The sequence below is a fragment of the Nerophis lumbriciformis genome, linkage group LG06 (genome assembly GCF_033978685.3).
Source record: "Nerophis lumbriciformis linkage group LG06, RoL_Nlum_v2.1, whole genome shotgun sequence".
NCBI classification, from domain to species: domain Eukaryota; kingdom Metazoa; phylum Chordata; class Actinopteri; order Syngnathiformes; family Syngnathidae; genus Nerophis; species Nerophis lumbriciformis.
In genome coordinates, this window is record NC_084553.2 from 38,241,866 (window position 1) to 38,313,954 (window position 72,089).

At 40.3% G+C, this 72,089-nt stretch overlaps 4 protein-coding genes across 6 annotated transcripts; 2 read left to right on the forward strand and 2 right to left on the reverse strand.

Annotated features, from left to right (window-relative positions):
* Positions 1-15,187: 15,187 nt before the first annotated feature.
* On the reverse strand, positions 15,188-19,898 carry psmc3 (proteasome 26S subunit, ATPase 3). Its single transcript, XM_061964245.1, has 2 exons — positions 18,917-19,898; positions 15,188-15,634 (listed from the first exon to the last, which is right to left on the reverse strand). The coding sequence occupies exons 1-2, from the start codon at positions 19,859-19,861 to the stop codon at positions 15,296-15,298; spliced, it is 1,284 nt and encodes a 427-aa protein (XP_061820229.1). The 5' UTR covers positions 19,862-19,898; the 3' UTR covers positions 15,188-15,295.
* On the forward strand, positions 19,891-32,824 carry tbp (TATA box binding protein). Of its 3 annotated transcripts, none has more exons than XM_061964250.1 (9): positions 19,891-20,010; positions 20,412-20,494; positions 28,292-28,448; positions 28,579-28,756; positions 28,881-28,968; positions 29,422-29,513; positions 29,635-29,802; positions 29,889-29,983; positions 30,257-32,824. In XM_061964250.1, exons 2-9 carry the CDS (start codon positions 20,444-20,446, stop codon positions 30,334-30,336), a joined length of 909 nt encoding a protein of 302 aa, XP_061820234.1. In that variant the 5' UTR covers positions 19,891-20,010; positions 20,412-20,443; the 3' UTR covers positions 30,337-32,824. The 3 variants fall into 3 exon arrangements, with proteins under 3 accessions (XP_061820234.1, XP_061820233.1, XP_061820231.1); XM_061964249.1 differs by having other exon boundaries at positions 19,893-20,010; positions 20,341-20,494; XM_061964247.2 differs by lacking the exon at positions 19,891-20,010 and adding an exon at positions 20,031-20,283.
* A 115-nt stretch (positions 32,825-32,939) lies between these two features.
* pdcd2 (programmed cell death 2) lies at positions 32,940-36,442 on the reverse strand. Its single transcript, XM_061964246.2, has 6 exons — positions 35,905-36,442; positions 34,499-34,607; positions 34,380-34,436; positions 33,951-34,283; positions 33,499-33,713; positions 32,940-33,411 (listed from the first exon to the last, which is right to left on the reverse strand). Exons 1-6 carry the CDS (start codon positions 36,094-36,096, stop codon positions 33,232-33,234), a joined length of 1,086 nt encoding a protein of 361 aa, XP_061820230.1. The 5' UTR covers positions 36,097-36,442; the 3' UTR covers positions 32,940-33,231.
* A 9,470-nt stretch (positions 36,443-45,912) lies between these two features.
* rhoua (ras homolog family member Ua) lies at positions 45,913-59,092 on the forward strand. Its single transcript, XM_061963533.1, has 4 exons — positions 45,913-46,397; positions 54,656-54,714; positions 55,295-55,483; positions 57,947-59,092. The coding sequence occupies exons 1-4, from the start codon at positions 46,139-46,141 to the stop codon at positions 58,229-58,231; spliced, it is 792 nt and encodes a 263-aa protein (XP_061819517.1). The 5' UTR covers positions 45,913-46,138; the 3' UTR covers positions 58,232-59,092.
* The last annotated feature ends 12,997 nt before the right edge of the window (positions 59,093-72,089 follow it).

Below are 72,089 nucleotides of genomic sequence, written 5' to 3' on the forward strand. Positions count from 1 at the left end.
AAGAGCCTGTCGTGTAATGCCAGCAGCTAAAAGCAACTGCGTGAGAATCCACAGACCTGTGGATGTGTTGAAGGTGTGCTGGAAAATGCGGAACGGAAATTAGGGAGCAGCAGAAAAGTAGAATGTATTATTTAAATAGGTGCGTTGGAAAACACGGAGCGGAGTTTTTTTTTAACTGGATCTGGATCGGCATTTTCCCATGCCTTGCCGATACGCATTTTTTGGCAAATATCGGCGGCCGATCCGATCCAAATATCGGATCGGGACATCCCTAGTCTAAACCAGGGGTCCCCAAACCTTTTGACTTAGGGGCCGCATTGGGTTAAAAAAATTTGGCCAAGGGCCGGGCTAGAGTGACAAGCGGTAGAAAATAGATTAGAAAAGACAAATCAATCTAAAAAAAACTTGAGACTTCCCACGATCTGGATTTTGGACGCTCGGCCGGGTATTTTTTTCTATACTTTTATTGTAATATTTTCAGAATGTGTTTGTTCTATTTTTAGCCAAAGTAAGACAAAGAAAACACACTGAAGTTGCCTTTATTTTTTAGTTTCAATGCCATGATTTTAATACTCCGGCCCCCGTGTGCACAGATTTCCCTCCATGCGGCCCCTGAGCTAAAATGAGTTGGACACCCCTGATGTACAGTATTACAGTACACGTAACAGCTGCAGCAAAAAAATGGGCAGCATAAAACACAGAGTAGATCCAGCAGAAAATAAACATTATAAACAAAGAGAGGTAGCTAACACAAAAGCGGTCGAACAAATTCCCGCGGGCCGTAGTTTTGGGACCCCTGGTCTAAACTGCCATCTTTGATGCAAGCACCGTTTAAGAGTCGTGTTTTTCCCCATCTTTATCAAAATATAACTATATATGTCAACATTGTATATGTGCTGAAAGCTTCATTTATGATTGCTGCCTCTGCTAAAGGCTTAACTCTTTTAGGTTTGGCTCACATTTGCTTTCTTTTATTTAGACTCACCGAGTTGGTGCATTTCGAAATACTCGTCGCAAACTTGTGTTTAGGAAATAAATAATATCAAGATAATATTTAAATGGGAAATATTAAACATTAAAAGTATATCAAACAAACTTTTAACGAAGTGATCACGGCAAACTCATGCATTCTTTCACTCTGCTCCCTTAGACTGGTGCGTAAGCTGCTTTTCTTGGGTTTGTTTCGTAAAATCTTGCACTTTTCCACCCTTTTTAATTACCTCTCGAGGAACTCTGAAGAAACGTTTATCCTTTTCGCGATTTGCACGATTCATACAGCCGAAAACCACACCATAGAGCATTTTTTTCTTCGAGAAAGGTTAAATGGCGATTAGTACCCATTGAGAACAGAGCTAGCTTGACCACTACGCATATTTAACGGACGGGACGTGAGCCGGAGGTGACGTCAATAAAATCCAAGCAATATGTGGAGAAGTATCCATCCATCCTTTTTTCTAGAATTGTGGTAATTCTAATTTTTTTAACATAGTGCTGGTTTTATTCTGTCAATATTGTCTTTGTTACCATACATACCAAACGAGCACCCCCTAGCAGCCTTCACTTGTCCGCATCAGGCAATTTAGCACTGACGCCATTTTGAGAGAAGCACTAAAGGTGTCACATCCAAACAAACCTCTCTACATTGTTCCTGGGAAACCTTCAGCAAGATGTAATCTATAAGGGCCGAAATATGTTGTGAACTAACTTTTACTTCTGTAACTTTGTGTTTAAAATATTTTTTCTCTGCTAATGAGAGCAGGCTAATGTGGGAAAAATGCTAGTGTTGTCATACATTAGTATATGGTTTGGTGGTACATGTGTTTTAGTTCAAATCCGTTTTCCCTTTGTACAAATACTAATTATATTTTTTGCTGTTTTACAAAAAACAAAGTTTAATATACATAATTTCTGGCGCCATTGGATATGTTTAGCTTGCGCTATAGGTTGAGTTAGAACTACTCACCTGAGGGCAGAAGAATGTGTTCTTGGGACTATTTTTACATAAAAATCCTGAACTAAAAAGAGAACATACTCTGGTAAAATATTGTAGACGGCGTGTGTCACATATGCATGTACAGTAGATGGCAGTATTGCCCTGTGTAAGAGTGTCACAACATTGCTGTTTTACGGTAGACCAAAAAAACCTGACTGCGGTTGTTGTTTGTTGTTACCGCGCTGGTAGGACGTTAATGAAAACTGCCTACAATAAACCCACATAAGAAACCAAGAACTCGCCTTCGATCATTCTACATGGTGTCAGAAGTGGTCCGTGAGTCACGAAGATCAATTTAAGATGGAAATAGACGACATGGCAAAGTTTAATCCCCCAGTGAGTTTTGCCTTTGACAAGACGACAGAATGGCTAGACTGGAGACAGCGCTTTGAGCGATACAGACTAGCGACGAAACTCAACAATGAGGATGGAAACGTGCAGGTGAGCTGCCTGATTTATGCAATGGGCAACGAAGCAGAAAATATATATAAATCGTTCACCTTTGCCGAATACGAACATAGAAACAAATTTGACCGCGTAAAAAAGTTTGACAAGTATTTTTTTCCAGAGGAGGAATATTATCCACGAGAGGGCATGTTTTTACCAGCGTGTCCAGCGGCCTGGGGAGAAGGCAGAGTGTTTTATCAGATCCCTGTACGATCTATCAGAGCACTCTGAGTTCAGTGCCTGCCGGGATGAAAATATCCGCGACCGTATTGTCCTCGGGATAATTGACAGCTAATGGCGGACTTAACGCTCGCACTGACAATACAGACCGTCAGGCAGTCAGAGGAGGTTGCGGCACAAGTAACCCTCCAGGGAGATAAGATGGGATCAGTACAGGAGGTGCGTTACAAACAACAAAATCATTGGAAACAACAACAAGGCAAGACAAAAGACAGAAAATGGGGGAATGAAAATAAATGTGGAAAATGCGGGAAAGCTCAACATGGCAGAGAGGGAAAATGCCCGGCAAGAAAAGCTACTTGCCACAACTGCCATAAAATCGGACATTGGGCCAGAGTGTGTCGCAACAAGCAGTGAATGAAGTCACAGAAACTGGGTTGAACAGACATCCTATTTCTTAGGTTCAGTGTGCAGTGGAGATGAGAAAGAAAAGTGGACTGTTCAACTACAGGTGGATTCCATCCCAATGGAATTTAAAATTGACAGAGGAGCTGATGTCAGTGATGATGCGTTTCACACACTCACCCCACTGAGAGCACTGGAACCTGCTGACATTACTCTGGACAGCCCAGGAGGGGAAGTGTTGTGTCTGGGCCGAATTAAAGCAACAGTTAGCTACAAAGGGAAGGATTACCCCTTCAAAGCATATGTGGTGCGTGGCAGTAGTGTCAACAATCTACTCAGCCGGTCTCTGTCAGTCAGAATGAACTTGGTGCGACGAGTTGACGAAGAAACACACACCACCACAGAACATCAGCAAGCTTACGGTGAGCATGGCACACTAAACACTGAACCAGTTAGAATACAGCTGAAAGATGGTGCCCAACCGTATGCTGTTCATTCTGCATGACGTGTTCCCTTCCCAATATTACAAAAAGTCAAAGACGAACTACACAGGATGGAGTATAACAGCATCATTGAGGCAGTAACACAGCCAACTGATTAGTGTGCACCAATGGTACCTGTTCTGAAGAAGAACACTGGCAAAGCCAGGATATGTGTGGACTTGAAATGGCTAAACAATTCAGTCAAAAGAGAGCGTTATATCTTACCGGCCTCGGATGAGATCACTGCCAAGCTCAGTGGAGCAACGATGTTCTCCTCTCTTGATGCTGCGAGTGGGTTCTGGCAGATCCCACTGCACTCAGACAAGCTGCAAGCTAACAACTTTTATTATACTGTTTGGCAGATACTGTTTTAAGAGATTACCATTCGAGATCACCAGTACACCGGAAATCTTCCAGCGAAAAATGCTGGAGACACTGCAAGGGCTGGAAGGTGTTGAAGTTTTTATGGATGACATTCTGGTCTATGGGACCTCGATAGAACAGCATGACATTAGACTCGAAAAGGTACTTCAAAGCATTTAATCAGCAGGCCTGAAGCTCAATAAAGACAAATGCTCCCTCAGACAAAGCCAACTACGTTTTTTGGGACATCTCATCGATTAGTCAGGGGTCAGACCCGACCCTAACAAAGTTGAGGCCATTCGACAGCTGGCCCCACCAAATGTCCAGGAGCTAAAAAGAGTTCTAGGCATGGTGAACTACCTGGGAAGGTGTGTTCCTAGCCTATCCACAATAGGTCAACCATTATACGAGCTTTTGAAAAGCAGGAACATCTGGACCTGGAGCCACACACAGCAGACAGCATTTGAGAACATTAAGGAGATGCTGACCACAGCACCGGTCCTTTCCTTCTACGATGTTGCTAAGCCCACAGCTGTGTCCGCCGACGCCAGTAGTTACGGCCTGGGGGGGCGTACTGCTCCAACTTCACGGAGAGGAGTGGAAGCCAGTAGCCTACTGCTCCAGACGTCTCACTGAGGCCGAAACACGTTACGCCCAGATTGAGAAAGAGTGTCTGGCTGGTGTACGGGCCTGTGAAAAGTTTGACAAGTATGTTTGCGGCTTGGATCAGTTCAGGCTTCAGACCGATCACAAACCATTTGTACTGCTTGTCAACAATAGAAGTCTGGACAATGTTCCTTTTAAGATGTCAGCGGTTACTGATGAGACTCCTGAGGTACAAACCGGTAGCAGAATATGTGCCAGGAAAAACTCTTGTAGTTGCCGATGCCCTGTCTCGTAGCCCACAAACACACACAAAAGGAGAGACTGACACTCAGGATGATGTGGCGTGCTACGTAGCCACAGTGATGCAGGGCATCCCAGCATCTTCAACCAGAATGGAGAGCATCAGGACAGCAACAATGGCCGACAGCCAGCTACAGGCTGTCATCCAACTAATCAGGTCAGGATGGCCAGAACACATTGCTAATGTCCCACAGTGTGCCAGAGACTTTCTGAAATTGAAAAATGATCAGAAGCTGATGGCTTGATCACATGAGGAAACAGAATTGTTATACCAAATTCATTAAGAGCAGATATTTTGCAGAAAATACACGATGGACATCAGGGGCTCACAAAGTGCAGAGAAAGGGCCAAAACATCTGTTTGGTGGCCAGGACTCTCTGTAGGACTTAAAAACATTGTGGAGTCGTGCAAGACCTGTCAGGAGCAGAAGCAAGCTCAGCAGAAGGAGCCACTCATCTCCACACCCTTGCCAGACCGTCTATGGAAACGAATCGCTCTTGACCTTTGTGAACACAACAAGCACGATTATCTGTTGATATCTGATTACTATTCACGGTACCTAGAAATCCTGCATCTACCATCAACAACCAGCGCTCAGATAATTCAGAGACTGAAAGCAACCTTCACTAGGTTTGGTATCCCGGATGAGGTGGTGAGTGACAACGGACCTCAATTCTCCAGTGCGGAATTCCAGGAGTTGGCACGACAACTGAACTTCAGACGTATTACGTCTAGTCCTCACCACCCTCAAGGAAACGGCCATGCAGAAAGAGCAGTGCAGACAGCAAAGAGAATCCTCCGACAGGAAGATCCACTGATAGCTCTCATGGGCTATCGTTCGACTCCCTGCATTACCACAGGGGTTAGCCCAGTAGAACTGCTGATGGGGAGGAAGATCCGAACAACTCTCCCTACACTCGAGAAAAATCTGCAACCTAAATGGCCCAACAGAAAGACTGTCAAGCAAAAGGATGCTAAAGAGAAGACTAAACAAGCCTTCTATTACAATTGCCGTCATGGTGCCAGACATCTTCCTGCTCTACAGCCAGGAGATGATGTCTATGTCAAGCTTGACAACGAAAAATCTTGGAAGACGCCAGCTGTTGTCTCAAAAGAAAGTATTACTCCGAGATCTTATATCCTCAATACACAGGGAGGAGCAGTGCTGCGGCGGAACCGACATTCATCTTCGGGCACAACCAATCCCTGAGCCGGAAAATACTTCCCCACCTGCGCACACCACTGAGAGTGGTGGGATGATTTCTCAATCACTGTGTGCCACTGTTACAGAGGATAGCTGCCCAAATCCAAGTGAGCTGACAACCCCAACACAAACACCAGGACATGTTTTGACCAGGTCTGGTCGTGTCAGTAAGCCAGCCGCTAAACTGGACTTGTAGAGAAAAGTGTTTTGGGTGTTTCATATTGGAAAATGGGGTGACATACAGCAGAAAAAAACAAAACACCTTTGGCCAATATACTGCATACCCCTTCCTTCGCTCTCTTTTTGCATTTACCATGCCCACTTGTCCCTCATGGATACATCAAAGCTTATCTTGACGCATAGAGTGTGGAATAACGATCCTATTCTGCCTCAGCATCAGGCCCTCGGCGATGCTCAACTTGTTTCGTACCAAGTAGAATTGTGGTAAGAAACCTTTTGCCGTTACATTGTTCCTTTGTCCTAAAAGTACACTGTATATAAGCTAAACAAAATTCGTAAAAACATGGATGCAAACTAATTATCTATCCGCCCTGGTAGCTGTTTACAATTGTTATTCTTTGTGAGTTTGCATCCCTGTGGCACTCAACAATTGTTGGTTACATATTACTTATGGATGTGTAAGAAATTAATTTAACTGCTTTTACCGAACAACATTGTATAGTGCTTATTTTTAGGTTCTTTTTCGCTATAATCAAACTAACACAACTTTTTTATTGTGCGGGTAAATGTATGTGATCGGATTTGTAATCAATATGGACACACTGATGCTGATCATTCCGGAACTGCTCCAAGTTCGTCGCTATGTGCTCACCTCCAGGTCCATCCAGGATCCCATGGAACTCCTATTTAATTCAATCAGAGCGTCAGGTCAGTTGATGATGTTTTAACTATAATACATTCTGGAAACAATTTATGTTTTTAAATGCTAGGCCTTGGGTGTAATTCTGTATTGTGTCTGTTTTCCATGTAAGGCGACTGGAACAACAATCTGTCTGCACGCCAGTTCCAGGCCATCTTCCCCCGTTCTCTTTGGTGTCTCACAACAGTTTGGCAGCCCAAGATAACACAGGTTCTCTCTCTGCAGTAGAGATGTTCTCAACTGAAACTGCAGAAAAACGCGCATCTCCATTTGCCAACATTTCAGCCATTGTGTGGGACCACAGTTATCTTCCCACTCGGGTTGCTGGTCTGGTGGAAAATGCTCTGGTCTACATAGCAGGATCTGTCGTCTGGCAGATACTACAGAAGCTGTCCTGTGATGTGTGCTGTGTAGCATAGTCTTTTGAAGACAGCTATGATCTTTGAGCCCTGAAAAACAACGGCCGCCTAGTGATTCCATCACAAGGCACATGGAAATGTTTGATTCCATAATCATGTTTGTTTTTAAATCTTTGTATATTAAAGTAGTTATTTTCTTATTGTATCTGTTTTGTAAACGCTCTTTTAGCATTCAAGCATATACACCGTATTTTACGGACCACAGGGCTCACCGGATTAAAACGTGCACTGCCGATGAGTGAGTCTATTAAGGTCTATTTTCATACAAAAGATGCACCGGATTATAAGGCGCATTAAAGGGGTCATATTATGATTTTTTTCAAAATTTAAAACACTATCTTGTGGTCCTCATAACATGTGATGGTGGTTCTTTGGTGAAAGTGTTGTATATATTATGTTTTACAGACCATTTTCAAGTAGCTTTCTGAGCGTCTCTTCAGGATGCGCCGTTTTGTGGGTGGTCTTACCTACGTGGCTCACCTTCGGCAGTGTCTTCTTCCCGTCATCTTTGTTGTAGCCGTGTAGCGTGCAAGGACAGGAGTCGAAGAAGTGTCAAAAGATAGAGCTAACTGTTATAATGACATTCAGACTTTACTTAAATCAATAACGGAGCAGCATCTCCTCATCCGTGGCTCAATAATGCAACATTAACGTCGGAAATGTGTCCCGTACAAAAACGTCCGACCGGAACCCTCTAATAACTAAAGTTCTGAGGGTGAACCCACTACAGATCTTGGCGCTTTGATTGCTAGTCTACTGACAGATATAAGTAAGAAAAAGAACTTTACGCTACTTTATATTAGAAATGGCAACGGCGTTAGATGAATGCCACATAACAAGAAGGTAGAGAAAAAGAAGAAGCTTATCGACTACGGCGTTACCACGGACTACAATGGCGGATGCGCGCACAATTTCAGTATTTAGGCAGATCCCAAATACAGATCAGCAGGTACAAGAAGGTAAGAAAAGTTGGTTTTGCATATTATTGTGAAACAAAACACCAGATAATATCTGCTAATAGGTGCCATTTTGCGGTCCGTATACACGCACCATAATTACTTGTATGTTTAATGCACCGACAATCCATCAAGCGGTGCAGCTTCATGGCTTACCGAAGTCGTACTAAAAACATTTTGACAGATTTTTGAGAGCCGTGTGTAATGTTCTATATTCTCAATGGAATATTTAAAATTTTGGTGGTGTTTACTGGCGTCTTCTTGCAGTTTACACGTATCTCTTATTTGTGACTGCCGTTTACTGGTCACACTTTTCATTACACCATGTACCAAATAAAATAGCTTTGAGGTCGGTAAGCACAACCAGAACCATACCGTACATTAGGCGCACCGGCTTATAAGGCGCACTGTCGATTTTTGAGAAAATGAAAGGATTTTAAGTGTGCCTTATAGTCCGAAAAATACTGTGTGTGTGTGTATATATATATATATATATATATATATATATATATATATATACAGTTATGTTCATAATAATAGCAGTGTGTTTAAAAAGGTGAGTAAACCTCAAAATTCTTCAAATAAATTGTATTGTAATGAACACAAATGCATTGGGGACACTGCACATTCTATTTCAAAGCCAGAAAATTAGAAAAGAGTAATTTAATTTGACAATATTTTACAGAAAGTCAAGAAATATAAAACAAAAAAATAGCAGTGTTGACATCGTTCTTTACAAAACTCAAATGTACTGTATAAACGAAGAAAGGCTTGCAGATTCAACTTTCCTTAGAATTACTAACTATAATTTAGTTGCATAACCACGGTTTCTGATAACTGCTTCACATCTGTGGCACATGGAGTCCACCAACTTCTGGCACCGGTCAACAGGTATTGCAGCCCAGGACAATTGTACTACGTTCCACAATTCCTCTGCATTTCTTGGTTTAGCCTCATGAACAGCATTTTTTATGTCAGCCCACAAGTTTTCAATGGGATTAAGGTTCGGGGATTGTGCTGGCCTCTCCATTACTTGTATTCCGTTTGTCTGGAACCATGATTTTGCTCGCTTGCTGGTGTGTTTAGGGTCATTGTCTTGTTGAAACACCCATTTCAAGGGCATTTCCTCTTTAGCATACGGCAACATGACTTCTTCCAGTATTCTGATGTACTCAAACTGATCCATGATCCCTGGTATGCGATAAATAGGACCAACATTATAGTACGAGAAACATCCCCATATCATGATGCTTGCACCACCATGCTTCACCGTCTTCACTGTGTACTATGGCTTGAATTCAATGTTTACAGGACGTATGACTAACTGTCTGTGGCCCTTAGCCCCAAGAAGAACAATCTTACTCTCATCAGTCCCCAAATATTACGCCATTTCTTTTTAGGCCAGTCAATGTGTTCTCTGGCAAATTGTAACCGCTTCAGCACACGTCTTTTTTTAACAATGGGACTTTGCGGGGGCTTCTTGCTGGTAGCTTGGCTTCACATAGACGTTCTGATTGTTACAGTACTCACAGGCCATCTTAGATCTTCTTTGATCCTCCTGGAGCTGATCATTGGCTGAGCCTTTGCCATTTTGGTTATTCTCCCATCCATTCCAATAGTAGTTTTTCTATTTCTTCCTCGCATTTTTAGTTTTGGCTGCCATTTTAAAGCGTTTGATATCATTTTAGCTGAACAGCTTATCATTTTCTGCACTTCTTAATAGGTTTTCCCCTCTTTTATTAAATTCTCAATCAAAGAACGCTCTTCTTCTGAACGGTGTCTAGAACGACCCATTTTACTCTGTTTTTCAAGGACAAATGCACAGCCAGCATATGCAGCGTCAGTTGCCTTGATCCTTAAATAAGGGCCACTTGTTTAACACCTTTTTTTTCACATAATCAATGACCTCACTAATTGAACTACGCACTGCTATTTTTTTGAACACGCCCCTTTCAGTAAATTATTCAGTTTCACAGAATCAGTAGCATGCACGTCATGGCTGTTGGGTCTGTTGGTTTTCTATACCTTTACTAAACATTCTAGAAACTTACTTGCAGTGTAGACGTTGAAATTCTAAAAAAATACAGTGATTTATCTTGCTAGTGATGTGGGACTGCTATTATTTTGAACACAACTGTATACATATATATATACATACATATATATATATACATATATGTATATATATGTATATATATATATATATACAGTGGGGCAAAAAAGTATTTAGTCAGCCACCAATTGTGCAAGTTCTCCCACTTAAAATTATGACAGAGGTCTGTAATTGTCATCATAGGTACACTTCAACTGTGAGAGACAGAATGTGAAAAAAAATTCCAGGAATTCACATTGTAGGATTTTTAAAGAATTTATTTGTAAATTATGGTGGAAAATAAGTATTTAGTCAATAACACAAATTCAACTCAATACTTTGTAATATAACCTTTGTTGGCAATAACAGAGGTCAAACGATTACTATTTGGCCCATTCCTCCATGCAGATCTTCTCGAGAGCAGCGATGTTTTGGGGCTGTCGCCGAGCAACACGGACTTTCAACTCCCTCCACAGATTTTCTATGGGGTTGAGGTCTGGAGACTGGCTAGGCCACTCCAGGACTTTCAAATGCTTCTTACGGAGCCACTCCTTCGTTGCCCGGGCGGTGTGTTTGGGATCATTGTCATGCTGGAAGACCCAGCCACGTTTCATCTTCAAAGCTCTCACTGATGGAAGGAGGTTTTGGCTCAAAATCTCACGATACATGGCCCCATTCATTCTTTCCTTAACACGGATCAGTCGGCCTGTCCCCTTAACAGAAAAACAGCCCCGAAGCATGATGTTTCCACCCCCATGCTTCACAGTAGGTGTGGTGTTCTTGGGATGCAACTCAGTATTCTTCTTCCTCCAAACACGACGAGTTGAGTTTATACCAAAAAGTTCTATTTTGGTTTCATCTGACCACATGACATTCTCCCAATCCTCTGCTGTATCATCCATGTGCTCTCTGGCAAACTTCAGACAGGCCTGGACATGCACTGGCTTAAGCAGGGGGACACGTCTGGCACTGCAGGATTTGATTCCCTGTCGGCGTAGTGTGTTACTGATGGTAACCTTTGTTACTTTGGTCCCAGCTTTCTGCAAGTCATTCACCAGGTCCCCCCGTGTGGTTCTGGGATTTTTGCTCAACGTTCTCATGATCATTTTGACCTATTGAAATCTTGCGTGGAGCCCCAGATCGAGGGAGATTATCAGTGGTCTTGTATGTCTTCCATTTTCTGATAATTGCTCCCACAGTTGATTTTTTCACACCAAGCTGCTTGCCTATTGTAGATTCACTCTTCACAGTCTGGTGCAGGTCTACAATTATTTTCCTGGTGTCCTTCGACAGCTCTTTGGTCTTGGCCATAGTGGAGTTTGGAGTCTGACTGTTTGAGGCTGTGGACAGGTGTCTTTTATACAGATAACAAGTTCAAACAGGTGCCATTAATACAGGTAACGAGTGGAGGACAGAAGAGCTTCTTAAAGAAGAAGTTACAGGTCTGTGAGAGTCAGAGATCTTCCGTGTTTGAAGTGACCAAATACTTATTTTCCACCATAATTTACAAATAAATTCTTTAAAATTCCTACAATGTGAATTCCTGGATTTTTTTTCACATTCTGTCTCTCACAGTTGAAGTGTACCTTTGATGAAAATTACAGACCTCTGTCATCATTTTAAGTGGGAGAACTTGCACAATCTAACTGACTAAATACTTTTTTGCCCCACTGTATATATATTTGCACATGTATGTATATTTTCATATATATATATATATATATATATATATATATATACATATATATTTGCATATGTATGTATATTTTCATATATATATATATATATATATATATATATATATATATATTATATTTAAGGACCTTTGTCTTACCAGCACATGAGATGGCTCAAAATTAGTACCCAATGTACCAACTATAGCCCAATGAGTACCATCCATCCATCCATTTTCTACCACTTATTCCCTTTGAGGTCGCGGGGGGCGCTGGAGCCTATCTCAGTTATAAAAAGCATAGGTTATGTGGTATAAATGTATATATTATAAGTAGAAAAGTATATACGTGTTTAAAGTGTTTGCAAAATACCTGTCTACAGTTTAGTCTGAATATTTTATCATTGTTAATCCCACTTTGAATATTAAAATATGGCAATTAATTTGCACTGTATCATAGCTACATGTATGAAGTTTGCATTAACAAAAAACGTGTGAAAATCAGTTTAATTATTGAGAAATGTATGATGGCTTAAATGTGCTGACACGTCATTGATCCTGTCACTAGATGGAGATATTTACCAATTCAAGATGGCGGCCCTACTGCTCGTCAGCGCCAATAGACAGTAGCGGTCGATGCGGCATCTCTAAAGAAGATATTTATGTTGTGAAGGCTATCGTCCAAATTCACTTCCAAGTTCCTCGACAGCCATATTAAGGTATTTCCTCGCTACAAACGACATGCCCTCATCTAAAGGTGTATGAACACATTGCTGTGTTAGCAACTAGGCTATTTACTTGTGCTGACTGAACCTACAGGCTGTGCTTTTTTAGTGGGGCGTGATAAATCAATACACGAAGGTGACGTCACATAAACGGAAGTGAAGCGCTCAACTCCCGTTATGCCTTTATCATTCAGAAACACAATAAAAGCGTTTCAAATACAAACGGAAGAAGATGAACATATATAAACACTCAAGCAACAATAAATTGGCTCTTAAGAAACCAGGTAAATATTTTGTGTTTCTCTTGCCAAGGACTTTTTGAGCATTCAATGATAACCGTGACATAAAATATATGATATTGGTCTCATTTGTTTAATTATTTCATTGGATCTAAGTCCATAAAGCTACTGCATGTTTTTAATCTCATAATATTTTATCTTGTCGTAAATATTAATGTTAAAATATTTGTACAATGCCCTATGAATACAATTAGTATGTTCTCAAATGTTGTTGTAGTTTATATTAAGTCATTAAATTCAATGTACCTGTGTAAATGCTGAAGCTACAATTCCCAGATATTTTTTCCAGACATTTCCTGTATGAAGTTGGTATCCTGATCCTCACACATTAATAGGAAAAGTTTATGTAGCTACAAATCCGTATTTATATGTTGCACCCTTAAAATGACCAAACGTTGTCTCTTCGGTGCAATATTTATTCTAGAAGGCCACGGTTCATATTACAGGCATTTTCTGATATCCCTCCTTTTCCCCGCTCACTGTTTCACTTCCTGTTTTCTTCTCGAGCATGCGCATTACACACATAACCTCGGCAATGACGCAGCTCCTTTTCCCAATACTCATAACGAATCATACACGGAGATGAATATGACAAATGAAAAACATTGCATAATGCATTTAACAAAAATAGAATAAGTATTATTCTATTCATGCATAATAATACAACTTTAGATTTCTAATTCTAGTTTCTGGGTGCTACATATGCACTGTAAAAAATGAAATCCATTCAACCATGTAATGTAAATGATAGTGATGTAGGACAATCATTAAAATTCAAAGAGATGCAGAAACAAAAGGTAATTGCTAAAACTTTTAAAGATGATTTTTGTACAGATTTACCATTACAGTAGTTTGATTGACCAAAGAGTATACTATTTTTTTTATAATTAAATGTTCATTATTACAGTCCTAATCCACACAGCACCATTTTCCGAGGACAGTGTCTTATACATAGATGTACACCTGCCCATTAACATTTTTATTATAGTGTGTTTAGTTGGCCACCGTAGTAACTGCAATGCATCATCCTGAGGCGTTAGTCATATATTTCCTTATTATTATATCAGAAAGTTTCAGTATCATGCCATGCAAACCAGAATAATAAACACACTGTGAAATGAGCATGTCTCCGACTTAAGGCAGAATTTCAATACAGCTCTTTAGTTTGTGAACCTAATGGTATGGCTGCTGATTGTGAGTGTACATTTTTTAAAGTCAATTCAAATTTGCAACAGTTTTCACAAAATAAGGGCCTAATGAGTACATTTGTTCTTTTTATTTGGACATGTGATGCTGCATTCCTGAAGTGGTGTGCTCTCTTTGATACTGTATGTAGTTTTGTTTTAGTAAGAGAATGTGATGTCATCGAACATTTGTACATACATCCATCCATCCATCCATCTTCTTCCGCTTATCCGAGGTCGGGTCGCGGGGGCAGCAGCCTAAGCAGGGAAGCCCAGACTTCCCTCTCCCCAGCCACTTCGTCCAGCTCCTCCCGGGGGATCCCGAGGCGTTCCCAGGCCAGCCGGGAGACATAGTCTTCCCAACGTGTCCTGGGTCTTCCTCGTGGCCTCCTACCGGTCGGACGTGCTCTAAACACCTCCCTAGGGAGGCGCTCGGGTGGCATCCTGACCAGATGCCCGAACCACCTCATCTGGCTCCTCTCGATGTGGAGGAGCAGCGGCTTTACTTTGAGCTCCCCCCGGTTGACAGAGCTTCTCACCCTATCTCTAAGGGAGAGCCCCGCCACCCGGCGGAGGAAACTCATTTCGGCCGCTTGTACCCATGATCTTGTCCTTTCGGTCATAACCCAAAGCGTCAATGTACATTTGTACATTGACGTTTATTTAATTCCAGTTGTCTGGTAATGATGTCACTTTAGTGTGCAGATTTGTGATTGCAAACCTCTTACAACCAGTTAGATTGTCCACAATAAATTGATTAACAAGTGTTCACATTACATGCTTTTACTTATCGGGTTTTATATAATTGTATGATTTGTTATTTATTTACTATTTATTGTCATCGTCTACATTTGTTGTCCACTGAAAATGACTCCCAATGTCTAAATAACTTGATAAATAATATATGTAAGAGAGTACTCTGTTGCTGTGTAGTGATGACTTGCTTCTTCAACATAAAAACCAATAAAATATGCTAAACATGGCTGTAATTTATTTTTATTAAATGAAGATAAACAAGGCTGTAACAAGTGTTTTGAAAGCTACAACTATTTCCATAAATCACACATAAGCATGAACCTACAGTGTCCTTAGGCGTAGTACTGCAGGTTGGCCTTCTTTTTGGCCTGTACCTCTAGGATTCCCTCCATGTAATCCTCGTGGTTCAGCTCCGTGGCGCCGCGCCTCAGTGCGATCATACCCGCCTCCACGCACACGGCTTTGCACTGAGCGCCGTTGAAGTCGTCGGTGCAGCGCGCCAGCTCTTCGTAGTTAACATCAGGACTGACGTTCATCTTGCGCGAGTGAATCTGCATTATGCGGGCTCTGGCCTCTTCATTTGGCATCGGGAACTCGATCTTCCTGTCCAGACGACCTGAACGCAGCAGCGCTGGGTCCAAGATGTCCACTCTGTTGGTGGCTGCAATCACCTGTGACCAAGGACATTTTGTTATTAGTACAACAAGACAGAGCTAAATATTTTGGTTAGCTCAATGGGAGTCATCATGGTAAGGCAGCTTAGTATGATGCAGCACACTTATCCAACACTGCTAAATAAGCACATAAAAAAATGGCAAACACAGTAGTACCTCGACTTACAAGCTTAATTGGTTCTGTGATGCAGCGCTTTACTGAAAATACTTGTATTGCAAATCAACGTCAACCATTGAAATGAATTGAAATCAATTAAAAAAAACACAATTTTACCGTGTGACATGCCTTGCTAAAAAGAAAAACAAACTTCTAGATAAGAAGTATTTTATTAAAAAATACAATACAACTACAGCAGTTATATGGTTTAAGTTCATTTTCGAACGTGCATTCAGTTAGAACATGATACATCACATATTTTCAGTTTCTCTTGACAACATGTCCGAAAAGGAGTAGGAAGAAGCAGAGCTCAATTAATCCTACCCCTTTTCCATTTCAAAGCAATTACAGTACTAACACATTAAATTCACTTCCGGCTCTCAAATTGTACACAACTTAACTGCATAAATAATAAAGTTCTCAATTAAATAGTTAAATAAGTTGTAATTCACATAAGGAGACAAATAAGATCACCTCATTTTTAAAAGGGTCCAAAATATTTATCAGAATTCTTCTTCTTTGTACTTTGTAAACACTGAGTTTGAACAGTAAATTGGATCATATTAGTACATTGTTTGCCTTATTTGCCTAAAACATCCTAAAATGTAATTCCACATACTGATATACTAAAGGGCTTCAGTGTTGTATGTGCATAGAAATGTTTTAAATTAATTAATTAATTTAATTAATTAATTTTCTCTAAGGTTATATTTTTCCTCTTATGTTGAGAAGAATTGTTGTACATTCTTCTTTATGAAGTCCTTTTTTCCTTGGAGAGTGGACTTTTACGGTATCTCCTTCAAGCTGTTTCTTTGTCAAATACACCATCAGCAGCTTCTTGGTATTTTTGTGGACACATTTCTTCTGTATATGTATTATTTTGATAATAATAATAATAATAATAATAGATTATAATTGTAAAAAGTACTTTACATTGAGTAAACAACCTCGAAGTGCTACAGTGTATAAAAAATAAATAAAAAGATAATAAAACTAAAAACTACAACAGCCTAATAGCTAGAACTAATATGCATACATCTAAAAAAAGGCTTTTTTAAAAAGAAGGGTTTTTAAGCCTTTTTCAAAAGCATCCACAGTCTGCAGTGCCCTCAGGTGGTCAGGGAGAGCGTTCCACAGACTGGGAGCGGCGGAGCAGAAAGCCCGGTCTCCCATTGTTTGTAGCTTTGTCCTCCTTGGCTGGCATTTGACTCGTTCTGCATCAGTATGGTTCAGACTAAAAGTGTTACGCTCGAGCTGCTTCGCAAAACTAGCGAGCTACATGTCATGTTTTTGATGATTTTGTTATTTAATTCTATGAATATCATCCATTTCTTCTTCTCAGCACAATCCTTCACACTCACTCTCTTTCTTTCCATGGTTGGAAAACAAAGGTATGTCCAACTTTAGCTATAAACCAATGTTAACAAGTAAGATCAGATGTTGTGGGTGGATCTTAGGGGGTTCACTGTTCATTATTTGGAACGTCAATTAATAGCGGGAATGCTTCTAACGCTAAATTTTGCTTGCATCTTAAAGCATAATAATTAGCCAAGAGACAGCTCTTATTTCAAAACACTCTTAGAATATAATAGAATAAAATAGAATAAATATTTATTGTCCACCGATGTAGAAAATTGTCTTTCACTAAAATAGAAACAATATCATATATAAAACATAGCAGACGAGAGGTTAGGTAAAAACAGGAATGAAAGTAACTATAAATTAAGATCTAAAGGGGTATCGGTAAACCATAAAAGTAAAGCAGTTCAGGTCAAATGTGGATTTGTTCACTTTGTCACATTAAGAATCTCAATGGCATTCGGGATAAGACTTTTTAAAAAGGACATTTGACCAGTGGAGGTTAAGTTGAGGTACCACTATATCTACATTTATTGGATCCATTTCTGGGAATATAATGACTAATTATATATATTTTTTTTTACCCCCGCGACCCCAAAAGGGACAAGCGGTAGAAAATGGATGGATCAATGGATGTTTGTATCAAATTTGTATAACAGAAAATACTGAATTCCTGTTGGTAAAACATTAGATGTATTACATCAGTGGTTCTCAACCTTTTTTCAGTGATGTACCGCCTGTGAACATTATTTTAATTCAAGTACCCCCTAATCAGAGCAAAGCATTTTTGGTTGAAAAAAAGAGATAAAGAAGTAAAATACAGCACTATGTCATCAGTTTCTGATTTATTAAATTGTATAACAGTGCAAAAATACTGCTCATTTGTAATGGTTTTTTTTCAACTATTTGGAAAAAAAGATATACAAATAACTAAAAACTTGTTGAAAAATAAACAAGTGATTCAATTATAAATAAAGATTTCTACACATAGAAGTAATCATCAACTTAAAGTGCCCTCTTTGGGGATTGTAATAGAGATCCATCTGGATTCATGAACTTAATTCTAAACATTTCTTCACAAAAAAAAAGAAATCTTTAACATCAATATTTATGGAACATGTCCACAAAAAAATCTAGCTGTCAACACTGAATATTGCATTGTTGCATTTCTTTTCACAGTTCTTTTTGACAGACATTTTAGTGAGGGCCAAACCATCATGGCATGGGGGAAACTCTGGGTGTTTGGTAATGAATGGAATAGCCTACTTGATTTGATGTTCAGTTTATGAACTTACATTCATATTTTGTTGAAGTATTATTCAATAAATATATTTATAAAGGATTTTTGAATTGTTGCTATTTTTAGAATATTTAAAAAAAATCTCACGTACCCCTTGGCATACCTTCAAGTACCCCCAGGGGTACGCATACCCCTATTTGAGAAACACTGCATTACATGATGCAAAATTTTAATTTCCCCTTGGAGATTATTAAAGTAATTCTGATTCTGATGGCTACAACCAACAGCGGCGATATTACTAGTCCTAAATTGATGTTATAATTGTGTTGATGTCCTGTTTTTTAAAAAGGTTGTGTAAAAGTGTTATTAGTACTATTTTATTATTACTAATATTAACTACTTTGAACTCTGTTCAAGAACTTTGCATGTGAAAAAAGATGACTTTTTCCCTGCCACCTGAACTTAATAAGAATGTTGAGGTGATGGATGAGTCAAGTGTCACCAGTTAAATGTGATCGCTTACCTTGACTTGCATGTTGGGTTGAAAGCCATCCAGCTGGTTGAGGAGCTCCAGCATGGTCCTCTGCACCTCTCGGTCTCCTGCCTTCTCGCTGTCAAATCTCTTGGTACCGATGGCGTCCAGTTCGTCAATGAAGATGATGGAGGGGGCTTTCTCCTTGGCCAGCGCGAAGGCGTCTCTCACCAGCTTGGCTCCGTCTCCAATGAACATCTGCACAAGCTGTGGACCAGCCAATTTAAGAAAAGTGGCTTTTGTCTGAGCTGCACAGGCCCTGGCGAGAAGCGTCTTCCCTGTTCCAGGTGGTCCATACATGAGGACCCCTTTGGGTGGCTGGATGCCCAGGTTCTCAAATTTTTCCTTGTGATTCATTGGCAGGACTATGGCCTCCACCAGCTCCTGGATCTGCTTGTCCAGCCCGCCGATGTCACTGTACTGCTCTGTGGGGCGCTCGTCCACCTCCATGGCCTTGACCCTAGAGTCATACTCGGTAGGCAAGGTCTCCAGGATCAGGTAGGAGTCCTTGTTGACACCAACCAGGTCTCCAGGCTTCAGCTTCTCGGCGTCCACCAGCCCAATTACCGGCAGGAAGTAAGTCTGCCGGGTGGATGTCTTGATGACGGCGCATTTTCCTTTTCGCTGCGAATCCAGGTCCACATTAGCTCCGTCCTCCTCCTGGTCGTTGGGGTCCACATCCAGCAGCTCGATGACATTAGACACCAGGTAGGGCAAAGTTTTGTTCACTTTTATCTTCTCCGTATTTTCTTTGATTTTATCCTTCATAGCTTGCAATTCGTGGGTCACCCTCAGTACCTCGCTTTTCATGATCTTTATCTCGCTGTCGAGGAGGCGAGTTCGCTGAACTATCTCCTCTGTGGACATTTTTAACACTTCTTCGCCGATTCCATCTTCCACTTCGTCCCAAACTGACTTGTCACTCAGCGACGCCATCTTGCTTCTGTCTGTTGCGACCTTCGACACGCCGGAAGTTAAAGCTCGCTCTCCCGGAAGTCACCGACGTGCTGGCGTTAGACGGAAGATGACACAAACTACGAGATAAATTCATTCAATTTGTGTTGCGACTTGTTGACTGACAAATTGTAAGCTATCAGTTTTATATATTGTTATATTCCCAAGCTCATATTGCAGCGCATGTTTTGTTTTCTCTGAGTTGCAGCTGCCGCACGTTTGATGTAGGGTTAGCTCATGCAGCTAACACTAGCCAAGCGCTTACAGCATCGCGTTCATTTGGTATCCTGTGAAATATTATGAACCTTTTATGTCTCCAGTTTGTACGTTCAAATGTACGATAATAGAATAACAAGGAACGATGATTCTAAGCTTTCAAATCCTAATGCAGTGGTTACTAAGTTGTGAGTACATTTTTTTTCGCGCCGCTTCCACATCTATGCTCTTTCCTTCTTTTTCAGGGTATAATTGTCCGCAAGAAAACATTTCTCCTGCTGGACACACAACAAGTGTGTGTGTGTCTGCTCCCCAGGTGACCGTAAGATAACGTGCCAAGTTAAGGCAATGGATCAGAACAACAGCATACCAGCCTTTCAGGGCCTGGCCTCCCCTCAGGTAACATGCATTTTCATTAACTTAGACTAAGACTTCCTTTTATTGTCATTCAAATTTGAACTTTGCAGTACAGATAAGAACGACATTTCGTTGCTTTACCTCGTTGTAGTGCAGGATACAAGAGCAATAAGGTGCAGATACAAATATATAGATTACTGTAGAGATAAATATATTGCACTTTTGCATTTGCATCAACGTTTATGGCTGTATGTTATATTGTCTTTATATTCCATCTTGTTCATTCGTTTTTGGGGGGAATTAAGAGGATTATTATGATGCGTTCAAGAGTCTTATGGCCTGAGGGAAGAAGCTGTTACAGAACCTGAAGGTTCTGCTACGGAGGCTGCGGAACCTCTTTTTAAAGTCCAGCAGTGAAAACAGTCCTTGGTGGGGGTGGGAGGAGTCTCTGCAGATTTTCTGAGCCCTGGTCAGGCAGCAGCTTTTTGCAATTTTTTGGATAGGAGGAAGAGGAGTCTTGGTGATCTTTTCCGCCGTCCTCACCACTTTCTGCTGAGACTTCCAGTCCGAGGCACTGCAGGCTCCAGTCCAAACTCACACCAACATCAAACTCACACCATTCTAAAAATTGCAATTAGATTAAGAGTTATGTTATTTTCTGCTATACATAAGCCTAACTCTACGTACCTACGAGGGATATAACAATTAATGGATATATGGATTTATATTCCTTCGATTCAACTAAATCGATCTGTGCTTGGAAAGTTTGCCTTCCAGAAGATAGGTGTCGATTCAAGACTGTTTTAAAAGGGAAGTGATCGATTTTATCGATACTAGCTAAAGAAAAACATTGGATTTAACGACGGCAGACTTTATATGAAATTAAACTTTTTTTAATGATAAGGACGCTGACCGTTAAGTCTGCCTTCCCGTCTGTGGCTTTATCAAAACAAAAATGGCTGATAGCTACGGTGGTCAAGAAAGGTCATAATAAACGCAGCAAGACAATATTATTAATTACAACACAAAAACTTTCAGCTACAACACGATTGCAAAAGCCGCAACAAGGACAAATGACGCAACACAATATTATAAAGCCACAAAAGACGTGACTGACACAACGAAAGTGACAGTGGAGCAAGTTACAGGGACTCACAACTTCTTGAACAAAACAACATGAAGCAAAAAAGTGGCAGCCAAGGAAAATTCATTTCATTAGAAACAAATACAAGAGATGGATGAAGGAGAGCAAATTAGGAAGCAAGGGGCCAACACCACTACAGGGATGAGGGGGCATACATGCTTTCACACACCTGGGAGGCTGTCCTACATCTGCGATGCCAGGGTGGAGAACAGAATATAGACACCGGAGGAACTTAATTAGTAGGTAAATCTTGTCATGGTTTGCCAAAAGTTTGCTCTTGTTAATTCACCCGAAAGTGTTGGTTGTACTTTATTCAAATAAGATTGGAATGCATTGGCAATTAACTGTTGGTTACTTGCTTGTTTGTGTCCCTAATTTATCTATACATAATTCCCTTACAAGAAATAACAGGAATATAGTAAACTTCAGCTGTATTGTCCAGTATTCAGTAATAATATAATAATGATAAGGTGATCTTGATTTGTGGTGACTTCAACATTGATTTGATGAAATTTAATGATCACACGAAAACCACTGATTTTGTTAATCTTATAAATAAATGATAAATGGGTTGTACTTGTATAGCGCTTTCTACCTTCAAGGTACTCAAAGCGCTTTGACACTACTTCCACATTTACCCATTCACACACACATTCACACACTGATGGAGGGAGCTGCCATGCAAGGCGCTAACCAGCACCCATCAGGAGCAAGGGTGAAGTGTCTTGCTCAGGACACAACGGACATGACGAGGTTGGTACTAGGTGGGGATTGAACCAGGGACCCTCGGGTCGCGCACGGCCATTCTTCCACTGCGCCACGCCGTTATGTTTAGCTTGAGTTTCTTTCCACTAATTGTAAAACCTAGCAGAATAACAAAGGACAGCTTAACACTGATTGACCATATTTTTATAAATGTATTTGATGGGAAGAGAAAAAGTGGTGATCACTTGCCTGTCTTTACAGTGATCGAAATGAACAAGGAGCGAAACTTACAAACAAAAAGACAAATTAATAACTTTGTTAGAATAAAATCACCAGACGCCGTTCAGGCATTCAAGGCTGACCTTTTAAATCAGGATTGGCAAAATGTTTTTGTGGAGGATACTAATGAAGCATACGATACATTCCTGGATATATTTCTGACACTTTATGACCGTCATTGTCCATTGAGAGAATATAAGCAAAATACTAAAAAGAGGGAGAAACCATGGATAACAAAGGGTTTAGTAAAAGCCTGTAAAAAGAAAACTAGGCTTTACAAGGAATTTATTAAGCATCGAACAAAGGAAAATGAGGACAGATATAAAAAGTATAAAAACAGATTGACATGTATCATGAGGCTGCAACAAAAACACTATTATGAACAATTGCTACATAAAAATAATATAATTGAAACTTGGAATGTGCTTATTACCGTACTATGATTAAAAAATCTAGCAAAATGATTTTACAGCATATCTGGTAAAAGATGACAACTCAGTTATTGAAAATATAGAAGAAATACCTGAGGAATTCAATACGTTTTTTGTGAATGGTGGCCCAAATTTGGCTAAAAATATTAATTTTAATATGAATGATGACAAAAAGTTAAAGCGTGTATCTGACATTAAAAATGCAATGTTTCTTGGCGGAGTTTGTGAAAGTGATGTGTTAGAAGTGGTCAGAAAGTTTGAAAACAAAAAATCTGTCGATGGTAACAACGTGGATATGTCACTTGTTAAAGAAGTGATGGATTGTGTCCTGAAGCCGTTTACTTATATATGTAATACATTTTTATCAACTGGAACTTTTCCTGACAAAATGAAAATTGCTAAAGTTATTCCGATTTATAAAAATGGTGATAAACATATGGTCTCAAATTATAGACCTGTGTCTCTACTACCTCAATTTGCAAAAATCCTTGATAAATTATTTGTAAATAGACTTGATAAGTTCATTGACAAACAGGAGCTACTGAATGACCATCAGTATGGGTTCAGGAGTAATCGATCGACATCCCTAGCAGTGATGGACTTTGAAGAAAACATAGCTACATCAATAGAAAAAAAGCAACACACTGTTGGAGTATTTATTGACTTATATAAAGCTTTTGACACAATCGATTATTCCCTTACTTCTGCAAAAATTGGAAAACTATGGCATAAGAGGTGTTTCACAACAGTGGTTAAGTAGTTATTTAAGTAATAGATCTCAATATGTGGAAATTAGTAAGACTAAATCACAGCCAAGAAGAGTAACTTCTGGGGTTCCACAAGGCTCGGTATTGGGACCTAAGGTATTTATACTTTATTTAAATTATATTTGTTCAGTATCTAATACATTTAAATGTATTATGTTTGCAGTTGATACAAATGTATATTGTTCAGGAGAAGACTTGAAGGAAGTGTTGAGGGTAATAGAGGTTGAGTTGATTCAGCTAAAAAAATGGTTTGATATTAATAAGTTATCATTAAATGATAAGAAAACTAAATTTATTAATTTAATGGTGCAAGGACAAATTGTGAAGCAAAATTAAATCAAGTAGAAATTGATAGGGTATATGAAACTAAATTCTTGGGAATAATAATTGATCATAAATTATGTTGGAAAACGCATATTGAATATATAAAGGGAAAAATATCCAAATACATTGCTATTTTGTATAAAGTATGACATATGCTGTATAAGACATGTCTGCATATGTTGTATTATTCTTTTATTTTTCCATATTTAACATATTGTGTTGAAGTTTGGGGAAATGTTTATAAAACAAACATAGACCCAATAATTAAACTTCAAAAAAGGGTCATAGGAATAATACACAAAGCGTGCTACTATGAACATACCAATCCATTATTTATAAGTTCTAATGTGTTAAAATTTTCAGATATTGTGTTTTTAAAAACAATGGAAATTATTTTTCGAGTAAAGAACAACAGTCTTCCAGCTTGCATTCTTAGGTTATTTAAATTAAGAGGAGAAAACTATAATTTACGGGGATATCGATTTTTGAAATGGGTAAAGTAAGAACGAATATAAAATACAAATGTATTTCATTTTTATAAGTTAAATGGTGAAACAAGCTCAGTGATGAGCTGAAGACATGTAGTTCTTTGTTTAGGTTTAAAAAAACCTTGAAAGGTGAAATAATTGAAAATGATAAAATATAGCAACGATTACTTTCATCCCATTGATTTTTTTAACGATGTTCCAGGCAATCTAATTTTTAGTGAATGTATAGGATAGGCAAATATAAGCTTTGGCTTTAGCCTATTCCCTTTTCGGTCATTCTTTTTCTTTTCTTTTTGTGTGTAAATTTGATGATTGTTAAATATGTATAATCTGTACTGTTAAACTGGTTACACAAAATGGTTAATGGTTGATTATATGACCGAAATAAACTTATTTCATTCATTCATTCATAATTTCACAGTCACTCTGGATGAATTTTGTTAGCTAAAATATCACTGAATTTCAACTCACTGAATTGTTTCGGATCTTATCGTTCTAAAATAATGATATTGTCCCTGAATCAAATTGAATCGTTGTTAAAACAAATCTTGACACCCCTAATAAAAAGTTATGTTGTTTTCTATTGTTCGTAAGCCTACATCTACCATGAATTGATTTACGTGGACCCCGACTTAAACAAGTTGAAAAACGTATTCGATGTTACCATTTAGTGGTCAATTGTACGGAATATGTACTGTACTGTACAATCTACTAATAAAAGTTTCAATCAATGAATCACATTCGTACATAGGAACAACATTACCAACCGCTTACTAATTTTACAAGTATAATCGTGTCAACATTAGAAACTGGATTTCTGGCTCTTTGAAGGGAGCCAGGTGCTTGGGAATCCATCCATCTATCAATCATTATTTAAATGATAAATAATGATAAATGGGTTGTACTTGTATAGCGCTTTTCTACCTTCAAGGTACTCAAAGCGCTTTGACACTACTTCCACATTTACCCATTCACACACACATTCACACCTGATGGAGGGAGCTGCCATGCAAGGCGCTAACCAGCACCCATCAGGAGCAAGGGTGAAGTGTCTTGCTCAGGACACAACGGACATGACGAGGTTGGTACTAGGTGGGGATTGAACCAGAGACCCTCGGGTCGCGCACGGCCATTCTTCCACTGCGCCACGCCGTCCCATTATTTGAAAGAGCCTTTCAAAAAACTGGCTCAGTATTATAATTCAAGTTGTTTTTATCAAGGAAACCATCAATGGTAGCAGTTATATGATACAATGTCAAACAGAATAGTTTAAATTCATGTGGGAATTACTGTATTTTGACATTTTGGCTGTAATTTTGTTGACATGTTATTGTAAACATTCCGTAAGGTGATGCCATTTCCCCATGCTTTGACAGTGACATCACAATTTAGAAATTTCCTTTGCCTAAAAAAACTTTAACAATAGAGGAATAAATACACAAATAATAAGTAAGAATAATATATATATATATATATATATATATATATATATATATATTATAATATATGTATACACATATATATATATATGTATATATATATATATATATATATATATATATATATATAATAATATATGGCCCCTAGTCTGACATGCATTACACAATTAAAATACAATTTAGGACACAATACAAATGTGAATACACAATTGTGTGTGTGTACGCTTGAACACCTTTGCACATCAAAAAAATAAACGAGAAGAGTGAATCAAAATTAATGAATACCATAAAAATAAATAGAATGTGTCTATATGTATTTTATTATATTAAAAAAATGAATCCAAATGCTGCTGTTTCCTTTGACTAATTTTGTATTCTAGCTGCCAGTCGAGTGGGCAATTGCGACGCTGTATCTGCATGTCCTTAAAAACGGCTCCCAAATGAACTGTTGACAACTGCGAATCGGTTCTCATTATTCACTTAAAAGACCCATTCATAAAACCTGATTCGTTCGCGAACTTCTCCTCTCCGGTCAGCATGAACACAGTTAAGCGACAGTACATATAGTAGGCAAATGTAAACATACAAAAAATAATGCGGACTTGGCCTGTATCTTAAGTTGCTAGTAGGTCTGGACGTTTATGGCAAAAGTCTAAATGATTTATTGAACATTTTACTTCAATTTTGGTTAATGCATGAATATTTCACTCTCAACTACAACTCTACTTTTTGGTCACGTCATCCTTATTGCAGCCAAAGTGTGTTCAAACAACTAACACAGAATTTATTTTGTGTACCAGCTGCTTAAATTGTTTTGTTGATTTAGGTGTTTCGGTTTTCCTTCATGACGCTTCTGTGTAGCAGATTGGTTGAGAAAGTGTCACTTGACGGTATTCTGGCACCCTTTATGCTTTGCAACACCTGGCTTCCTGTCGAGTAACTGCTCAATCAGTACTGTATTTGAAAGGGATCGTGTGTTAGTAGAGAGATAATTACAAAGGGGAAAATTAATAATAATAAAATAAATTAATAAACAGCAGTTTTCCGTCTGTTAAAAGCTCAAAATATTTTTTACAATTCTTTTTCAATTGCTCCTGATGGGTTGTGGTTAGGGCCTTGCATGGCGGCTCCCGCCATCAGTGTGTGAATGTGTGTATGAATGGGTGAATGTGGAAATAGTGTCAAAGCATTTTGAGTACCTTGAAGGTAGAAAAGCGCTATGCAATTATAACCCATTTACCATTTGTGAACTCGCATTGTTCACTTTCTAGGAGGTTGCAGTTGAAGAATGGTAGAATCTGTCTGAATGTTTGAATCGATTAGTTTGTTCGATTAATTCATCAGATAAAACACACTTTATATTTACAGTGTGTTTTAGACAAAATAGTTAAAATTAAGCTTTTTCTTCTTTGTTTGTAAATAAATGCACATCAACATTGAAATTGCACTTTTTACAATTTTACATTAATAAAAATGTATAATTAAAAAAACTGAGTATTGCCCAAAACCAGCTAATAAATATAGAAACTAAGTTAAGCAAAAAGCTAAAGTATGATAATGCGCAGTCATTGACACTCAAATAATAAAGAATACATTCTGTAACCTGAACATATACACATTCAAAAATTGATTCCTTGGAGAAATGTGTTTATATTTGGACAAATAACTTATTTGTGTATGCGTATATACAGTTTGCATGTTGATGCCAACAGGTTCTTACAGCCTTCATGTGTTTGAATAATAATGAATTTGAAATGATCTAAGACTATTGACAGCTTTTGTCCCTTTCTATGCGTCCTTTCTTGTCTTTCCACCTTGTCATTGTTTTCCTTTTAACCATTTCTCTCTATAGCCACATTCCTCTGTTCACCGCCAAACAGATCACAGCGGTCGTGCGTTTAACCATGTCCACAAAATTAAAGTTTTAGGCACTCTGTGTGGTCCTCATTAAACGATTAATCAAAGCAACACAATATAAATCAAAGCTTTTTTGCTAATCAGATTAATGGTTGCAACTCTGACCGGCTTTGGCGGACATAAACGTTGTTGTTTAGAGTTTTAGACGACAAACTAGTTTTTCTTAGACCTACTCAAATGTTCCTCTGCTGATTAAAACCAAATAGTGCACTCCATTTTTGCCCGTTACATAATTAATCCACAATTAAGAACCTTCTTGACATGTTTGACAAGCGCTCAAAGAGAATCGGCCTGTACGGCTTGTGCAAATGTTTAGTTTATGTTGTAATTATGTTGTTTTTGTAGGGTGCCATGACGCCGGGTATGCCGATGTTCAGTCCCATGATGCCATACGGTTCTGGCCTGACACCTCAGCCTGTGCAGAACACAAACAGTTTATCTATACTGGAAGAACAGCAGAGACAGCAACAGGCGGCGCAACAAGCACAGCAGTGTAATGCAGGTGATCTGTTCTAAGGGTGTAACTGAAACCCATCCAGCTTCTGAACACAACAATTCTCACTTCTGGATCCCATTTTAGGATTGGCTCAGGTACTTTGGGTGAATTTATGGATTTTTTTGTGTCTCCCTAGGTCTTCCTGGAACATCGGGGCAGACTCCTCAGCTCTTCCATTCCCAGGGAGTCACAGGTTCAACCACCACAGCGCTGCCAGGGAACACTCCGATGTACAACACCCCACTGACCCCCATGACCCCCATCACACCAGCCACGCCAGCCTCAGAGAGCTCGGGAATAGTGCCACAGTTACAGTATGTTTCATAAGTGATAGAAGATTTACTTTCAGATATTGGTCAGTTGTAGAAGAGTTATATGAAAGCCAATAATACATGAAATTCACAAACTAATTTAATTGCTCTTCTTGTTCATCATCAGAAACATTGTGTCGACAGTGAATCTTGGCTGTAAACTGGACTTGAAGACCATCGCACTAAGAGCCAGGAATGCTGAGTATAACCCAAAGGTATATCTTGCAACAAGATTTCCTGCAGATTAATTCATACAGTGAAACTTGCTTGTGTGGCCAACTTGTTTATGTCGAACTTCTTGATCATGTCCCAGTCCTCATGTCCCAGTCCACCATGTTGTTATAAGTACAAAGTACTGCATGAGTCAGTGTGGACATACACGGCCGCCCGCTTTGACAAACCTACAACTTTTAGAGCCAAAGGTGTCAGAGGCTAGGAACATAAGTGCTGATAACTGGAATAAGAAGTCCAAGAAATAATTAGAAGCTGACAAAGGGTGGAGTTGACAGTAAATACAGTAGAAAATGAGTTAAGTGTTTTATGCTCATAAATGTTTAATTGCAGCAGCTATGTTAATGTCGGTCAGCCAGACCAGTTGGTGTCAAAATAAGCAGGTTCCACTGTATTACCATATTTGTTGACATGTTTGCTTTCTTGCTGTGTTCTAGCGTTTTGCTGCAGTTATCATGAGAATACGAGAACCCAGAACCACAGCTCTTATTTTCAGCTCTGGGAAAATGGTCTGCACAGGGGCAAAGAGGTCAGAAATTATGTAACTTAATTAGAGAGACAATTAAAGTTACAAAAGACAATAGCCATGTGTTTTATATTCATCCATCTAAAAAGTACATGCATAAATGAAATATTCTTACGTTTTGTAGCGAGGAGCAGTCGAGGTTAGCGGCCAGGAAATACGCTCGTGTCGTGCAAAAGCTGGGTTTTCCTGCAAAGTTTTTGGACTTCAAGATTCAGAATATGGTGGGCAGCTGTGACGTGAAGTTCCCCATTCGTCTGGAGGGTTTAGTACTCACACATCAACAGTTTAGCAGGTAACTGGAAGTGATCAGTAAGATACATGGTGGAACCATCTGCCAAAGTGGTCATTGACAACTTTTTTTCCCTCTGTGTCTTGCAGTTATGAACCGGAGCTGTTTCCAGGATTGATTTATAGAATGATCAAACCCAGAATTGTCTTGCTCATCTTTGTTTCCGGGAAGGTCGTACTAACAGGTAGGATTTTTAGTTAACAGCCTCCATCTTTGAGAGACACTCATCTGACAGCAGCCATACAGTATACATATTTAAAGTTCCCAAATGATACTAATCATACTAAGCATCAACAACTTTTAAATATGTTCCAGATGTCCCGTAACAGTGGATTTGAAGGGTTTTGCTCAAAATCTAGCCTTGATGCTGGTCATATATACAGTTGAATTGTGCTAAAGGTGCACACACTAATAGGACACAAATGTAGAATAATTTTTCTTGTGCATTTGTTTCTAGGTGCAAAGGTGAGAGGTGAAATCTATGAAGCGTTTGAAAACATCTACCCTATCCTAAAAGGTTTCCGCAAGACCACGTAGAATTAGCTTCCCCCCCCCCCCCAACTGTGACTTTTTTTGTGTTTAATTAGTTTTTTTTAATGTTTCCCTACATCTTACATTGCCCTCTACAGGTTAACTGCTAGAAGGGCAGTAAATGTTTTTTTTTTTAATCCCTGATCAACATGGCTTATTTTAATTTTTTTGTTCATACTCTTGTACATAAATTTAAAAGGAAAAGCCATGCAACAGTCATGACTTTTTTTAAATTGTGTTCAATTTTAAATAGTTTTATACATTTGTATCAATGTCTGCTTGTTTTTTTTTTCCGCTCTTTTTTTTTTTTACTGCAATTTAGACTAAACAATTCAACTGGCAATTGTGTTTCAATTAAGTTTTCAGTTTGGTATAGTCATTGATACCCAGTTTTGGAGGCTCCATTTCACAAGTTACAATTTAATGGAAGACTTCCGGACGGCTTCGAAGCAATTCTGGACCACCATCCGCCGCCTCAGGAAGGGGAAGCAGTGCAGTGTCAACACCGTGTATGGTGGGGATGGTGCTCTGCTAACCTCGACTGCGGATGTTGTGGATCGGTGGAGGGAATACTTCGAAGACCTCCTCAATCCTACCAGCACGTCTTCCTATGAGGAAGCAGGGCCTGGGGAATCTGTGGTGGGCTCTCCTATTTCTGGGGCTGAGGTTGCCGAGGTTGTTAAAAAGCTCCTCGGTGGCAAGGCCCCGGGGGTGGATGAGATCCGCCCGGAGTTCCTTAAGGCTCTGGATGTTGTGGGGCTGTCTTGGTTGACAAGACTCTGCAACATCGCGTGGACATCGGGGGCGGTACCTCTGGATTGGCAGACCGGGGTGGTGGTTCCTCTCTTTAAGAAGGGGAACCGGAGGGTGTGTTCCAACTATCGTGGGATCACACTCCTCAGCCTTCCCGGTAAGGTCTATTCAGGTGTACTGGAGAGGAGGCTACGCCGGATAGTCGAACCTCGGATTCAGGAGGAACAGTGGTTTTCGTCCTGGTCGTGGAACTGTGGACCAGCTCTATACTCTCGGCAGGGTCATTGAGGGTGCATGGGAGTTTGCCCAACCAGTCCACATGTGCTTTGTGGACTTGGAGAAGGCATTCGACCGTGTACCCCGGGAAGTCCTGTGGGGAGTGCTCAGAGAGTATGGGGTAACGGACTGTCTTATTGTGGCAGTTTGCTCCCTGTATAATCAGTGCCAGAGCTTGGTCCGCATTGCCGGCAGTAAGTCGGACACGTTTCCAGTGAGGGTTGGACTCCGCCAAGGCTGCCCTTTGTCACCGATTCTGTTCATAACCTTTATGGACAGAATTTCTAGACGCAGTCAGGGCGTTGAGGGGATCTGGTTTGGTGGCTGCAGGATTAGGTCTCTGCTATTTGCAGATGATGTGGTCCTGATGGCTTCCTCTGGTCAAGTTCTTCAGCTCTCGCTGGATCGGTTCGCAGCCGAGTGTGAAGCGACTGGGATGGGAATCAGCACCTCCAAGTCCGAGTCCATGGTTCTCTCCCGGAAAAGGGTGAAGTGCCATCTCCGGGTTGGGGAGGAGATCTTGCCCCAAGTGGAGGAGTTCAAGTACCTCGGAGTCTTGTTCACGAGTGGGGGAAGAGTGGATCGTGAGATCGACAGGCGGATCGGTGCGGCATCTTCAGTAATGCGGACGCTGTATCGATCCGTTGTGGTGAAGAAGGAGCTGAGCCGGAAGGCAAAGCTCTCGATTTACCGGTCGATCTACGTTCCCATCCTCACCTATGGTCATGAGCTTTGGATCATGACCGAAAGGACAAGATCACGGGTACAAGCGGCCGAAATGAGTTTCCTCCGCCGAGTGGCGGGGCTCTCCCTTAGAGATAGGGTGAGAAGCTCTGTCATTCGGGGGGAGCTCAAAGTAAAGCCGCTGCTCCTCCACATCGAGAGGAGCCAGATGAGGTGGTTCGGGCATCTGGTCAGGATGCCACCCGAACGCCTCCCTAGGAAGGTGTTTCGGGCACGTCCGACCGGTAGGAGGCCACGGGGAGGACCCAGGACACGCTGGGAAGACTATCTCTCCCGGCTGGCCTGGGAACGCCTCGGGATCCCCCGGGAGGAGCTGGACGAAGTGGCTGGGGAGAGGGAAGTCTGGGCTTCCCTGCTTAAGCTGCTGCCCCCGCGACCCGACCTCGGATAAGCGGAAGAAGATGGATGGATGGACAATTTAATGGTTAAACTTTTGTTTGAATGTAAAGGTGATGATGCACAGGACCTCTTCTTTCACCCTCACCTATTTGTTTTTGTCCATTTTATGAAGCGTTAAGTCACCGCCATCTGCAAATAACACATTTTTATACATTGAATTGCGTACTTGCACTTGGCCTGATAATGTTCTCTAAACTCTTAAGCACGTACAGTACATTGTTTTTAAATGCCACAATTTTTTCAAAAGCAGTTGAATGTTTTCATATCCAAAATGCTATTGTCAATGGTTACCACTGTGCATCAATAAATCTGTACATACCAACTTCTTTTATTTCCCTACATTTTAACTAAACATTTGACCTTTTTAACCCATGAGCCGAGGTGACAAACTATCCCAAGGTTGAAGATCAGCTTCACTATAATTGTGTGTGGATGTTCTGTTAGGGAGTCATGGGAAAAAGCATGAAGTAAGGTGTACTTAAATATGGGGAGATAAGGTACAAGGTCTTGTGATTTTTTTTTTTACCCACGAATCATTTACTATGTGATTGCATTGTACAAGTCATATGGAGAGCTGGGAATGTAAATAAACCACGAGGAGGAAATTGATGGCTAAAACAGACTGGTGTGACTTACTGGACGCTGAAACCAGTCAGTCATGTATGTGTCAAACAAATATCCAGTACAATATATTGTGAGGGGAAATAAGGTACTGTACGTAATATACTTTTATGGCTGTTTAATTTGACTTGGCAAGCCTGAGCCGAAGTCCTGCTTCCAAATGAACTCAAGGCAGTACTGATCGTCATGGCTACAGCTGACAGAACAGGTATAGACTGCTAGAGTCCCCCAGTCGATACTGTCTCCCGTGGAGTCCACACACAGACTATTGAGCAGCTGGGGCATCACCTGGATGTGTGCACACAACACAAAGATAAGGCATTTGGAGAGGAGGTTGAGCATTTGTACAGTAAAGCCTCCAAAAAAATATCCAACCTGGAACTCAAAAGTCCTCTTAGCGCCACAGGTGCATGCTGGGATGTCTGTATCTGAAGGGATGTGCTGCAAAGACACCCAGAGTGGGGATCCGCCTCGACTGTAACGCAACACTTGGTGAGGCTCCGGTGCAATCTTCCTTTTAAAGCGCTGGAACACCCGGTCTTCCTCTGTCTCATGCATGGCCATCTCCTCCAGGTCGGTCTCTGCAAGTGCTGGAGAAAAAAAAGCAATACCTGCTTTAATTATACTGGAAATGTATACACAAAATAGTAAACTTGTTTTTGTTTTTAAACATTTGGATGTCTACGCTGTTCCACAACAGTCTCATAAGTGGTGGTAAAGAGCGTTAACTAGTCATCAAGCAACTGTTTTAAGTAGCTCTTTAGTATTTGGCTGCAACCAGAAGAACAACAACATTGCTTAATAAACTATGATTTTATAGTGTTTACTTTCTGTTATGGCGGAACAGTCTGCACCCGTCTGACTGATGGCCTCATCTGCTTCATCCCCCTCATCCTCCTTTTCCTCCTCAGGCTCTGTTAAGAGCTCAAACTGCGGGAAGAGAAAGGGGCAGGCCGATGTTTCTTGGCGGCCGCCGCAGCAGCACTCCTGCTTGTGCGCGTTCTTCCAGTGGAGCGTCTGGTGATGTTTCCCGCAGTATGTGACAGCGTGGCAGCGAGAGCAAGCTTTGTTGCCGGGGCAACCGCACACCCAACACAGCTTAACTCCAGAGGTGGGCAGCACACTCTGGTTTGGATCAAAGTCGCACGGGGCTTCGGTCTCTGCAAATACGGGAAGGAAAAATCGTCCTTATCAAATCTATTAAAGTGAACACATTACATTTGAAAAATACTGCAATCAATTATCAGGATTCACACCTGCTGGCGGCTCGTAGGAGTAGAACTCATTCCTCCGAGGCAGCTGACTTCTAAATACTATGAGACAAAACAATAGTCAGAACATGACGATATTAAAAGTGATTACTGCCTGCAGGTACCTTTCATACAGCAGCTGTCACTGCGGACGTAACATTTGGGGTTTTTACAACAGAACACAAAGAGGGTTCTGTGGAAACTTCTGTCTTGACCTGGAATTGGGGCGTAGACCTAAAGGGAAATATTGGCATTATGAGTGCATAAATCTGTGGAGGATGTAAAAGCAAAACATTATGTCAATTTGGGTGGTTATATTAATATGCACACACTCCTGATAAGATTTGGGGTTTTTATATGTTGACTTCCTGTTTGAACCCCTGAACCAGTGGTTCTCAAATGGGGGTACGCGTACCCCTGGGGGTACTTGAAGGTATGCCAAGGGGTACGTGAGAATTTTTTAAAATATTCTAAAAATAGCAACTATTCAAAAATCCTTTATAAATATATTTATTGAATAATACTTCAACAAAATATGAATGTAAGTTCATAAACTGAACATCAAATCAAGTAGGCTATTCCATTCATTACAATGCAATATTCAGTGTTGACAGCTAGATTTTTTTGTGGACATGTTCCATAAATACTGATGTTAAAGATTTATTTTTTTGTGAAGAAAAGTTTAGAATTAAGTTCATCAATCCAGATGGATCTCTATTAAAATCCCCAAAGAGGGCACTTTAAGTTGATGATTACTTCTATGTGTAGAAATCTTCATTTATAATTGAATAACTTGTTTATTTTAAAACAAGTTTTTAGTTATTTTTATATCTGTTTTTCCAAATAGTTCAAGAAAGACCACTACAAATGAGCAATATTTTGCACTGTTATATACAATTTAATAAATCAGAAACTGATGACATAGTGCTGTATTTTACTTCTTTGTCTCTTTTTTTCAACCAAAAATGCTTTGCTGATTAGGGGGTACTTGAATTAAAAAAATGTTCACAGGCGGTACATCACTGAAAAAAGGTTGAGAACCACTGCCCTAAACGACCATGGCTGGAATGAACATGCCCCATTTTTCATCGGCAGGTAAGGTTGAACACTGCTAGCTAGGTAATGATAAATGATAAATGATAAATGGGTTATACTTGTATAGCGCTTTTCTACCTTCAAGGTACTCAAAGCGCTTTGACACTATTTCCACATTCACACACACATTCACACACTGATGGCGGGAGCTGCCATGCAAGGCGCTAACCAGCAGCCATCAGGAGCAAGGGGTGAAGTGTCTTGCCCAAGGACACAACGGACGTGACTAGGATGGTAAAAGGTGGGGATTGAACCCCGGTAACCAGCAACCCTCCGATTGCTGGCACGGCCACTCTACCAACTTCGCCAGGTTGCTACAATACGTTTTATAAAGTCCAAACAACAAATGTTTCGTAACAGTTCCTTCAAGTGATGAATTAACATTAAACGCCCGCTTCAAGCTACTAAGTGAAATCTCGCTTTTTGGTAAACTAACCTGCAGGAGAAAGAGCATCGGCAGGCGACATGTCTCACACTCCAGTCCGGACAGCGAGGGCAGGCCTCGCAGGGAAAGCCACGCCGGTTTCCCCCCAACTTTACTGGGGAACTGCGGGGAGCAAAGCCGCCAAGACTCCGCGTCCTCCAGGAAACCCAGGATTACCTCCGGCGGAGACATGAGGGTATTCATCAGCGAAAAAGGTAAAACACGGCTAAACGGTAGATACCGGAAACAATGTGCTTTTCAACGCATGCCTAGCCCAATGCAGAAGCACGACCGTGTAGAAACGCAAGTAACTATTTTTTAGTTCCACTAATAAAACACGTCGACGTAAAAAATAATGTCATTGGTAAGTTGTACGGTGTAAATGCAAGTAAATAGCTTTATTTACAAATATAGACAGGCTGGTTTACAGCCACTGTTACGTGTAGTCGGCCGCGGCGACAAGTTGTTTGTAAAAACAGAAAGTTAAATACAACCATGTTCATACTGTACATGAATTGATTAACGTGGACCCCGACTTAAACTAGTTGAAAAACGTATTCGGGTGTTACCATTTAGTGGTCAATTGTACGGAATATGTACTGTACTGTGTATCCATCCATCCATCCATCTATTTACTACCGCTTATTCCCTTTGGGGTCGCGGGGGGCGCTGGAGCCTATCTCAGCTACAATCGGGCGGAAGGCGGGGTACACCCTGGACAAGTCGCCAACACAGATAGACAGACAACATTCACACTCACATTCACACACTAGGGCCAATGTTAGTGTTGCCAATCAACCTATCCCCAGGTGCATGTCTTTGGAGGTGGGAGGTAGCCGGAGTACCCGGAGGGAACCCACGCAGTCACGGGGAGAACATGCAAACTCCACACAGAAAGATCCCGAGCCAAGACTACTCAGGACCTTAGTATTGTGAGGCAGATGCACTAACCCCTTTACCACCGTGCTGCCCCTGTACTGTGTAATCTACTAATAAAAGTTTCAATCAACCAATCAAAAAAATATGTCAAACTGAAGGCCTGGGGGCCAGATCTGGTCCTCCACATCCTTTTGTGGCCTGCAAAATCAATCAATCAATCAAAGTTTATTTATATAGCCCTTAATCACAAGTGTCTCAAAGGGCTGCACAAGCCACAACGACATCCTCGGTTCAGATCCCACATCAGGGCAAGGAAAAACTCAACCCAATGGCCGCAATGAAACCTCGTAGGGAACCGCAGATGTGGAGAACCTTTCCCCTCCCTCCCCCGGGCGACCGGTGCAATGGATGCCGAGTGGATACGGTTAATAATGTGAGAGTCCAGTCCATAGTGGGGCCAGCAGGGGATCATCTTGAATGGAGACAAGTCAGCAGCGCAGAGACGTCCCCAACTGATGCACAGATGAGTGGTCCACCCCCGGTCCAGACTTTAAACAGCTAGCGCCTCAACTGCGGTCACCAGATAACTTCGCCACGCAGGAGAGGGGGGCAGAAAAGAAAAGAGATGGCAGATCAACTGGTCTAAAAAGGGTGTCTATTTAAAGGCGAGAGTATACAAATTAGTTTTAAGATGGGACTTAAATGCTTCTACTGAGGTAGCATCTCTAACTGTTACCGGGAGGGCATTCCATAGTACCGGAGCCCGAATAGAAAACACTCTAAATAACAATACCTGGGATTTATATAGGGCATTTCTAAGTACCCAAAGTCGCTTTACATGTAGCATAACAGTGAAAGCCTGCATACTTTTTTTGGGCACTGGTAATCACTCATAAGCCGGAGTTCTTAGAACGCAGATTTATGGCCGGGACATATGGTACAATACAATCAGCAAGATAGGATGGAGCTAGACCGTGTAGTATTTTATATGTAAGTAGTAAAACTTTAAAGTCACATCTTAAGTGCACAGGAAGCCAGTGCAGGTGAGCCAGTATAAGCGTAATATGATCAAACTTTCTTGTTGTCAAAAGTCTAGCAGCCGCATTTTGTACCAACTGTAATCTTTTAATGCTAGACATAGGGAGACCCGAAAATAATATGTTACAGTAATCGAAACGAGACGTAACGAACGCATGAATAATGATCTCAGCGTCGCTAGTGGACAAAACGGAACACATTTTAGCGATATTACGGAGATGAAAGAAGGCCGTTTTAGTAACACTCTTAATGTGTGACTCAAATTATAGACTTGGGTCAAAGATAATACCCAGATTCTCTACAGAGTCGCTTTGTGTAATATGTGAAATAATATGCGTCAAAAAAGTACTTTATCTTTTCTTGCTAGATGTATTTATTCTTTCCATTTTGACAGGAAAAAAATACATGTACTTCATGTGATTGCATATCTTTCAAACATTAATATTATCCAGGAATGCAACAAATATTGTCATACACTCCAAACATTTATTGTTGAAATAAAAATAAACACTTAAATAGCTGCTTGAATTATGATTTCAAAAGAAGTTACCCATCAAATTGTACACTGTAAAAAGGACAATAGATTTTACGGTTAGAAAAACAAAAAACAGACCTTTTTCGTGTGAGGTCATACAACTTCCGATTTTGAAGACAGTCGCCATATTGGATGGGTGAATGCAAGTAAACAGGGCATAAAAAAAATTACAAATATGTTTAGAACTGCTGGCAAATGGGGGTTAACTGCTAAATTGTGGGTTGCTCCAACAAAAGTGGGCAGTGTACGGCATCGTTCTTTCGACTTCCAGCCGTCACCAATAACCAATGCGAGAAAACGGAGCAACCGTCAAGGAAAAGGCGAGAACAGTGGCTGTCTCATATCAGCGGAGCCGATCCAACAACATAAACATTTGCCTATGTCAGAGTTTGCTCTCATAATTTTTTTCATGGTAGATATAGCTTACTTAAATATAAAGTTGAATATTGTTTTTTACTATATGGGGGGGTAAGGGAACTTAAGGACACCGGCTAGGGCGCATACAAGTTAACTTGTTTTGTTGTCGTAATATCTTGATCAGAAAGTCCAGCTAAAATGTGGCATGGTTTATTCTTGTTATGCTGGTAGTAGATATATTTTTGTTATTTGTAAGACCTATTACATGTATGATGTCCGTGCAGGTATCAGTGTACTATGCTACTATCAGATCGTCACGTATGTCTTCAAAGCGCTCAATGGTCTCGCCCCAGCTTACATTAAAGATCTCCTGGACCAACCCACCAGCTCCAGGCTTAGTCGTTCCCTTATATCTAACAACCAGATGACACTGAAGGTCCCACGGTCAAACCTAGTGACAAAGGAAGACCGCGCTTTCTCAGTGATGGCACTATGGAATAAGCTCCCTCTGAATATTAAGTCTGCCACCACTCTGGACTCTTTTAGAGCACAGCTTAAAACTCACCTCTTTACCGCAGATGACTTTTGATTTATGTGTTCATTGTGAGTCTTAAATGTTTAGTTTAGATTCCTTTGTGTTTCTCAGTCTCTGTTTCTGTTTTGTTTTGTTTTTTTGTTTCTCCACTCGGGCTGCGCCCCGGGCTGATGTAACAGTTGGTTGGGGGGCGCATAATAAATGGAAAATAACATAACATAACATAACATGCTTGATCATAAAATACAGACCGGATTTTTTTTTTTTTTTTAGTAAGATTCCAGAACATGCAGCCACTAATGTAATGCATTATCTTTAATGCCAGGAAAAACTCTGAACGTTACTCATGTTTTCTATGTTTTTTGGAAAACTCTCTGTCTTGTTCTATGACGACGACATAGGTTGGGATCCTTCGTTGAAACTCGGCCACCAGAAACTGATGTCACCGAATCCTCATTCAGGCAATCGTTTGCATCAGATTGAAGAGAAAAGGAAAATAAATGAAGCCGTGGAGTCACTAATTAAATTCATCAGTCAAACGTGATAAAAAAAACAGGACATTCCCTTGCATTTTAACGATCCCACCAGAAGCAATGAGTTTGATGAGGCTGATGATTCACCAGAGTTAAGGTCTCAATTTCGGACTGACTTAACTGCGGCACAGATTAACAAACTTCACGAGGATTACAATTAACTTGTTTCTAAAAATATTAAGCTGAAAGAAGAACTTGCTAGTTGTAGGTTGTCAGAGGAAAGCCTGGTTGGTAATGATCAAAAAGTGAAAATGTACACAGAAGAACCCAACTTAAAGTTTTTATGGTTTTGTACAGTAGTTCACTGTCTCAGTTTTAAACAAATGTTAGTTCTGATCAGGCTTAAACATGGGTTTTAAGCCAGTTACTTTTCTGGGTTGTTTTTTGTGTCACCGAACACCATCAGTAAAGTTTTCATAAATGTCCTGAATGTGATGTGTGACAAACTGAAGTCATGCATTTACTGGCCAGAGAGAGAATAACTGAGGAAGACCGGGACAATGGAATTCAAAAAGCACTTCGGTCTGCAGGTAACTGTAATAACTGATTGTTTTGAAATCTTTATTGAAAGACCTTCAGGTTTAACAGCTTGTGCAGACACTTGGTCAAAATATACCGTATTTTTCGGACTATAAGTCACAGTTTTTTTCATAGTTTGGCCGGGGGTGCGACTTTTACTCAGGAGCGACTTATGTGTGAAATTATTAACACATTACCGTAAAATATAAAATAATATTATTTAGCTCATTCACGTAAGAGACTAGACGTATAAGATTTCATGGGATTTAGCGATTAGGAGTGACAGATTGTTTGGTAAACGTATAGGATGTGCTATATGTTATAGTTATTTGAATGACTCTTACCATAATATGTTACGTTAACATACCAGGCACGTTCTCAGTTGGTTATTTATGCGTCATATAACGTACACTTATTCAGCCTGTTGTTCACTATTCTTTATTTATTTTAAATTGCCTTTCAAATGTCTATTCTTGGTGTTGGGTTTTATCAAATAAATATCCCCAAAAAATGCGACTTATACTCCAGTGCGACTTATATATGGTTTTTTCCTTCTTTATTATGCATTTTCGGCCGGTGCGACTTATACTCCGAAAAATACGGTAAGCACCACAACACTGCAAAGTACTTGATTGGCATCACTCCTTAAGGATATGTTAGCTTTATTAGCTGCAGCTATGGAGGATGGGCACCAGACTACGGTAGTTTTTTTTTCTACCAATGACTCGCATTTTGAACAAACTGTTTCATGTCAATATTGCTTGTATTCCGTCACAAAGTAAAAACCAGTGGTGGTCAACCAAGCCAAGATAGCTGTGAACTATTGAGTACAAAAGAGGCTTAAATCTTTCTGCAAAAAGCATATGCGAGCAAAAAATCTAACTTTGCAATAGAATAGATAATTTATCAAAAAAAGATTTGTCGAGTGATATCAAGGATTATACGTTGGTCGCGTTCTCAAACATATCGAACTATTGAGCTTCAGACACCATTCTACGCGGCAAAACCGATGGAAACTTGGAAAAGCCTGGAGGTCTACAACTTATTTGTGTCGGGCTGAGTCAAGGAAATTGGTATCAAGACTCTCCCGGATAAATATGCATCGTTCTTGCTCGGTTAAGGTTCCATTTCATGATTTAACTTTGCGTCTACTGCCATGTTTGTTGTTGTTGCACGCCCCGATTACGTGTGTTTTTGTCCGTCCTTATCAAACTATAATTATGGATGTCAACATTGTGTATGTGCTGAAAGCTTCATTCATGATTGTTGCCTCTGCTAAAAGCTTAACTCTTTTAGCATTTGCTCACATTTGCTTTCTTTTACTTAGACTCGCCGAGTTGGTGCTTTTCGAAACACTCGTAGCAAAAATGTGTTTAAAATATACAAATATTATCAAGATTAACACTTAAATGGGAAATTATAAATGTAAAAATTATATCAAACAAACCATTAACAAAGTGATCACTGCAAACTGCGTTTTTCGACTCTGCTCTCTTGGACTAGAGTGTAAGCTGCTTATATCGTCGTTTTTTGTCAAATCTAGCACTCTTTTCGCCCTTTGTGATTACGGGGCGGCATGGCGTAGTGGGTAGAGCAACCGTGCCAGAAACCTGAGGGTTGCAGGTTCGCTCCCCACCTCTTCCATCCAAAAATCGCTGCCGTTGTGTCCTTGGGCGGGACACTTCACCCTTTGCCCCCGGTGCCACTCACACCGGTGAACTGAATGATGAATGATGGGTGGTGGTCGGAGGGGCCGTTGGCGCAGATTGCAGCCACGCTTCTGTCGGTCTGCCCCAGGGCAGCTGTGGCTATGAAGGTAGCTTACCACCACCAGGTGTGAATGAATGATGGGTTCCACATGTAAAGCGACTTTGGGTACTTAGAAAAGCGCTATATAAATCCCAGTTATTATTATTATTATTACCTATCGAGGAACTCTGAAGAAACGTTTATCCTTTTCGCGATTTGAACGATTCGTACAGCCGAAAACAACACAATTATAGGGCACTTTTTCTTTGAGAAAGGCTAAATGGCGCCTAGTACCCATTGAGAACAGAGCTAGCTTGACCACCATGCATATTTAATGGACAGGACGTGAGCCGGATGCGACGTCAGTAAAATCCAAGCAATTGTTCTCACTGACAGAGGCTTCGATGTGGCAGAAAGCATTGCACAGGCAGGATGTGACCTGAAAATACCTGCATTTGAAAAGCCCGCTATCTGCTCTCGATGTGGAGTAGACAAGATTGCACTACATTTACACTGGACAAGATTGTAACTGTGTGCTGAGTTATTGAAAATATGTGTCAGTCTGTCATTCCAATTGATTAAAGCTGTGACACCATTTCCGTGCTCGATGTATTTGCTGATGAATTTTGTTTATCATAGTTTTAGACATGCATCTAATTGTGTGCACAGTGCACACCGAGGCCCAGAGCTTGATGTTGTTGCTCCATTAGTTTTTTTCCACGGTGTAGAGGTCTATATTGTACATCATCCCACACTTGTTATCATCCCACCTTCCCAAAATAGCATCTAATCCGCTCCAATAGTTTGACAAATATTTATTAGCCATAATTAGTCACTGTCAAATCGTATTTGTCGTTGCCATGCCAAAACTACAGCCATCCAGTAAAGCTGCAGTTGTGACAAGTGCTTTGATAACGTCAAATGATCGAAAACAGTCTACAGATGCCTCGCAAATTGGCCAGATCATACGTCAAGTTGTCCGCCATCTTGCGGCAGTCATTGGTGAAGACAGCAGCAAAACAGTATCACTTAAGTAAATTAATAGTTTTCATACATCAAGTAACTGCTCCAAAAGGAGACTAGACTACTGTTAGTGTCACAATTTGATCAATTAAAAAAATGTCTCGATGATTGCACTTTAAATGTGCTACATTAATAACTATAAATCTATGAACAGTATGATTCCTTAAAGCCACGTAAATGAGCGATTTATTAAAAAAACACTTTGCTGTCACATTGACTTGTACAGGTTGACGGGGCAGTGTTGACTAAAGATTAAAGTGTATTTTTTAGATGAGTTTTTTTAGATTCAACATTTAGGTTGAGTTTTTAACATTTAGGTTTAGATTTAACATTTAGGTTGAGTTTTTAACATTTAGGTTTAGATTTAACATTTGGATTTACATTTAACATTTAGATTTATATTTAAGATTTAGGTTTAGATTTAAAATGTAGATGTATAATTTAGATTCAACATTTAATTTAAAGTCGAATGTGATACACATTAGCTAAATGTGAGAAAAGTGAGTTAAATCTGAGAAATATATCTGTTTGAAAAGTGCGAGTGAACTTTTACATTCGGCGCCCCAAAGTCTGCCCCACAACAAGAGGAGAGAGAAAAATAAGGAAGTAATTCATTTCAACTTACAGTGGTGTGCCATCAGGGCCAACAAGGCCTTCTCTGCTGGCCAAACATAACCAGAAATCATAATCATAATTAAAGATAAAAGTATTTTTTAATTTACTTTCCCTAAATATCTAAAAGTATTCATATTCTCTTCATGTCATATTATGCTCCTTCCAGCGCTGTTGTTTTTAGGTTATAGAGTTTTTATCCAATCAGAATTCAGCTAGCTTATGTTGCCATGCTGTACCAAATCTGCCCGAAGCTTTCAAAATCAACAATGCAGGCGTCTGTGCACTGTAGGTGAACGGGCACATACAGTGATAGACAGTTGCGATAGCCAATCAGATCACGCGTTGTTGTCAGTAAGGCCTTCCAGATGGCCTAAGGCTGTTATGAGCTACATAACATAAGAACTTCATTACTCAGCATGCCACAGTAGTGAAGAGCATGCGCAGTAGCCGCGTTTAGCCACGCCGGCAGCGGGATGTTTTTGATGAGCACGCTGTGGAGTAAACTTTAAGAACTCAGCCAACACACCTCGCCTGCATCTTTTATGATTAGACAAGACAACACATATATTTGCAATGCCATTTTCAAGATGGATATTTAAAGAGAAACTACATCTTGTGAGACGATGTCGGCCAACCCTGGAAATTTGAATGGGTTTGTGGATAATACATACAGTATATATATATATATATATATATATATATATATATATATATATATATATATATATATATATATATATATATATATATGTATATATATCCATCCATCCATTTTCTACCGCTTATTCCCTTCGGAGTCGCGGGGGGTGCTGGAGCCTATCTCAGCTACAATCGGGCGGATGGCGGGGTACACCCTGGACAAGTCGCCACCTCATCGCAGGGCCAACACAGATAGACAGACAACATTCACACTCACATTCACACACTAGGGCTAATTTAGTGTTGCCAATCAACCTATCCCCAGGTGCATGTCTTTGGAGGTGGGAGGAAGCCGGAGTACCCGGAGGGAACCCACGCAGTCACGGGGAGAACATGCAAACTCCACACAGAAAGATCCCGAGGCCTGGATTGAACTCACGACTAGGACTTTCGTATTGTGAGGCAGACGCACTAACCCCTCTTCCACCGTGCTGCCCCTATATATATATATATACATATATACATAATGGATTGTGAGTTCAGATATTTTATTTCTTAATTTTTTCACGTTTTATATGTTTTTTGCAATTTTAATTTTGACAGTACCACATAAGATATGTTTTAATTGCTGATGCGGGTTTGTTGATTTTTAAATGCACCAGAAAATAACCCGTTATGTACACTGTTGGTGGTGATTCAATGGCCAGTAGTGCGTAAATGTGTTTCTGTATAGTATTTCTCCAGCAATGGCCATGTGGGGACATAAATTATGGTATTTTGAGAGGTAATCATTGAAGTCGGCAGCACAGTGGCACAGGTGTTAGTGCATGCCTCACAATACGAAGGTCCTGAGTAGTCCTGAGTTCAGGATCTTTCTGTGTGGAGTTTGCATGTTCTCCCCGTGACTGCGCGGGTTCCCTCCGGGTACTCCGGCTTCCTCCCACCTCCAAAGACATGCACCTGGGGATAGGTTGATTGGCAACACTAAATTGGCCCTAGTGTGTGAATGTGAGTGTGAATGTTGTCTGTCTATCTGTGTTGGCCCTGTGATGAGGTAGCGACTTGTCCAGGGTGTACCCCGCCCTCCGCCCGAATGCAGCTGAGATAGGCTAAAGCACCCCCCGGGACTCGAAAAGGGACAAGCGGTAGAAAATGGATGGATGGATCATTGAAGTCGGACATCACGGAACGCCTAGGTGGGAAACACACGGCCCGCCACTGCAACTGAATAAAATGGCAGATTCACACAAAGTTCTTCGGGTTAACCTTGACCATATATGGAGAAATCCGCTGATGTAAGGAAGGCAAAAAGTCACTAAAATCTCAAATTCTAAACTGTGTGTGTGGAGCAAATTTGTTATTATAAATATCTCTGACATGCATCCATGTTTTTTTTTTTGCATAAAAAGACCCCTTCAAAAGCCAAGAAAAGTTTGCAAATGTGGACAAGCTATGATACAGCAGCAAAAGAGAACATGATACAGGAGGAAATTATTGTTACCTACTCTCTCTCTCTCTCTCACGCACGCGCACCAACACGCGCACACGCATGATGTCACTAGAAGGGGAGTTTGTGAGTCTCCAAAGTGGACCAACACTTCCATTGAATGTCTCCTCTTTCAACAGGACTGCTGCCATGTAGCTCAGAAAGGACACGCCATTGTTTTTGGCGAGCAGGAGTTTCAAGTTCAACAAAATCCGGCTAACGATGGAAACTTAAACGAGAGTCTCGTCCGAAAGAAGAAAACCGAAAGAATGGACGAAGCGAAAAGTGTCCGAGGTCGCCAGGACCGAGACCGAGACCTTCCCTTATAGGGCGGCTCCATGTCCCCCTCCTGCCCGTGCCAGATGCCTACGAAGACGGCCCCAGTGTCCCCAGCTCCCCCCGTACCGCCGAGGAGGCTCCGCGGTCGGGACGGAGGCTCGGGCAGGACGCGGCGGCCCGGGGCTGGAGGAGCGGAAAGGCGGGTGAAGTGTGTCCTTGTGGGGGACGGAGCTGTAGGCAAAACCAGCCTGGTGGTCAGCTACACTACCAACGGTTACCCCACGGAATATGTCCCCACTGCTTTTGACAACTTCTCGGGTAAGATTCTCTTTCTTGTCTCCGTTAAACAGCTGATATAGTTGACTATTGTTTTTAAGGACCAACTGGTAAAACGCTAGTCAAAGATCCTCTTTAAGTGACAAGACCTCTACGCTGTTTTAGGACATACTGTAAAAAAGCTTGTCAGATACCTTGAGAGTTTCTTGTTTTTAGTACTTTTTTCAGACCAATACAGTACATGTACCCTAACCGGAGAAAATCATTTTTGGTTGAAACAACGATGTAAAAAAACAGTACTGTAGTTAATGTCTAATGTATTACTGTCCAAAACAGTGCTGAACTGTAGGTTGGTTGTGTGGGTTGTTAAGTTGAACAAGTTAACTCATGCAATTAATCACAAACATGTCGTGGTCAAAAGTTTACATACACTTGCAAATAATATAATGTCATGGCTGTCTTGAGTTTCCAATAATTTCTACCACTCATATTTTTTTGTGATAGTGATTGGAGCACATACTTGTTTGTCACAAAAAAACATTCATGAAGTTTGGTTATTTTATGAATTTATTATGGGTCTACTGAAAATGTGACCAAATCTGCTGGGTCAAAAGTATGCATACAGCAACATACATCATCAATTTTGGTGACATAGAAACGTTACAATCAAATCAAATTATCAATCAATCAATCAATGTTTATTTATATAGCCCTAAATCACAAGTGTCTCAAAGGGCTGCACAAGCCACAACGACATCCTCGGTACAGAGCCCACATAAGGGCAAGGAAAAACTCACCGCAGTGGGACGTCGATGTGAATGACTATGAGAAACCTTGGAGAGGACCGCATATGTGGGTAACCCCCCACCCCTCTAGGAGAGACCGAATGCAATGGATGTCGAGTGGGTTTGACATAATATTGTGAGAGTCCAGTCCATAGTGGATCCAACATAATAGTGAGAGTCTAGTCCATAGTGGGGCCAGCAGGAAACCATCCCGAGCGGAGACGGGTCAGCAGCACAGAGATGTTCCCAACCGATGCACAGGCGAGCGGTCCACCCCGGGTCCCGACTCTGGATAGCCAGCACTTCATCCATGGCCACCGGACCTGTGTAACTCCCCCTCCACAAGGGAGAGGGGGGAGCAGAGGAGAAAATAAAAGAAACGGCAGATCAACTGGTCTAAAAAAGGGGGTCTATTTAAAGGCTAGAGTATACAAATGAGTTTTAAGATGGGACTTAAATGCTTCTACTGAGGTAGCATCTCTAACTGTTACCGGGAGGGCATTCCATAGTACTGGAGCCCAAATAGAAAACGCTCTATAGCCCGCAGACTTTTTTTGGGCTCTGGGAATCACTAATAAGCCAGAGTTCTTTGAACGCAGATTTCTTGCCGGGACATATGGTACAATACAATCAGCAAGATAGGCTGGAGCTAGACCGTGTAGTATTTTATACGTAAGTAGTAAAACCTTAAAGTCACATCTTAAGTGCACAGGAAGCCAGTGCAGGTGAGCCAGTATAGGCGTAATATGATCAAACTTTCTTGTTCTTGTCAAAAGTCTAGCAGCCGCATTTTGTACCAACTGTAATCTTTTATTGCTAGACATAGGGAGACCCGAAAATAATACGTTACAGTAATCGAGACGAGACGTAACGAACGCATGAATAATGATCTCAGCGTCGCTAGTGGATAAAATAGAACACATTTTAGCGATATTACGGAGATGAAAGAAGGCCGTTTTAGTAACACTCTTAATGTGTGACTCAAACGAGAGAGTTGGGTCGAAGATAATACCCAGATTCTTTACAGTCGCTTTGTGTAATTGTTTGGTTGTCAAATGTTACGGTGGTATTATTAAATAAATGTCGGTGTCTAGCAGAACCGATAATCAGCATTTATTAGCTTCATGGCATGGCTTCTCAACTTCATGTGAGTGATTATGATTGACGACACCTGTTGACTTCTCTGAGCCCATTTAAATAGGGCTCATGTGATGCAGTCATTAGACTCGGTTACAAACGCGACAATGGAAAAGTCGAAAGAACTCAGCACAGATATGAAAAACTAATCATTGACTTGAACAAGTCAGGAAAGTCACTTGGAGCCATTTCAAAGTAGCTTAAGGTCCCAAGAGCAACTGTGCAGACAATTGTTCGTAAGTATAAAGTGCATGGCACAGTTTTGTCACTGCCACAATCAGGAAGAAAACGCAAGCTATCACCTGCTGCTGAGAGAAAATTGGTCAGAATGATCAAGAGTAGAGATGTTCGATAATATCGGACTGCCGATAATATCGGACTGCCGATATTATCGGCCGATAAATGCTTTAAAATGTAATATCGGAAATTATCGGTGTCGGTTTCAAAATTATCGGTATCTGTTTCAAAAAGTAAAATTTATGACTTTTTAAAACGCCGCTGTGTACACTGACGTAAGGAGAAATACAGAGCGCCAATAAACCTTAAAGGAACTGCCTTTGCGTGCCGGCCCAGTCACATAATATCTACAGCTTTTCACACACACAAGTGAATGCAAGGCATACTTGGTCAAAGCCATACAGGTCACACTGAGGGTGGCCGTATAAACAACTTTAACAATGTTACAAATATGCGCCACACTGTGAACCCACACCAAACAAGAATGACAAATACATTTCGGGAGAACATCCGCACCGTAACACAATATAAACACAACAGAACAAATACCCAGAACCCCTTGCAGCACTAACTCTTCCGGGACGCTACAATATACCACTTTATACTACTTTATATTAGAAATGGCAACAGCGGAGGATGAATGTCCCATAACAAGAAGATAGAGAAAAAGAAGAAGCTAGAGAAAAAGAAGAAGCTTATCGACTATAAAAGCGGACCGGCAACATTTTTTCAGGACTTATGTAGATCCCAAATACAGATCAGCAGGTACCAGTAGGTAAGAAAAGTTGCTTTTGCATAATATTGCAAAACAAAACGTCAGATAATATGTTTTACCTTATACACACATACACATAATAATACTCTTATGTTGAAGCACAGTACAATCCATCAAGTGGTGCGGCTTCATAGCTTACCAAAGTCGTACTAAAACATTTTGATAGATTTTTGAGCGGTGTGTGTGTAATGTTCTATATTTTCTATATAAAATGTTGGTGTTGTTTACTTGAGTCATATTGCAGTCTACACGTATCTCTTGTGTGTGACTGCCATCATAGTGCAGTCTACACGTATCTCTTATGTTTGACTGCCATCTACTGGTCACACTTATCATTTCACCATGTACCATATGAAATAGCTTTGAGGTCGGTAAGCAAAACCAGAATTATTCCGTACATTAGGCGCACTGTCGAGTTTCGAGGGGAAAAAAAGGATTTTAAGTGCGCCTTATAGTCCAGAAAATACGGTATAGTGTATATATAAACTTTTTTTTTTTTAATTCCTTATTAATTTCAAATTGTCAGCTTTTTGTCATTACATGATGCCTTTATCATTATTTTTATTTATTTACATTTATATGTACATGCAGATGCTGTATCAGGACAGATCCATTAAGAATTTGAGCAGAAATATGTCGTATAGGAATTAACAATACACAATAACACATTAACAAAATGCTGTGTCACATGAATGGTTTTTAAAGTAATACTTTTGTGACATTAAAAAAACGCAAGTAATGTAAAAAAAACATGGCGTTTACTTTTTGATATCAATATAAAATTTAAAGCTGTTTGGCTAATGAAGATGAAGTCTAATAAACAAGCTTTGTTCTTCTCCAACAACTCCTCCTTGTGGTTCAGTGCAACAGTTTGGCCAACAAAAATAAACAGGAGTGACACCTCTCACATCGAATACACAATCTTCACAGCCTATGTTCAATTCAATGAGATGACAAAACATTTGAGCTAGTATTGATGTTATTTGAACACTGACAGTTTGCAGTTAAATAAAGGACGAGTGACCATCCCAGTAAACAAACTAAAGACTTTATAAACACGTTGTGACAACGTTCATGACACATCGCCTGCTGCATGTTTCCTCACGTCATTAACTCTCAGTCACAGCAACTGATGGATGCTGTATTGAGAAAATAAAAGCAACATCAAATTGTTTTCTCCTTCGCTGTATACTTTTAGTGTGGGGACAAGTGTCTGTCTCCAATATTGTCCACACCTGTCTCCATCTAAACACAGCAGTGTGTTCTTAAACGCACGGCGGGAAGCGAGGGAAAATGACGTTAAACCAAGAGCTTGTCTCCGTTTACTCTGAGGGGAAATCTCCAGAGCAAAGTCCGTGAAGTTAGTCTGACGGGATTACCAAGCCAAACAACGCCAGTGCGTATGCGCCTGACTTTGTGTTGCCAAAAATGCAATAATAAATGACGGGTTTTTGGTCATTAAAAAATTAGACGGTATTACAAACCTTAGGGGATTTTATCGCAAATTATCATTATACCGTTTACCGTTACATCTCTCGTCCATTTAGAAGTAAAAAGTCAAGGGCGGTCACGGCATGTTTTTGCTGTCGATGTCGGTCAACTTTTTAGGGCATTACGGCAAGTGACAAAAATACTTTTGTCGCAGTTGCCGTGGTTAAATTCGAGCCCTACACACTAGAGATGCGCGGATAGGCAATTTATTTCATCCGCAACCGCGTCAGAAAGTCGTCAACCATCCGCCATCCACCCGATGTAACGTTTGATCAGAACTGCACCCGCCCGCCATCCGCCCGTTGTTATATATCTAATATTAATTAAAAAAAAAAAAAAAGGGTGAAAACTACGCGAATTGCACCTTGTGCAGACAAGATTTTTCGATCGGACACGGAGGAATTAGCGATGTAAAAGACCACGTTGGGACAAAAAAACACAAGTCTAATGCCGTTGCTAGCGATACAAGTGGAAAACTTTCAACGTTTTTCGTCGCCCAAACAGATTCTTTGGATGTGATAAATGCCGAAGTTTTATTTACGGAGGCAATAATTGAGCATGGACTTCCAATCGCACTGGCTGATCACATGGGACAGTTAATAATGTAATGCAACCTTTAAAAATCATTACGCGGTGATTGCGATCCCAAAAATAAACTTTTCTTGCATGATAATGTCCAGAAAAATTTGCTTTATATTACTATAGAGTCCTTTTAACGAATGAGTTTGATGGTTTATCACAAACCTTAAATGAAATTCCATGGCCACCGTCCTGCTCTCTATATCAACCAGGGTGAGCCCCACCCCTTTCGTGAGCGCACTGCGAAAGCGGACGAGGCGGGGTGTCGGTGCGGTGGGCGCGGTAGTGACCCTGGACGTGCGTCGGGCCCTTCTCGCGGATCGCCTCAGCTACGGCTCCCGGTGGGGCCCTCTCGGGGGAAGGGGCCTCGGTCCCGGACCCCGGCGAGGCGTCCCTTCTCCGCTCCGTAAAAGTGTCCATCTCTTTTCTTTTTTTTTCTTCTGTTGTGGCATATGCAGCAGGTGCCTGCTCGTTTTTCGTATGTGGGTAACAACATTTAACTATGTATATATATTTCCGAATTGGTTTAACTGCCACCCGCAAAAAAAATAAAAAAATAAAAAAAATATCTAATTAATCCGCCCGACCCGACCCGCGAGTGGATAAAATCTTATTGTTTTTAATTTCATCCGCCCGATCCGCGGATAATCCGCGGACTCCGCGGTTGTGTCCGCAAACCGCGCATCTCTACTACACACATATATATATATATATATATATATATATATAAATTAAGTCCAAAAAACGGAAATTAATACCGCTTACGCCAGTAGCCAAAAGAGGAGCTTTGTAGACATATTATTGATATTATCCATCCATCCATTTTCTACCGCTTATTCCCTTCGGGGTCGCGGGGGGCGCTGGAGCCTATTAATAGTACACATTTATAATATATAATAATAATAGCAATATATTCCATCCATTTTCTACCGCTTGTCCCTTTCGGGGTCGCGGGGGGGTGCTGGAGCCTATCTCAGCTGCATTCGGGCGGTAGGCGGGGTACACCCCGAACAAGTCGCCACCTAATCGCAGGATGCACTAACCTCTGTTCCACCGTGCTGCCACTAGCAATATATTAACAATATACAATATAATCATAATATAATTAAAAGGGAATAAGCGGTAGAAAATGGATGGATGGATAATAGTAATATACAATTTAACAATTAATGATGTATAAATAATCGATTTACAATCGAATCTTAGCCTCTGAATCGTAATCGAATCGTGAGGTGCCCAAAGAGTCCCACCTCTCACTGCTACCAGTGATTACATTTTCCTGAGGGAACTCTCCTGAAGGAATCAATAAAATACTATCCATCTATCTATCTTGTTTCCTTATTTAAAACAAACAAACAAACAAAAAATAAATATAAGAAGCCATTAATTTCTACAGCTTTTTGAAAGGAACAGCTCCTCAAGATACAGCTCCTTTCAAAGAGGCGCAAATTCCATATTTAGTGAGGAGATTCTGATTGGTGTGCTCTGCAGCAAATGTCTCTCCAAAATGAACCCCAACGAGACTTAAAATAAAACTGATAGCAAATTTCAAACAAATAAATGGCGTACATTCAAGTAAAACATAAAACATGTTTGCGTATGACATTCTGGCAATAAAAAAATATTGGTGTCTTTTTTAAAGTTTATTTAAATTATGAAAGCAAGACATTTACTGTGACTAATCATGATTAAATACAATTTAAAAGTGTGAATCAGAAAGTGCCTGTTACTGCCAACATATTTAGTTGCATTCTTTAATTTTGCTTGATGATTCTTTGTGTTAAGTGAAAAACAATATTATTTCAAATAAAATGTTTAATTCATTAAAAACTAAAATTGATTTGCTGTACACTTTGGAGCTTTAAACTGTGTGTACTGGATACACAATTTTACCCCGGTCTTAAAATGTTGTGTCCACTAACATTAAGTATTTATATTTTGCTTAGGGCTGGATTTTAACCAGAGCATTAAAATGCAAAAAGAAGACAGGAGAACTGCATTTCAACTATCAACAAAAGTTTTAGGCCATAGCCTTTAATTGTGAAATTCTGCAGCAAAGTCTGGCTTTAAAGGGGACCTATAATTATTTTATTCTACAGTAACACACTACCTTTTGGTCTAGATAATATGTATTGGATATGCTTTAGTGCAAACTTTGCTCTACAGTCGCTTTTTTATAACCCGCTCTCTGCGTATGTCTGCACAATGTTCGTTTGTGGAGGTGTTCCCTTAAGATTGCATATGAACCCATGTACGCCTCCCCCTCTCAAATTTGATCACAATGTATCCTTTGAAAATGTATGCTCTGTATATGGAGAAGACAAATATCAACACAATTTTTTAAATCAACACAGAATTTATCTCACTCCATGTTGCATGCCACCATTAGATGAAAACCATACATTATCCTACCTAATCTTATGGTCCCTCAATCCAAGTAGAAACGTCACTTTTCTCGTTGGAGTTTAGCGAATAATCCAGCTTTGTAGTGACCCATCTTGAGTAAACAGTCCTGTTTAAAATGTTAGATAAACGCATAAATATTTATTTTATAGACATCAGAGGTGATTAGACGAGAGGAATGACACACAAGGCTTCAGGTAGCAACCATTACATTCTTACAGCCTGAAGCAGACTGGCGGATAGCATGTACCAGTGATTCTCAAACTGTGGTAGTGTACCACTGGTGGTACGTGGACTCCATCTAGTGGTACGGCAAAAAATCACTTGATTGAAGTTTTATTTTCCTATATTCAAACACAGTGTTACTGTTCAAACTGCGGGTAATGTTACAGTGGCCAAAATATTAAATATACTTGTTAAATAAAACATCTGCCTTGTTTTAATGAATACTTAGGCCTACTACACTACTGTAGTTTAATGTTGGTAATTATGGTGCTACTTGTAGAGCCACATTTTTTCTAAGCTTGTACTTGGTGAATAAAGTTTGAAAATCACTGGCCAAATAAGTGTGTCCACCACACAGTGACCTAACACTGTTAAAATAAGACTGCAAAACACAGTGTTCAGAGGCATCCAAAACTGTGTGCAAGCTCACTCCCAAATGCATGAACCTTATGATTTGATGCTTTGGCATTTTTAACACGAGTATCTGACATTGTAACATTTATAAGTCAGAAAAGAGGAAAATAGGTATTGGTTCCACCATTCACACTGTCATGACCTTTTGATGGTAAAGGCAAAAATGTTTTCTGCCTTTTTTCTTACTTACAATCTGCTTATTATCCACTGGTGCAAAATATCTTAATATTTTTTGTGCATATTTGTGTGTTTAGCAGTGGTATCAGTAGACGGGCAGCCAGTGAAACTTCAGCTCTGTGACACAGCTGGGCAGGTAAGGGATCTCAAAACAAACACACACAAACACAAACACTGCACTACTTCCTGTTGCTGCTTTGTTGGTAATCCCCACAATGTCCCTGAGGAAACGACTTGTCTGCCCTCGCTTTGTTTTCTCAGCTCCTTCTAGTGAAGCGTTAAAATCGATTATGCATTGAAATAATTCAACAAATGTGTTAAATGTTCTAATATCAGTTGGAAAATCAAGAATATTTGGAGCTTTTTTCAGGAAACCAGCTGATTATGTGTGTGTGCTTTTGCCAGGAAATTATTCTCTGGACTCACATTTGCAGCTGTTTTCCTGACATCAAGTATCAAATAGCATCACAGTGTGCCAAGTTTTCACTGTGATTAGCTCTAAGAGGAGTTGAGCTCATCTTTGCTTATCAGTGGGATCCCGTGTGAGGACAGAGAGAGATATTTAAGCCTGTCAATAGATAGATTACCAATAGTTCCTTTCTCAAATCCCAAAGGTCATCACGTCTTCTTCCTCTCCTTGTCTAAACAACACACAAAAGTACTCCTCCACTTCAACCTCTCAGTGATGCTGTCTGGTTGTCTCCTCCCCCGCACAGGATGAGTTTGACAGGCTGCGTCCGCTCTGTTACACCAGCGCGGACGTCTTCCTGCTGTGCTTCAGCGTGGTCAGTCCCGTCTCCTTCCAGAACGTCCCCGAGAAGTGGGTTTCCGAGATACGGAGGCACACCCCCTTCGCACCGCTCGTCCTTGTTGGGACTCAGTGCGATCTCAGAGAAGATGTCAAGGTCGGAACAACGCCTTTCATTTCACGCCAGTCACTGAATTTACTAGTTAATGTGTAGTGTTCAGAACTAGGAATAGCATTTACTAAATTAATGAATGAATGAGATGTTATTATTTTCAAGGTGCACTATTTGGGTGAGCTGGAACCTAACCCAGCTGACTTCAGGCGAGAGGCAGGGTACCATAATCGTTACAAAGTCTAGTCAGAACATTGTCATAGTACAGTAAACCCTCGCTGTTAATTGGTTTCAGGCCTGACCGCAGGTGGAATTCTTAAATATAAATCAAATATTTTCATAATTAGAGTATAATAAAACCTGTTAAACATCTTCTACATGCAGTTTTTAACATTATCAGAGCCCTCGAGACATGAAATGGCACCCACATCAGTACTTTTACACTCTTTTAATCCAATATAGTAATGCTACCTAAGGTTAGACTAATCAGTAGCCTTTATATTGAATAGCGCACTTTGATTTGTTTGGTCTCACCTAATGGCCAATGCTACTAAAGTATTGATATATTTGGTTCATTTGGCTATTTTTATGCTTAAACAGGCTTAATTTAGGCCACAAATACATGGAACAGTGGTGTAAAACTCATTTGCACAGAGGGACAAAATTAGATCCCAGGATTAACAATTATACCCTGTTTTCTACCAGCAAAGTACTCAAAGCACTTTGGCACTAGTACCACGTTCACCTACTGATGACGCTTCATCACAAGCAATTAGGGGCTCAGTGCCTTGCTCAAGAATACTTCGACATGGTCACACAGAGTTGTTATGCGCCAGTCATCTGTAGTTACTTTTTCTGACTAGGACCAAATGCGCATGACAGCTGGCAAAGATGTTTTCATGTGGACAGATATTTTTTTAACTCCACTTGCATAGATTTACCTTTTATGTTGTCGAGGAAATGTGCATTTTTGAAAATATCTGAGTCTGTTTTTGTTCGTTCCTGCTTGAAGAGTTCTATTTCCCGACAGTCCTTTAATGTATCATGACTGGTGATTGGATAAGCGCGGGTAAGACTTGGAGAAGGTCAAGTGTGTGTGTGCTTTCAGAGAGACGGCTGTGGCTTGGATGTTCGTTTTTGATAAAATTATTTTTGATCGACCACTTCCTCGTCATCCTTTTCACATCCTGGCAAAAGTTATTACCGTATTTTTTTGACGATAAGTCGCAGTTTATTTCATAGTTTGGCCGGGGGTGCGACTTATACTCAGGAGCGACTTATGTGTGAAATTATTAACACATTACCGTAAAATATCAAATAATATTATTTAGCTCATTCAAGTAAGAGACTAGACGTATAAGATTTCATCGGATTTAGCGATTAGGAGTGACAGATTGTTTGGTAAACGTATAGCATGTTCTATATGTTATAGTTATTTGAATGACTCTTACCATAATATGTTACGTTAACATACCAGGCACGTTCTCAGTTGGTTATTTATGCGTCATATAACATACACTTATTCAGCCTGTTGTTCACTATTCTTTATTTATTTTAAATTACCTTTCAAATGTCTATTCTTGGTGTTGGGTTTTATCAAATAAATTTCCCCCAAAAATGTGACTTATACTCCAGTGCGACTTATATATGTTTTTTTCCTTCTTTATTATGCATTTTCGGCAGGTGCGACTTATACTCCGGTGCGACTTATACTCCGAAAAATACGGTATATTTTATAAGCACACAAAAACATCAGGAGTGAGATCTGTAACTTCAGTCGGGATGTTGTTAGACAAGAGGAAGAGTTGGAAAGTCTGAGGAGGTCTTTCCCATCATGCCTTGCAGTTTAATAGTTATAGTTAATCATGTCAAGTTCAACTCTAATCTGGTACCCTTTGTAAAAATGGTTATTAATACCTACTGTGGCCTATGTATCGGGAAGCGGAAATGTATGTGGAAAAACGTTAGTAATGCTAATGAAAGTGCAGCGTCCTAATTTACACAAGCTTGTCGTGTTTATTTTGATATGAAATTCCACCTGTGACCCTGGGTCGGGAGTTTTACATCTGACATGTAGAACAGGCTTTAAAAAAATCTGCAATAGAAGTAATTGCCGCAAACTTTGAAGTGCCATGTTGCGATGAACGCCTGTATTTGAAATGTTGTAGCAAACCAATATCAGCGACCAAAGTCTACCACAGCCGATAACATTAAATCAGCATTGTCATGTATCTGCATACAATACATCTACACATCTTTGGTCCACTGTCTTCATTTGAGCCACACCGAGCAAATCTACAAGTAAGATCAGGAAATTCTCATTCTCTCGGATGAGAGGCAAAACGTTTTCTAAGACAAACTGAACAGTCCAGGTTCGATCATTTGAATGCCTTGAGAATACATTAACATGGATGAATGAGAATATCCTTAAATATATCCTATCTGTATTAATGGTTAGAATTTGTACACATAATAGATCATACGACTAGTGTGTTTACGTCTTTGCAGATTCTAATAGACCTGGCTAAGTACAGAGAGAGGCCAGTGGACCCAGTGGATGCCAGGGAGTGCGCGGCTGAGATTGGTGCTGTGGCCTACGTGGAGTGCTCGTCCTTAACCCAGAAGAACCTGAAAGAAGTATTCGACACGGCCATAATGGCCAGCCTGCAGAACCTCAGCTCGCAGAAGCACTTGAGAGGGAAACAGAAGCGTCGAGCAAAGCAAAGGCAGACGCCTGACAAGATGAAGAGTTTATCCAAGTCGTGGTGGAAAAGGTACTGCTGTGTGGTGTAAAGGGCCTGGAGTACGGAGTTTGGGTCATCCTTAACTTTGACTGCAACCTGGACTGTCTGGTCTGGTTGCGCAGAACTTCTCCTGGAGTCTTGTTGAGAAACCAAATATATATTTGTCTTACCATGGAAAACGTTTATCAATCAGAAGACTTTAGCAAACTTGTGTCCGAGATTTAACCAGACTGATCCGTGATCAGACTGGAGAACTTTTGTTGGAATTCACTGGTCGTGCTTGGACCAGAAGAAGAATGGATAAAAAGAACAGAAAGTGGAACATTTGTAATCTGTGTTAGAAGAGTGTGCGCTCAATTTTCTTTGTCTGTTGCCTTACTTCATGTCAGATTTGGTCCAAAGCCACTTGGACAAGAACACCTCATTTCAACCCAGCACTATGATTCAATTTAGTTTGGTATGGTACACCGTTTTTTTCCATTTCCGTTGTAACCTGTCCCAAAATGCCTTCCCGCTTTCAAAGGGGTACTGGTCGCAATGGTACTGTACAGTGTTTTTGATCAAATTATGTCCACTGATTGAACAACAGACGATAATCGAAAGAAAACAAAAAGCTCCATTTAAAAAAAGAGTATAGATCACGTTAGAAAGAGAAAAGCTGTTCGTCAGTACATAGCACCGCATCATGTTTTACAAAGCGTTCAGCCAACGCAGTTATCGCCATTCCACTTACATTATCAATTCTGTGGTGGAAACGGTACAACTTGGTGACGGCTCCACTTTTGGTTCACCAGCCCTCTTTTCACTCTTAGATAATATTTAATTGTTTGCACAGTCTGACTTAAAAAAAACACCAAATCAAATTTAAGAAGAAAAAAAATTATATATATATATATATATATATATATATATATATATATATATATATATATATATATATATATATATATATATATATATATATATATATATATATATATATGCCAATTCCAGTGCCAATATGCTCCAATTCCTGTGAAGACGTTGGACCCACATGTCTAACAATAAGAGTTTCTATGAGTGTGTCACATGACCACCAGCACAATGTTGTCATGTGATGTATAGTTACTCCCGCTAAACTTAGACTCCGAAGTAGACTTCAAACCATCCAAAGAATGTGTACGTGATGTGTTAGCCACTTTTCCTGACATAAGTCAACCGGAAGAAGCTCAATACTACAATGCTAAAAGCAAGCGTAGCAAAGGCAGTGAATCTAACGCTGCTGCCACTGTCACAAATTCAACATTACATCACTAGTCCCTTACATTTTTCATGTACTCGCCACTGAGATGAAACCTAAGTGATAAAAATCAAAGTTTGTACCAGGAAGTTATATGTACTGCCTCATCTGCACCGAGGAACTACACACAATGGCGTCTAGTCGCGATAACAGCCAATCTCCTGCTTGTTGGAGTGACTGACTCATATCCATTTCACTCTTTGACTTTTTGCTAATCACAAGATCAGCATGCTTTTTTCGTCGCCAGGTGCAGATTGTTGAGGCTTCAGGCGCACGCAAATGAGGGATTCAGTCAAGTATAAAGTCTGGATGGACAAAACAATTGGGTCATTATCAGTGTTGGGAGTGCTGGCTTAGTGGTAATCTAATTAAATACTCTTAAACGTTACAATGCAGTTACTGACAGTGAAATATGTTAGTATGTCTCGCTCAGCCATGCACAGGACAGGTTCTGTAAACAAATAGTGTTTTTTAAGGGTAACAGACACCTAAGTAATGATGATTAGTAGGAATGGGCGATACTACAAATTTGAGTATTGATCCAGTACCAAGTAGTCACATGGGCAGTATTATGCGGACACAGATACTTCAAAAGTTCAATCAAGCTCATTGAATAATTACATTTTTGATCACAATTATATTAAGATAAAACCACAGGATGGCGGCGTAACAATATGAATGAAATATTTAAATGTTTTCCTACTATTGGCTCTGATTTAAATCCTTTGATTTTCACCCCTAAAGCTCCACTGTGTCCAGGGACTAATTTCTTGAGGATGTAAACAATAACAAAAATGAAAAAAAAAATGTTTTTATGATTAAAATTATCAATCTAACCACTGTAGTATTGACAATATGCTGACACTTTACTTGGTATCGTTACTGTCAATATTTGTACCAATCCGACCATCTGGTTACTTTTAAGAGCTCTAGCTAGCGGTTAGCATATCTTCTACAGTGTGTAGTGCAGCTATTACTCGTCCTCAAGGGATGATACTTGTAAGAAACTATTTTTTTTAATTTCTTAATATGTATAGTCGCTATGGCTTACCCCATAATTATTAGCTAAAGCAGGGGTGCCCAAACTGTTTGCCACCAAGGGCCAAAGTGAAAATGTGCCAATAGGCCTCAGGCCAAACAGTCATTCTAAGTGTACAGTAGCTTCACGAGTGAGGAGTTTAGTCTCGTACGTAAAGTTGTACAGATCATCATATTCAGTAGATGCCAACAAGTTAGCTTTGTGGACATGCCATTAATGATTGTGTGATCTTGAAAGAGATCAGTATGAATATGTATTTGGGAAGCCACACTTGGCGCCTGGGCCTCACTTTGGCCACCCCTGAGCTAAAGAAATTCAAAAGTAAGCCAACCAGTGTTCAGGTAGGTGGGTGTTGTTACAAAGGTCAACGCACAGCGAACAGCCACACAAGAGAACTAGATGAGATCTGTTCAGATAAAACTGGCGTTAACGTCACTGATGTAAAAGGCAAGAACATGCGTGTGACATCTACAGTGTTTGTCCTCACCAAAACATCTCTCAGGGCCAGATTATTTTCCCTGCTATCTAATTACATTCATGAAGGCGTAATTCCGTTACTCTTTCAAGAGTAACTTGTAACTATAACTATTTACTTTTTTAAGAAAGTTGCCCAACACTGGTAATGACACATAAAGAAAGTGAAAACAGAGTAGGAAAGTTGTAGTTTTGGGAACAGAGGGGCCTTCCCCAGGAGGTCCCCGCAAAGTCAGAAGCGTGGCGACGAGTTAAGATTCAGGGCGATGAATTGCAAGGTCAGTGCTCCATGTTTTGCAAACGTGTAGGTAGGAAAAAAAAAGACACATTGAAATGAGCCAAACCCTTTTCTGTTACCAAAGTCAGAACAAAACCAAATAATTGTGCCTTTTCTCCAAGGTCTCTGCCTATGAACGAGTGTTTTTGCTTTTGGTGCATCCGCATCTAAGGGTGTGAGCACGATTTAAAAGCAGCCCTGACGCTGCCAAACTGCATAAGAAACCTGTAGTTTTCCTCTCAGCCTCATGGTTGTGGTTGTATGCCCTAGAACAGTGGTTCTTAACTTGTTGGAGGTACCGAACCCCACCACTTTCTTACGCGCATTGCCCGAACCCTTCTTCAGTGAAATACATTTTATAAAAATGTTTCAAATTCAAGACAAAGTTATATGTTTTTTTACTGGTGCACAAAATGAACCGTGCATTAACATCACCTCGTTCAAAGAACAAAACCAACACAGTGCATGACCTCACAACAAATTACACACCTGCAAATCAGATGGAAAATTAGAGGGAACATTGTTTGGGGGTATCAATTATACGCCGATAGGGAGAAGTTTTTATTTACACGATGAGTCGGGTGTGTCTTGACCTCCGCAGGCTCCGCCGAACCCCTAGGGTTCGATCGAACCCAGGTTAAGAACCACTGCCCTAGAAGGTCATTGCAGAAAGTCTTTCTCAGGATAGTTGCTACAATAATCATACAGTAATTCCTCTTGGTCTTTAAACTGATGGTTATGCTGTGTGCCTTTGTCTTGCATTGATTATAATGACGGCCTTTTCGGATGTGAGCAACCCCTCAGAAATAAACATTATGCTGAGGTTAGTTTAAAGGTGTTTGTCTTGACTTTTCTCAAGCTGCTGTGCAGAAAACCTCACCCTTTAAAAGCAGTAGTGTACTGCAAGTATTTATTTCCGCACCGATTACAAAACTAATCTCGTGTTGCTATGATCCCAAGATTAATAACTCAGTGACATTATCAGCTTGTTATTGAATTTTCTATCAGCAACACCAAAAAGTGACTCGTGAGGATATACTTTTTTATATGCAAACCGACCAGTTTGGCCACAAGATATATATCAATATTTATATTTGTGTGTGTGTGTAAAGTGGTAATGTGATGGCAATATTGTTCCTAGCCATTCAAATGTTCCAGCTGCCAGTGATTGAATGGATCCACTGTGTCCATCCTCATAGCAAATGCATTGTTTGTTAGCAGGGAAAGTCCGCACAAAGAGGCCTGTCTTGCAGTGTGTGTCTCTCGCAGGCTAACGCATGAAAAAGTAGGCCAAAGGTGACACAGATCCTCATGTTAGTTGATATCTCAGTCAGTCAATTTACATTTACTGACTTATTTTAAACTATATAAATGATCCTGATAACTACCTGGCTTCCTTTCACAAGCTTACTTTTAACTCATTGAAGCCTGTATACTGTACTGTATTTGTGTTTCCATTGACCGTGCATTCTTTTCAGATGGACCTAAATCACAGAGGATTTTTGTACAAAGGTTTTATACTTTAAGAAATAAAGGATATTGCTATTATACAGTGCATTCTTTGTGTACAGTGGTGGCTATGTGTGTGTGTGTAAATACTGTATATCATACGGCTGTCATGAGAGCCCACGCTTTGCAGGATTTATTACAACAAGGCCTCTATTCTGCGGCAGAAGGCTCGTCATCGTCAGGTTTTGCTTGCAACAGAAAATGTTCCAGTATTTGTGAAAGTCTTAGGGAGTCTTACCATAGCTGTTATCACTTTTGCAATAGTAGTTTTTAGATTTTTACATCAGACAAGTAGGGGAAAACAAAATCAAACCTACATTTGGTATCCTCCTTTTTTATACTGCATAATTTTGCTTATTATATTTGTTCTGCTATTCCTGTTTTGCAATGCATTATGAAAAAAGAGACCATTAAAAGTGTGTTAGGTCATGTTCAGGTTTGGCTATTTACTGTATTTTTCGGAGTATAAGTCGCACCGGAGTATAAGTCGCACCTGGCGAAAATGCATAATAAAGAAGAAAAAAACATATAAATCGCACTGGAGCCCGGCCAAACTATGAAAAAAACTGCGACTTAATAGTCCGAAAAATACGGTAATAACCAAGCACAATACCAACCATGTCATGCTCAGCTGATGCACATTAGGAGATATTGGTCAAATGTGAGCCGTGTTTGAGGGAGAGGTATACGCAAATACACACGACCACAGAAAGGCAACCAACTCCCGAGCAGCTCGTTGTAAACATGCTGGCTGCTGTCAGGGCCGAGCTTCATTTTGAACGATGTCATGTGACACTTGCTTTGTGGCTCAACTCTGTTCTTGCCTGGATGCAGAACGGCAACATGATCTAAATTCATTCTGTCTGGAAAAACCAAACTGGTCGCTCTACTTTGTAGTGAGTGAAATGGTTGATAAGATGTTCAGCTGGGCGACTCCACCCTGAGTCTTCTTACCTCGACATTCAAATGTTATACAAATGCAAAAAGTGACTTTCCATCAAGTCAAACATGAAAACATGGACCGTAGTCCGAGTGTGGTGCAATTGTGGTGTCTGTGGATCCCAAAATATTCTTCACAAATAGACATTGCTCACTCATGCAGTGTTTTATATAGTACAGTGCACAGCACATTATTTGCCACTTGCCAAGATTTTAACTTGTATTTCTAGAAATGTCCCTAGTTTTAAGAGCTATTTACTTATGTCATAATCATAAGTTCATAATTAATAATTATATTGGTTTGAAATTGAGAAAATAACTGTCCATAGAAAAATCTTGTTTAAAAATTCTGCAACATTCCAAAATTAAGAATTGCAAGTTGAATCATTCTTGTTTTTAGAATAAAATACTTATTTTTAGTTTAAAAATTCTGCTAATTTATAGATATACAATCTTAATTTAGGATGTCTTATCAAGTGAAATCAACCAGCTGCATGGACAGATAATTTCACTAGTTTTTAGTTGTTGTTCTTTATTTACTAAAATCTAGTCTTTTTATCTAATACTTTGTCAGCTCTTTTTCGCAGTGTCAGTGGTGTCCAAAGTGCGGCCTAGCTATTTTTTTTAACAGCCTACGGCATATTCTAAAAATACTATTACAAAAAATCCATACTTTATATTGTACACTGCAAATTAATTGCCACTTGCCAAGATTTATAATTGTATTTCTGGAAATTTCCCTAGTTTTAAAAGTGCTTTACTTATTTTTAGTCTTTGACTTGTGATGATCCGTTGCCTCCGGGCAACGGATCATCACAAGTCAAAGTCATGTTTTGTCAAAGTCATGTTTTGTTTTAGTTTAAGACTCTCTTAGTTCTGTTTCAGCACCCCTGGATTTGTGTTTCTTGGTTGCCATGGGTGCTGATTATTTTTCACCTGCCTCTGATTAGATCACCTGCTCCCGGGCACTAATCAGAGAGCTATTTGTTCCTACCTTTCGCCACACTCGGTCTGGCTGTTTTGTTTGCTCCTGCAACAAGTTACGTTAGTACTCCTTTGATTCCTGTTTCTATGTTAGCTTTCCAGTGCTAGTTTTCTGCCTTAGCTCCCCGTGCTATTGGCACGCTTGTTCTGTTTTTGTATTTTTGCATGATTTATTTATTAGAATAAATCATTGTCCTACCTGCACACTGCCTCTGGAGTTCCATCTGCATCTTGGGGAAACGATCCGCGCACAAACATGCGATCCCGACGTAACATGACTACCGGTAATCTTAATGTTAGCATGAATAATAATATTTGATCTATTCTAGTTTAAAAATGCTACAATTGAGAAAATAACTGTTCAAATAAGATTTTGGTTTTCCCTACATATAAAATCTTGTTTAAAGATTCTGCAACATCCAGAGGGAGCTTAATTTAAGAATTGCAATAATGCTTGTTTTCAGAATAAAATACTTATTTCTATCTCAAAAGTCCTGCTAATTTCTATACAAATCTTAATTTAGGATGTTTTATCAAGTAAAATTATCTGTCCATGCAGCTAGTTAATTTCACTGGTTTTAAGTTTGTTTTTTTCAAAAATCTAGTATTTTCATATATTGTATCTTGCCAGCTCTTTTTTGCAGTGTAGAGATGTGCTGATCAATCGGCAACTGATCAGTATCTGATTTTCATGATAATGAACTTGATCACAATTGCCAATTAGTATCTTTCAAACAAATACCAATCCCTTATGGCTCACATTGTATTAATTTGTATTCCCCAAGCTGACAAACTAACAGCTAATTGTGTATTTCCATAGACAGTGTGGAGCTGCTCCCCGAAGTTAATAATAATCACCATCATTACAGCAAATAAACTGCATTTTTTTCAGTATATTAAGTATCATTATTAAGTATTATTTTCACAAGACTAGGCTAAGCATGTTAAACATTGGGAACCAGCCAAGAATAGATATGCTAATAGCTATGCTAGCCGCTAAGCTAGCTTGAAACTACACCAAGAAAAAAGTGCTTGCTAAAGTTTGAGAAATGTAGATGAAGCGCGTTAAAGCAGAAAGTAAGCAGTTAATATTAAATTAACAAGTATCGATAGCAGTGGTTCTCAAACTTTTTCCGCCAAGTAGGATAGGATAGGATAGGAAATCAATCAATCAATCAATTCCTTTATTGTCATTGTCATAATAACACTTAAGTCATACATGAACAACCAGATTTTGTGTGAGCTTTGTCCAGCGGCATAGAAACTGCATTGATGTGCAGGTTGACAATAGTTTACATTTTAGCCTTTTAGCATTGTCAAGAAAATCGCGATAAGAGGGACGTGGGGGTGGGAACAGTCAGATGTCTGATGGGTGTTACGTTGATGTTGCAGCAATGCAATGTCCAGAGCACATTTATTGAAGTGGTGAAGAGTGAGGTAATAAGATGGTCCGGGGCAGCAAAGGGGCAGGCTGTTCATTTAGCAGTCTCACAGCCTGGGGATACAGACTGTGAGACATTCTGGTGGCCCTGGCGCGAATCGATCTATACCTCCTTCCAGAGGGTAGCAGGTTGAAGAGGCCACGTGCTGGGTGGTATCTGTCCTTCAGGATGTTGTGTACTCGCTTTAGGCAGCGAGTTGTGTACATGGCACTCATCTCTGGGAGTATCGTCCTTGTAATTTTCCCCGCCGCTTTAACCACTCGCTGGATGGCCTGGTGGTTTGCTTTAGTGCAGCTAGCAAACCACACTAAAAATCCATAAGTGAGGACACTGCTGATGGCACAGTTGTAAAAGTTGACCATTGATTTCTGCGGAATGTTTTCGCATTTTAGTTTCCTAAAAAAAAAAGACGTTGTTGGGCCTTTCCGACTGTAGAAGCAGTGTTAATGTCCCAGCATAGATCTTCTGTTATGTTCAACCCTAAGAATTTGAAATGCTTGACCCTTTCTACGAGATTGTTATTAAGTAAAAGTGGAGGGTCTTTGTTCTGCCCTTTCCTGCGGAAGTCTAAAATTAGTTATTTGGTTTTGTTAGTGTTAAGAACCAAGTTATTGTTAGCACACCATGAAGCCAGCTGTTGGACCTCTGCATTGTATGCTGTCTCATCATTATTACTGATGAGCCCAAGCACCGTGGTGTCGTCGGCATATTTGACAGTGAGAAACAAAACAAAAATCTCGTTGTTCATGTATGACTTAAGTGTTATTATGACAATGACAATAAAGGAATTGATTGATTGTTTGATTGAAAGACTTTTATTTATCCCACAATGGGGAAATTATGTTGTCGCAGTTCAGGTTTTTACATAAAGTAACAGAAGTAAAAAGTAATGAAAAAATAATAAATACTACATATTTGGCTCTGATTTGTATTTATAAAAGATCAAATAAAACAAAAAAAGACTAACATCCGAATGGCACACCAAAAAAAAAAAAGAACACAGTAATCACATAACAGCGTTTTAAAGTCTTATGGCCGTGGGTAGAAAGGACCTGTGGTAGTGCAGTGTGGATGTAACAGTCTAATGCTGAAGGAGGTACTCAGTGCCTCTACAGTGCCGTGCATGGGGGGGGGATTGGACATTATGGATGTCAACTTGGTCAGCATTCTTCTGTCAGCCACCTCCTCACTGCTGGGCAGCCTAGGACGGAGTCTGTGCTCTTGATCAGTTTATTAAGTCTGTTCCTGTCTCTGACCGTGCTGCCCCAACCCTAGCAAACGACAGCATAAAACACAGCAGAAGCCACCACAGGGTTGTAAGAAGTGTGCAGCAGTGACCCGCACACACCGAAGGAACTCAGTCTTCTCAAGAGGTGTAGGCAACGTTGAGCCTTCTTGTACACAGCGTTTACATTTTGAGTCCAGTCCAGTTTATTGTTGAGGTGAACCCCCAGGTATTTAAATGAGTCCACTATTTCCATATCTGATTCCTGGATGTTCACCGGTGTTGGCGGTGGAGCTGACTGCCGGAAGTCAATCATAAGCTCTTTTGTCCTACTGTTGTTCAAGTGCAGGGGATTACGTGCACACAGGTCGACCAAGCCTGAGATGACTTCTCAGTATTCCTGCTCGCTCCCCTCAGACACACATCCCACCACTGCGGAGTCGTCCGAGAACTTCTGCAGATGACAGTGGTTGAAGTCATGCCTGAAGTCTGAGGTATAGAGTGTGAACAGCGAAGGGGAGAGCACCGTCCATTGGGAGCTCCTGTGATGCAAACTACCACATCGGAAGAATAGTCACGCAGACTCACGTACTGCGGCCTGTCGATGAGGTAGTTAATGATCCATGTAGCCAGGTGATGGTCCACTCCCGCCTGTTCCAGTTTCACCCGCAGCAGTGCCGGCTGGATGGTGTTGAAGGCACTGGAGAAGTGAAAGAACATGACTCTCACTGCATTTCCCGCAGTCTCCAAGTGGGTGAGGGCCCGAAGCAGCAGGTACATGATGGCATCTTCTACCCCGTTGACTGGACAGTAAGCAAACCGCAAGGGGTTCCTTGCTGACAATGTCTGAGCGCGAAGGGGGCTGAGGATGGTCTTCATGAGGTGGGAGGTCAGGGCAACAGGTCTGAAGTGGTTTGGCTCCTTTGGATGAGGTGTTTTAGGGAATTGGAACCACACAGGAGGTCTTCTAGAGTGTGGAGACTTTTTCCAGGCTGAGACTTAGGTTAAAATGTAATGGACCACAACAGTTAACTGGTCTGCACATTTCCCTGAGTAGCCTGGAACTGATGCCACCTTCCCAACTCCCTGCTTATTTGATCCAGACTGATGGAGTGTTGGGTGGGTGATGGCTGGATGCGGTGAACTACGCAGGTGGGGGCCTGTCTGACAGGAGTGTATTGGGGAGGCGTGGATCACGCTGGGGCTGGTGTGGAGTCAGATGTGAGGAGGTTGCAGGGGGACCAGAGTCAAACCAGTTGAAAAAAACATTCATTTTTTTGGCCCTCTCTTGGTTACCAGAAGCTTCGTGACCACTTCCACCTCTTTCATGACCTGAATGCTGTTCAGGCTGGTCCACACTTGACGGGTGTTATTTTACTCCTGTCGTTGTTCCAGTTTTTGCTTGTAGTCCTTCTTGCACCTTCTGATCTTATATTTAAAATCCAGCTGGACTCTTCTCAGCTCCTCCTTATTTTCTGATGTGAAAGCCTTCTTCTTCTAATTTAGTGGGGTCTTCACCTCTTTGGTGACCCAGGGTTTGTTGTTGAGAAAACACTGGACCATCTTGGAAGGCACAGTGTTTTCTACACAGACGTTTATGTATTCTGTGTTGCACTCAGTGCCACCTCACAAAACACTTGGCTCTCCAAGTACCACCATATTGACCAACATTAAAATACAGTAGCATTAAATTCAATATTGTTATTATTATATGTTAAATAATTTTGGCAACTGTAACATTACACACAGTTTGAACAGTAACACTGTTGTTGAATATTTAATGAAGTGATTATTTGGCACACCACCAGATAGAGCCCCACAGTTTGAGAATCTCTAGTTTCTACAGATGATAATATAACATAACTGTTGGTGTGTCTGTATTGTCACAGCCAGGAGACCAGTACACAATGTAAGAGGAGGGCAAATTGACCCATAAATGTATGGTTGCGATACTAAGGGAAGTGTTTAGATCGATATATATATATATATTTTTTTAAATCTTGTTTTGTAAATATTTACAAATTCAGGGATTCATTTCCTGGATAGGAAGACTTTGAGGGAAAAAAAACAAAGGCTCTAAAAAGTAGTAAATCATTGACTTTGTTTTGATCAAACAATTATATTTAAAAACATATTAAAAGTATGTAATAAAAGAGAATAATGAACTAGTGTAAATATTGTGTTCCAATTGTTAAACTGTCAATAGCACTTACCATAAATAAATGGAACAAGCTGGGAAGTGAAGTGAATTATATTTATATAGCGCTTTTTCTCTAAAGATTCAAAGCGCTTTACATAGTGAAACCCAATATCTAAGTTACATTTAAACCAGTGTGGGTGGCACTGGGAGCAGGTGGGTAAAGTGTCTTGCCTAAGGACACAATGGCAGTGACTAGGGTGGTGGAAGTGGGGATTGAACCTGCAACCCTCAGGTTGCTGGCACGGCCACTCTACCAACCGAGCTATACCGCCCCGAAGGCTCCAGCACCCCCTTGACTCCGAGAGGGACAAGCGGTAGAATATGGATGGATGGGTGGAATTTACAGTTATTACATGTGATCGGTATTGGTATTGGCCGATCTCACTCATGGATTATCGTATTGGAATCGGCAGCATAAACCCCTGATTGGAAAATCCCTAATATTCAGTATTGTATTAGTTTTGAAAAATAAAAAATATCAAAATGACCACTGAGTCTTTTTGTTTTTCAGTGTGTGGCCTCCAGTGGAAACGGTTTGGACACCTCTGAAAATGTGCATTTATTGCAGGCAAAGTAATGTGGTAAGAATAGTAGGACAAGTAGGACACATACCCTTGTGTGGAGAATTATGCAGTAATATCAATCAATCAATCAATGTTTATTTATATAGCCCTAAATCACAAGTGTCTCAAAGGGCTGCACAAGCCACAACGACATCCTCGGTACAAAGCCCACATAAGGGCAAGGAAAAACTCACCCCAGTGGGACGTCGATGTGAATGACTATGAGAAACCTTGGAGAGGACCGCATATGTGGGTAACCCCCCCCCCCCCCCCCCCCCCTCTAGGGGAGACCGAATGCAATGAATGTCGAGTGGGTCTGACATAATATTGTGAGAGTCTAGTCCATAGTGGATCCAACATAATAGTAAGAGTCCAGTCCATAGTGGGGCCAGCAGGACACCATCCCAAGCGGAGACGGGTCAGCAGCGCAGAGATGTTCCCAGCCGATGCACAGGCGAGCGGTCCACCCCGGGTCCCGACTCTGGACAGCCAGCACTTCATCCATGGCCACCGGACCTGTGCCCCCCGCCCTCCACAAGGAAGAGGGGAGCAGAGGAGAAAAGAAAAGAAACGGCAGATCAACTGGTCTAAAGGGGGGTATATTTAAAGGCTAGAGTATACAAATGAGTTTTAAGATGGGACTTAAATGCTTCTACTGAGGTAGCATCTCTAATTGTTACCGGGAGGGCATTCCATAGTACTGGAGCCCGAATAGAAAACGCTTTATAGCCCGCAGACTTTTTTTGGGCTCTGGGAATCACTAAAAAGCCGGAGTTCTTTGAACGCAGATTTCTTGCCGGGACATATGGTACAATACAATCAACAAGATAGGACGGAGCTAGACCGTGTAGTATTTTATACGTAAGTAGTAAAACCTTAAAGTCGCATCTTAAGTGCACAGGAAGCCAGTGCAGGTGAGCCAGTATAGGCGTAATATGATCAAACTTTCTTGTTTATATGAAACCAATTTCCAAACGCATTTGTCATCGTTGGGAAAAAAAAAATTTAAATGTTGGTAAGGATCTGAATAAAGGTAAAGATACAGTCAGTACTTTTTTCAGTTTGTCCAACCTCCAGAATCATAAAAAATCACTGTAATAAAACTAAAATACAAATGGCTTACCTTTTGCAGATGCAAATGCAGGATTTGATTTTCCACCGTACTCTGATAATGCCACAAGTACAGAAAGTTTACAGAAAACAATACATTGCATGTCCCAAGACCCTGTTTATGAGCACCAAATGTGAGAAAATCTAGCATCTCCATCACTTGCTCTACTTTTACAGAAAATACATTCTAGGGTCACTTTTGAAGTTCCCTGTTTTCAGTATATCGCCTCTGCCCGGTCCTTAGCTAAATGAGGACCGTGTTTGCACAGTTTTGGATAAAAAAAAACAGGCTTTGCTACATATCTAAACAAGTCAATTATTTGTCAATCAGCTACAGATGTGGGAGATGTTCGTATGGTAATTTTTTTTATAAGCTATCCCAACATGGCATTGCTGCTTTGAGTGCAATGTTAGCATTGTAGCTCATATAGCTATGCTAGCTAACGTTCGTGTCCCACCCTTTTAATGTTACGTTGTTGTGTGTGATATATGGCATTATTATGTTGGACAAGTGCAGTTACAGTGGAGCTGTAAATTTGGATAAAGTGCGCTTCTTAGAGCAAAGCACGAGATAGGCATGTCCAAACACAGCCCATTAGCAGTAAAGCTACAGTCACAACTAAATTCAACGATTGGGTGCATTTGCAAACAGCTAAAATTATGTACAAAGCAAACTATAACCTGCTACCCAAGAATGTACAACAATTCTTCTCAACAAAAGAGGAAAAATATAACCTTAGAGGAAAATCTGTTATGATCCGCTGCCCGGATCATATTTTTGTTTACATTTTCAAGATACTTGTGTTTTTTGTTAGTTTTGGACTCCTTGAGTGCCTGTTTTGTACACCTGAGTTTGTTGCCATGGC

Excerpts from the sequence above, each read along its gene's own strand:
- tbp (XM_061964247.2), top strand. The coding sequence starts at position 20,241 with ATGATTCTAAGCTTTCAAATCCTAATGCAGTGGTTACTAAGTT. Across the intron at positions 20,495-28,291 it reads AGGGCCTGGCCTCCCCTCAG|GGTGCCATGACGCCGGGTAT; the intron begins GTAACATGCATT and ends TTGTTTTTGTAG. Across the intron at positions 29,514-29,634 it reads GTCTGCACAGGGGCAAAGAG|CGAGGAGCAGTCGAGGTTAG; the intron begins GTCAGAAATTAT and ends TACGTTTTGTAG.
- rhoua (XM_061963533.1), top strand. The coding sequence starts at position 46,139 with ATGTCCCCCTCCTGCCCGTGCCAGATGCCTACGAAGACGGCCCCAGTG. Across the intron at positions 54,715-55,294 it reads TCTGTGACACAGCTGGGCAG|GATGAGTTTGACAGGCTGCG; the intron begins GTAAGGGATCTC and ends TCCCCCGCACAG. Across the intron at positions 55,484-57,946 it reads ATCTCAGAGAAGATGTCAAG|ATTCTAATAGACCTGGCTAA; the intron begins GTCGGAACAACG and ends ACGTCTTTGCAG.
- psmc3 (XM_061964245.1), bottom strand. The coding sequence starts at position 19,861 with ATGGCGTCGCTGAGTGACAAGTCAGTTTGGGACGAAGTGGAAGATGGA. Across the intron at positions 15,635-18,916 it reads AACCCAACATGCAAGTCAAG|GTGATTGCAGCCACCAACAG; the intron begins GTAAGCGATCAC and ends CCTTGGTCACAG.
- pdcd2 (XM_061964246.2), bottom strand. The coding sequence starts at position 36,096 with ATGAATACCCTCATGTCTCCGCCGGAGGTAATCCTGGGTTTCCTGGAG. Across the intron at positions 34,608-35,904 it reads CGATGCTCTTTCTCCTGCAG|GTCTACGCCCCAATTCCAGG; the intron begins GTTAGTTTACCA and ends ATTTCCCTTTAG. Across the intron at positions 34,437-34,498 it reads TGACAGCTGCTGTATGAAAG|TATTTAGAAGTCAGCTGCCT; the intron begins GTACCTGCAGGC and ends TTTGTCTCATAG.